The 60,948-nt window shown below is 33.5% G+C and overlaps 6 protein-coding genes across 7 annotated transcripts; 3 read left to right on the top strand and 3 right to left on the bottom strand.

Annotated features, from left to right (window-relative positions):
- Positions 1-4,027: 4,027 nt before the first annotated feature.
- Positions 4,028-11,620, bottom strand: LOC132718167 (uncharacterized). 2 transcript variants are annotated; one of them, XM_060701798.1, is made up of 2 exons: positions 11,230-11,620; positions 4,028-6,395 (listed from the first exon to the last, which is right to left on the bottom strand). In XM_060701798.1, the coding sequence occupies exon 2, from the start codon at positions 6,386-6,388 to the stop codon at positions 4,814-4,816; it is 1,575 nt and encodes a 524-aa protein (XP_060557781.1). In that variant the 5' UTR covers positions 6,389-6,395; positions 11,230-11,620; the 3' UTR covers positions 4,028-4,813. The 2 variants fall into 2 exon arrangements, with proteins under 2 accessions (XP_060557781.1, XP_060557790.1); XM_060701807.1 differs by lacking the exon at positions 11,230-11,620 and adding an exon at positions 7,598-7,662.
- Positions 11,621-16,692: 5,072 nt separating this feature from the next.
- Positions 16,693-19,719, bottom strand: LOC132718433 (BTB and MATH domain-containing protein 38-like). Its single transcript, XM_060702136.1, has 2 exons — positions 19,312-19,719; positions 16,693-17,144 (listed from the first exon to the last, which is right to left on the bottom strand). Exons 1-2 carry the CDS (start codon positions 19,583-19,585, stop codon positions 16,693-16,695), a joined length of 726 nt encoding a protein of 241 aa, XP_060558119.1. The 5' UTR covers positions 19,586-19,719.
- A 3,797-nt stretch (positions 19,720-23,516) lies between these two features.
- Positions 23,517-24,653, bottom strand: LOC132718425 (tripartite motif-containing protein 59-like). Its single transcript, XM_060702124.1, has one exon. It carries the CDS (start codon positions 24,357-24,359, stop codon positions 23,517-23,519), a length of 843 nt encoding a protein of 280 aa, XP_060558107.1. The 5' UTR covers positions 24,360-24,653.
- Positions 24,654-25,751: 1,098 nt separating this feature from the next.
- LOC132718128 (uncharacterized) lies at positions 25,752-32,145 on the top strand. Its single transcript, XM_060701756.1, has 7 exons — positions 25,752-27,070; positions 27,584-27,758; positions 28,698-28,804; positions 29,904-30,008; positions 30,338-30,526; positions 30,914-31,029; positions 31,902-32,145. The coding sequence occupies exons 1-7, from the start codon at positions 27,001-27,003 to the stop codon at positions 32,085-32,087; spliced, it is 948 nt and encodes a 315-aa protein (XP_060557739.1). The 5' UTR covers positions 25,752-27,000; the 3' UTR covers positions 32,088-32,145.
- A 1,254-nt stretch (positions 32,146-33,399) lies between these two features.
- Positions 33,400-36,896, top strand: LOC132718417 (uncharacterized). Its single transcript, XM_060702116.1, has 4 exons — positions 33,400-33,412; positions 34,028-34,155; positions 35,054-35,111; positions 35,454-36,896. The coding sequence occupies exons 1-4, from the start codon at positions 33,400-33,402 to the stop codon at positions 36,626-36,628; spliced, it is 1,374 nt and encodes a 457-aa protein (XP_060558099.1). The 3' UTR covers positions 36,629-36,896.
- Positions 36,897-45,060: 8,164 nt separating this feature from the next.
- Positions 45,061-53,333, top strand: LOC132718407 (mucin-2-like). The gene is made up of 2 exons (XM_060702104.1): positions 45,061-45,222; positions 46,497-53,333. The coding sequence occupies exon 2, from the start codon at positions 46,640-46,642 to the stop codon at positions 52,499-52,501; it is 5,862 nt and encodes a 1,953-aa protein (XP_060558087.1). The 5' UTR covers positions 45,061-45,222; positions 46,497-46,639; the 3' UTR covers positions 52,502-53,333.
- The last annotated feature ends 7,615 nt before the right edge of the window (positions 53,334-60,948 follow it).

Genomic DNA, 60,948 nt, shown 5'->3' with positions numbered 1-60,948 from the left:
CCATTCAATAAAGAAACCCTTTATTATTTTAGCATTGTTTGACATGAGTCGTGAGTGTAAGATGTATAATCTCAACATTGTTTGACATGAGTCGCGAGTGTAAGATGTTTAATTTCAGCATTGCTTGACATGAGTCGTGAGTGTAAGATGTATAATTTTTAGCATTGTTTGACATGAATCGTGAGTGTAAGATGTATAATTTCAACATTGTTTGACATGAGTCGTGAGTGTAAGATATATAATTTCAACATTGTTTGTCATGAGTGTAAGATATAGAACTTCAACATTGTTTGACATATTTTGTGAGTGTAAGATGTATAATTTCAACATTAATTGACATATGTTGTGAGTTTAAGATATAGAATTTCAGCATTGTTTGACATGAGTCATGAGTGTAAGATATAGAACTTCAACATTGTTTGACATATGTTGTGAGTGTAAGATGTATAATTTCAACATTAATTGACATATGTTGTGAGTTTAAGATATAGAATTTCAGCATTGTTTGACATGAGTCATGAGTGTAAGATATAGAACTTCAACATTGTTTGACATATGTTGTGAGTGTAGGATGTATAATTTCAACATTGTTTGACATGAGTCGTGAGTGTAAGATATAGAACTTTATAGCATTGCAATATTGTTTGACATGAGTCGTGAGTGTAAGATGTATAATTACAACATTGTTTGACATGAGTCGTGAGTGTAAGATATAGAACTTTAACATTGTTTGACATGAGTCGTGAGTGTATGATGTATAATTTCAACATTGTTTGACATGAGTCGTGAGTGTAAGATATAGAATTTCAAAATTGTTTGACATGAGTCGTGAGTGTAAGATATAGAATTTCAAAATTGTTTGACATGAGTCGTGAGTGTAAGATATAGAATTTCAACATTGTTTGACATGAGTCGTGAGTGTAAGATATAGAATTTCAACATTGTTTGACATGAGTCGTGAGTGTAAGATATAGAATTTCAACATTGTTTGACATGAGTCGTGAGTGTAAGATATATAATTTCAAAATTGTTTGACATGAGTCGTGAGTGTAAGATGTATAATTTCAACATTGTTTGACATGAGTCATGAGTGTAAGATGTATAATTTCAACATTGTTTGACATGAGTCGTGAGTGTAAGATGTATAATTTCAACATTGTTTGACATGAGTCATGAGTGTAAGATGTATAATTTCAACATTGTTTGACATGAGTCATGAGTGTAAGATATATAATTTCAAAATTGTTTGACATGAATCATGAGTGTAAGATGTATAATTTCAAAATTGTTTGACATGAGTCATGAGTGTAAGATGTATAATTTCAGCATTGTGTGACATGAGTCATGAGATCGAAGTTAGTCTACAGCTGTACAGTAGGAAAGTTATGATCATGTCCAAGTCCAACACAATACTTCCAAAATGGCTCAGATTTATGAAAGGAATATCTTTTTCATATTTTTCATATGTACACTTTAGAACTTGCACCAGTATATGCGAACTTTTTTCAATGTTCAAGAGGGAGAATTTACTTTAAAAAAGAGGGGGATTTTGTAACTGACAATAGACATAGATGGAAATGAGGGATATTTCTTTTTTTTAAATGCCTCTTATTCTAAGAAAAATATTTTGAAATTTGAAAGGAGAAAGAGGAAGTCTCCCACTAAAATAGGTAGAGTTCAGATGTATGGAATATGATGTCATAGATAATGTTGAATTGATATAAAAACAAAATGTGATTGCTGTATTACTAAATGAATTTAATAAATTTATTACATAGGAACAGAACAGAATTATCACACCAGTTATGAAAAGAACAATTGTTCTCTATAACCTGATTTTTATGTAATATATACATTGACGTAGTAGTGTATGTTCATAATTATATAAATGTAGCAGAAAGGTAACAGAGGACATGATTGCTAGTATGATCTGGTAATTGGAAAAAAAAAGATGTAAGGCCTTCATGACTGAGTGGTTAAGGCGGTTGACTTAAAACCACTTGCAGAACACTGCTCTGGGTTTGAATCCGAACAGTTACTTTGGATTCTTTCATGCGAGGAAGCTGAGAGCTAGCTTATGAAAAATCTATGGTTTTACTCAGGTGCCTGAAATAATGCATGGAAGGACACCTGAGGTCTTCCTCTACCAGTAAAGCTGGAAAGATGCTATATGACCTATACATTTTGATGCAATGTAAAACACAACAAACAAAAAAAAATGAATAAATAAAATAAATGAAAAACATATCCAATTTATTGACATCAAATATGTAAAAAAAAAAAGATATTTTAAAATGTTAATATTTAAATAATTCTTTATGCTTTAAAGAAAACTTGTTGATAGTGAAGACATTCCACTCAATTTAAGCAGGGAGTTGTTACAAGACAGTGGATTGATCAAGTACAGTCAACTTACATATTTTATTTACATAAAAAAATTAAGCCTCAACTTTTCCCAAAAATTAACAGCAGTTGTATTCTGTTATACATTTTCATTTTTCTTTACATTACCATTCTCTTTGTCCAACAAATCATTAAAGTGGTAGGGTGGCCAAAGGGTAATGCGTCAGACTAATCATCTATGGATTGCTGACCGCGTGGGTTCAAACCCTGTCAGGGGCAAGCCATTGTTTCTTTGTGCAAGAAACTTCTTATTTATTGCCTAATACTGGTTAAAGGATTACAGATTAGTAATTAATGGTCCCTGGTTCCATCCCGAGGGGAGTTGCAATTTCTCCATCAGAATTGATCACTCAAATTGAGTCTAATGGTCATATTTCTTCCACTGATTCAGAAATCATGTAGTATAAGTAGTTAATCACTTGCATAGAAATTGGTTATAACTTGTTAATTATCCAGAAAAGCTGGTTAACTGGCTCCACTATTAAGTTGATCTTCAGTGGTACAAGTACTCCTAAACAAACACGTTGTCTTTTTTTGGTTATTTGTGGATGGTACCTGAGCCTTTTGATTTTGATTTATTAGAATTGGCAATAAAAAAAAAAAACTTTTTATGCACCCGCCATAAAATGGCTAGGACATAAAGTGTTATCCTGTTCCGTCATTCCGACCTCTCCTTCCGTCATTCCGTCCTTCCGTCATTCTGTCATTCCGCCATCATTCAGTTTCAGTTCATTATCTTAGTAATGGATGCACACATTTAAATGGATAAATCATGAGAAAATACAGGTCAAGTTCGAATTTTGGTCATGGTCAATGATTTTTGCCCCTTTCACTTTGAAAATAATGAAAATAATATAAAATTTTCATTTTCCGTTCATTATCTACCCCATTATTGCACATATTCAACTCAAATTTAATATATGGATTTGTCAAAGGAATGTGCAGGTCAAGTTTATTTTAGGTCATGGTTCGATGATTTTTGGCAGAGTAATGCCACTTTGAAAATAATATGAAATTTGCAGTTTCTGTTCATTATCTTTCCAATGGTATTATACATTCAACTCAAATTATTATATATTTGGCTACGTCAAAGGAACGTTCTGTTCAAGTTCGAATTTGGTCACGGTTCGATGATTTTTGGCAGAGTTATGCCACTTTCACTTTGAAAATAATATGAAATTTTCAGTTTCCGTTCATTATCTTCCAAACTGTATTACACATTCAACTCCAATTTGACATTTGGATACGTGAAAATAGGCAGGTCAATATTAAATATGGTCATGGTTATTTGATTTTTGGCAGAGTTATGCCCCTTTCACTTTGAAAATAATATTATATTTCCATTTACGGCTCATTATCTCCCCAACGGATAATACATTCAACTCAAATTTGACATATGGATATGTCAAAGGATGCACAGGTCAAGTTCGAATTTGGTCATGGTTCGATGATTTTTGGCACAGTTATGCCCCTTTGACTTTGAAAATAAAATGAAATTTTCAGTTTCCATTCATTATCTCCCCAATAGTTGAACATTTAATGATGATAGCTGACAGAGTAGCTGACAGAGTTATCCATCTTGAACATTGAAACAAATCAAAAATATTTAGTTTCTTTCATTATATCCCCAATGGTGTACACATTCAACTCCAATTTGACATAAAGGTACATCTTTGGAATAAGCAGTTCAAGTTTGAATTTGGTCGTGGTTCAATGATTTTGGACAAAGTTATCTCTCTTGAAGGTTGGAAAAATCTTGAATTTTCAGTTTCAGCGCTCATACTTTTGTGGGTAAGTATGTAGCCATTAATTTGGCTACAGATATGCAATATGCAATTTATATAACGTTAACACTGAATAGTTTCTGTGCCTTACACTTTTGTTTAAAAATGGTTTGTGTTTACATTGAATACTTTTAAGGGCTTTGAACTTAAAATGAAAAAAGTAGTTGGTGCAAACAAATTTGGAACTAAATATTGTAACATCTGAAATTTTGGCGTGACGACACATTTCTAGTTGTGAAAAGCACTTAATATGGGGACTTTGGGGTACACAGTAATTAAACATTGCCTTAGTTAATAACCTTAAATCTGATTACATACATTTATTCTTATTTTTTTTTAAAAAAAAACACTTCATAGAAAAGTATTGCTTAATTGGATTTAAGTGCCCATTTAAGCATATATAGTATGTGTGTAGATATAGTCAAAATATCTTAACATTTTGCCCATGTTTATGATAGTTTATAGATGTGAAGAAAGTTGTCATTTATCTCATCTTTTCGTCGGCCACTGAAATACAGCTTCTTTGTTTCCTCACACCAGCAAACAGCATATGGACTTTGCAAATTCTTCAACACCACCTTTCTTGAGGAACAGTCTCCTGATATCTCTTTTATAACATGTCTCCGCTAGTCACACACAAAGACAGTACCATCATCTGACAGTGATATCCCACTTGGGAAACTCATACCACTGTAACTACTTATCGAATCACCCTGCCAGTTTAATCTTGTAACTGTCGTCATGTTACAGTCAGATACATAGATAGAACTTTTGTTACTTGTGATAAACCATGGATATTTGAAAACATTATTTCCATCAATTGTTGTTTGTATTGCGGCATTCAGGTCAAGGATCTGAAGTTTTGCAGGATTAAGGAATGACACAACAAATTTACCTTGGTAACAGCTTATACCATAACACTTTCCATCAACCTTCACAGTGTGCTTCTTTATGAGTTTGTTTAATGAGATTGATATAAATTGTATTGTTTGTTTGTAAGGAAGTGTGACAGCTAGTTCAGTACTGGTTACTGGAGTGATATCCCATGGTTGATCATCTAGTTGTAGTTGATAAGACACAGATTGACTGCTGGTATCCACCATCTTTACAGCTTTGTTATTATAGTCAGCGATGATAAGAAGATCACGAGTCAGCAGAGTCATTCCTGATATCCAGCATTTGTCTTTATCTTTTGATGTCTTCACATGTATGTCTCCCTCATGTGATGATTGTCTGGACTGTATTTGTATGGGTAGAGCTTCTTTATTTAAAGTTCTCTTTGTCAGTGTACCAAAAGACTTCTCTGCTTTAAGGTTGGTTAATATTGCCACATTTTCTTTAAAGTTGTGCTCTTTGATATCATATAAAGAAAATTTTAGTTCCTTTTCCTCCATATCTGTCAATGTTTTCTCAGCAAGTTTGAGTTCCATGCAGAGTTTGTCAAATTGTTTAGATATGTTGAGTTGTTTGATTTTATCTGTGGATGCCTTCAGAGATTTGGTAACTTCTTCACATGTTTTTTCTGCTGCTTTCAGATGTTTGTTGTTTTCTTGTTCTATGACATTAGCTGCATCTTCAGCCTGTCTCTCAAGTTCATCTAGTCTTTGGTTGATTTCTTGCCTAAATATTTTGATTTCTGCCAATGTTTCTTTGAGAGAGCTGTTTGATTTGTATGTCATGTTCTTGACATCTTTTAATATCTGTTGAAAATGGTCACAAGTGGTATTTACTGCATTCAGGGTAACTTGATATTCTTTGCTGTCTATTAAATCACCAGAAATGTCTGGTATATAATTGACATTACATGAAGTAGCTTGATGTTCAAGGGTAACACAAACACTGCAGAGAAATTCTACATGATCGTGACAGTAGAACTTGATCATTTCTTGTGGATGTTTGAGACAGGGTGTGGTCAGGACATCAGGCTGGCCGTTGTGAATAGATGTTGAGGGTTGCTGCAATACTTTAGGCATATTAGTAGCGTCCTGAAGTGTGTGATGTTTTGAAAACCTACTGACTTTGTGTGCTGTAAAACAATTATTGCAGAGGTGTTCCTTGCAGTCAGTACAGTAACCATGGGCAGGTAGTCTAGGCCCTTCCTCGCCACAAGGCTGGCAGTAAATTTTAAGATCTTCATCTGATGCCATGGATGTTGTTGATGATGAAAATTGTTTTGATGCTTTCTTTCCTGAGACTGCCATGTTTTACCTAAAATGTATTATAATAGACTAACTCCTGAATTAAGAATATGTGACTTTTCCCAAGCTATTCCGTAGGTACAAACAAACTTTTGCTGTTACAGCTTTGAAAATGATCCTGACAGGTTGACTAATCTAGTTTGTTGGGTAATGTACCATGAAACTATAACGGTAAAAGTTTGTTTGTACCAACGGATTAGCTTTGAAAACCCCGCATTTGCCGAGTTATAGATAATATCTATAGATTACGATGTATTGTATGTTTTCAAAAACATAAAACACGAGATTCATCGATGATTTGACACAAAGATAAAGTCTAGTTATTCCCCGCCGATGGAATCGGGAGGGGGAAATTGTTTTGGCGTTGTCCGTCCTTCCGTCCGTCCGTCCCACTTTCGTGCCCGGTCCATAACTTTTTCATTTACCAAAGGAATCTGAAATAACTTGGCACACATCTTTGTTATAATAGAACGATGTGTCATGCACAACACCCAGACCCCTACCTCCATGGTCAAGGTCGCACTTGCTCATTCAAGGTCAACATTGTCTATTTGAGGGTATATGTCGTGTCCGGTCCAAAGCTTTCTTTTCTTTGATGGGATTTTGTAAATAAAATTTTTCACAATGATAATGAGACGATGTATCATGCGCAATAACCAGTCACCTCCCTCCAAGGTCAAGGTCACACTAGGAGGTCAAAGATAAACAGGGTATATTTTGTGTCCGGTCCATAACTTTTTCATAGATCAAAGGATTTTGTAAATACTTGCCACAAATAGTCACTATAATAAGACGATGTGTCATGCGCAACACCTGCATCCCTACCTCCAAGTTCAAGGTTCTAAAATTATATTTTAACAAAAAATGAAAGTTCACTTCAAACTTGAAATTCTTGTTAGTCTGCTTATCACATTTACATAATTTTCCCCTTTCTTTATTGATATGATTGAATTATATTATAAAGCAATTGAAAAAATGGAGCGCTCTGTCTACTGACTGGTTTGATTACAAATATAAATATAATTAAAAGGCATGCAAAAATACCGGTAACCCAGTCCAGAAGTTTTTCAATACCATGACTTTGTGTTTCAAAATATATGTATATTTAATTGAACTTCCTTTTAAAAAAATCCTTTATAAAATAATAATGCTCACTAGTTGTGAGAGAGTAATTTTTTGTAGACATTAAGATATTTAAAAAAATTATTGAACCTTGAAATTGTAATCCTCAGAGATTGTCTCACATTTTCCAAATGTAAATATTTGGTACGTGGATTTTGCTCTGTTTTTACTTCCTTGTTTTAAAACACTGATAACATTGTAAAGTTACAAGTTTAAACCAGTCATTTATTTCGTAAATAAAGAGTGTAGTGTGCGAGAAACTATTTAATTTTAGCATTGTGTTTTTTAATCAGTATTTTAACTTGTTAAGAATATAAAAAAAGTCCTGATATTTATGCTCCTGAAGGGTGAGTATATAGTTCCCGCTTTGTCCATCCGTCCAGTTGTCAGTCCATGTGTCCTCTTTTCTTGTCCGGGACATAACTTTGTAACAACAAGAGGTATCAACGTGAAACTTTGTAGGTAGATAGATCTCATTTGGTAGAGGTGCAGTGCAAAAGAACCATAAAACTGCCCTGCCTAATTTTGGAGTTATGGCCCTTTGTCCATTTTTACACTTTGAACTTTGTCTGGAACATAACTCTGAAACTATAAGAGATATCAACATGAAACTTTGTAGGTAGAAGTTCTCATTGGGCAGATGTGCAATGCACAATAATTGTAACTCTGCCCTGCCTTGATTTGGAGTTGTTGCCCTTTGTTCATTTTTATACTATGAACTTTGTCTGGGACATAACTTTAAATCTATAAGAGATATCAACATGCAACTTTGTAGGTAGATAGATGTCATTGAGTAAAAGTGCAGTGCAAAACCACCACAACTCTGCCTTGCCTAATTTTGGAGTCGTTGCCTGTTGTTCATTTTTACACTCTGAACGTTGTCCAGGACATAATTCTGAAATTATCAGAGGTATCAACATGAAACTTTGTAGGTAGATAGATCTCATTGGGTAGACGTGCAGTGCACAATAACCATAATTCTGCCTTGCCTAGTTTTGGAGTTGTTGCCCTTTGTTCATTTTTTACACTTTGAACGTTGTCCTGGACATAGTTCTGACAGTATAATAGATATGAACAAGACACTTTGTATGTAGATATATATCATTGAGTATATGAGCAGTGCACAGAACAGTCACTTTATCTTGCCTAAGTTTGGAATTATTGCACTTTGAATTTTGTCCGGGCCATAACTCTGAAACTACAAGAGGTATACTTTTCTGTGTCCAAAACCTATTTGGGGAGCATGATGCACCCGGTTCAACCGGTTCTTGTTCCATCTGCTGTAACTACTACAAAATATTTACTTATTTCTTTTGTTTCTTCATTATTTATGATATTGACATTTATTTATTATTTATTGACATTGTTCGTTGCTTGTATTTGTAATTCAACTTATTACGTAACAAGGAAACATTCTACAATGGTGATAATTGAAAACCTGGTTTGTGGCATTGCTATGTTTCTTTTATATTTTCATTTAATAATGATTTTTTAATTATTTTTTTAGAATATTTCAAGATTGTTGAAAGAAATTGGTTTGATTGACACAAATTTCAATACGTTTGTGAAATTCTGTAGTAAATATCCTCTACTGTCAATATGAAAATATCATTCCTTCATTTGTCCTTCCTTCTACATGTATATGTCCTTTTGTATCATAGTTTGGGGACCTTTCTGTTGAAAAAGTGTCAGAGTTAAATCGTATACATATACATGCACAGTGCGGTAACTGGAGTGCAGGTATCAGTTACCCGCCCACTCCAGATCATACCCGTTTGATTGGCTCATTTTTGCTGGGGTTTACATATTGTGACGGCAGAGAAAGGGAAAGCGGCAGAAATATCATATTCAGATGCTCGATCATTGGTTACTTTTTCCTCGGGGTTTAAAATTGTGACAACAGGGAACGTGTTTTTATGTTTGACTATGATACAAAAGAGAAAGAACACCAAAACACTCGGCAATCTGATTTATACTCGGGGGCTACGCCCCCTCGTACAAATCAGATAGCCTCGTGTTTCGGTGCTCTTTCTATTACTTGTCCCACGACCCTTTCTTGTTCCATTCACTTGTTTGTAATACTGAGAGCTATTCTACTAACATGGGTGTCTGCTTTTATTTAAGTTTTTCGTACCATCCCACTCATTTTTTGGAGTTTAAATGTCAAGTGCTGTTTGTTTTTGAACTTGTAATTACTTGAGAGATTGTAAAATTATTTGTGATATATCTTCATCTCAGTCAGACAGTGTGTTATGTGCAAGTCGTTGGTCAAGTCTATACTTAGATGTAAAAATGTATTATTGCATGGCTGTCAGTGTCGTATGTACATATTGTTAGTTAAGTAAAAAGTATATGTGGATTTTTATGCTCCCGAAGGGAGGCATAATATAATCGCACCGTCTGTCCGTCCGTCTGTGCCACTTCATTTGTGTCCGGACTGTAACTTTGTAATACATTGAGGGATTTTGAAATAACTGGGCACAAATGTCTACCACATCAAAACGATGTGTCGCATCCAAAAAACTACGTCCCTACCTCAAAAGTCAAGGTCACACTATTAATTTGAAGTTTAATATTATCGCAATTAGAGTAAATAGGTACACACATTCATGTCTGGACTGTAACTTTGTCATGCATCGAAGGATTTTAAAATAACTAAGAATAAATGTCTACCACATCAAGACGACATGCCGCGACAAAGACATATGTCCCTACCTTCAAGGTCACACTTAAAGTTTGATGGTAAACATTCTCTCGAGAAGAGTTTGAAGATACACACACATTCATGTCCGGACTGTAACTTTGTCATGCATGGAATGATTTTAAAATAACATTGCACAAATGTCTACCACATCAAGACAATGTGTTGCGGCTAAGGCTCATGTCCGTCTGTCCATGTGTCTCCACTTACACAACAATCATGTCCAGACTTTAACTTTGTCATGCATTGAGGGATTTTGAAATAATTTGGCACAAATGTCTATCTCATAACAACATTTTGTTGCGTCCAGGAACCACGTCCCTTCTTCAAAAGTCAAGGTCACACTTATTTTTTGAAGGTTCATGTTATCACAATTGGAGATTACAGGTACAATAATACAAAGAATACTATTCAGCAATTAGTTACTTTTATTCTCTTTTCTTTTCTTTTTCCATGCTTAAGAAACCTTTTCGGGGCCATTTGTCACTTGGGTGACAGCTCTTGTTTCTTTTAAATTAAAAAAAATAAATATATAAGAAATAAGTATTTGCCATGACAACCAACAAGAAGAAACTTTAGAACTATTCTTTTCATAAACTGTAGGTTAAATTTTGTTATTATTTATTTTTAGAAATGGTCGCCCAATATTTGTGAATTTAAAAACATGATTACTGGGAGCATGCTCTTTATTTAAAAAAAATATAATTTTAAAGAATGACATGGCGGCTAAAGGGGCTGGGATCATTATCTTTGGTATATAGGAATTAGTAAAAATCTGTTTAGTGTTAGTCAAATTTTGATAAAATTAAATATTTATGCTTTATAGGTGATCGACTATGGAGATATTTAAATGGATTGTGTTTCCCTAGATATTTATAAATAAAAACTTTGCAATTCTTCCTATGAATTTGTGAACAATATATGGCCTTCAAGTTGACTTTCTGGTATTTTTATAACCAAAGTATTTTAAGAGTATTAATACTAATTATTTAATATTTAGAAAGACATAAAAGATATTTACCTGGTTTAATCCTAGAAATTGTTAAACAGGTGTAAAATCATGCACAATGATTCACTCTAACTACATAATGTAAATATTTTGCGCTCTGTTAGATCTGTGAAATTTGATATTTACTTCCTTAATTTTTATCATCCTACATTTAAAATCTGAAAGGTAATACTAGTACATGTAATTTATTCAGGTAGTACTAGTTATGCATACAGAAATTTTGAATTTATTAAATTTTAGTCTTGAGTTTAAAACAGAGGGACATCCGTGGCTGAGTGGTAAAGGTTGTGACTTCAAACCACTTGCCTCTCACCTCTTTAGGTTCGAGCCACACAAGCATGGTCGGATTCTACCTGTGAGAAAGTTATCCAGCTAGCTTACGGAATGTTGGTTGTTCTACTCAGGAGCCTGTTTGTGCCTGAAATAATTCACTTAATGGCACCTCAGGTCTTCCACCACCAGTAAAGCTGGAAAGTCCCAATATGACCTATACAGTGTTGGTGCAACAAAACCAAACAAAAAAAAAATAAAATAGTTATAATAATAACCATTCAGAAAGATCAAGTTTTTGTGTGTTTGTTTCGTTGTTTTATTTTCAAGCATGGTGAAAATGATAATGAATGATTCAAAAATGTATTTAAGAAGATGTTTCTATCATTTAGTACAAGAGATAAATATATTATCTTCGATGATGAAGGGGAATCAAATATTTTTTTTATTATTTCTTTCACAGGTGTGTGACACATAGCCAGAATAAAACATATTTTATATTAAAGTGACATTATGCTCATTTGTGGGTAAACCGTGAGTGAACAGGTGAAAGTCAGAATAAGTTTTTATATAGCCATGATTCCTTTAAATCCAGTAATTTTCTTCATATATACAATAAATAATCCCCAGACCGAAACGGAATTTCTGTAAATATCAATTAGAACTTACCTGAAACGTTTAGTTTATAAAAAGAGTGGGGCAGTCTTTTTATATTTTAGGCAGAATTTGAATTTAGCCTAAACATTTTCCAAAATAAACTGTTGGTCAAACGCCATTTTAATAGTCAATCTTTTGAAATAAAAAGTCAATTCAGCTTAACTTGAGTTGAAAACATGAGCAAAATGTCACTTTAATATGATGTTTTTTTTTAGCTCACCTGTCACAAAGTGACATGGTGGGCTTTTGTGATCGCTTTTCCGTCCGTCCGTAAACTTTTAATTTAAACAACATCTCCTCAAAAACCGCTAAGCCAATTTCATCAAAACTTCACAGGAATGTTCCTTTGAATAGTCAACATTAATAATTGTTCAAAGAATTTAATTCTAAGCAGAACTCTGGTTGCCATGGCAACTAAAAGAAAAAACTTAAAAAATCTTCTCTTAGAAAACTGAAAGAGCTAGAGCTTAAATATTTGGCATGAAACATCATCTAGTAAGGGTCTTCCAAGTTTGTTCAAATAAAAGCCCTGGGGTCAAAATTGGCCCCGCCCCGGGGGGTCATTGATTTTCCTTATTTGTATATAGTAAAAACTTTAAAAATTCTTCTTTTAAAAAAACCCTAAGAGCTAGAGCTAAGATTTTATTTAGCACGAGTGTCTACCATTTTTGTTCAAATAAGGGCCCTGGGGTTAAAATTGGCCCCGCCCCGGGATCATTGATTTTCCTTATATGTATATAATAAAAACTTATTAAGATAATCTTCTTTGAAAAAAAAAGCAAAAGAGCTAGAGTTTAGATATTAAGCATGAACTTTCTTTTATTGAGTGACTACCAATTCAAATAAAAGCCTTTATGTGTATGGTAAAAACTTAAACAATCTTCTTACAGCTAGAGCTTAGATATTTATTATGAAACATCTTCAAATGGGTGTCTACAAAGTTTTGTCAAATAAAAGCCCCCTGGTTAAAATTGGCCCCGCCCCAGGAGCCTATATACAGGTGAGCTATTTCAGGGCCATCATGGCCCTCTTGTTTCATATTTGTAAAAGTTTAAGGGGTATAACTCTGCCAAAATTCATCAAACCATGACAAATTCAGACTTGACCTGTATTTTCTCATGACTTATCCATATGTCAAGTTTGAGTTGAACGTTTAATACCGTTGGGGAGATAATGCACGGAAACAGAAAATTTCATATTATTTTCAAAGTAAAAGGGGCATAACTCTGCCAAAAATCATCGAACCATGATCAAATTCGAACGTGCCTTGTGTTTTTTGATGACATATCCATCTGTCAAATTTGAGTTAAATGTTTAATACCGTTCGGGAGATAATGAACGGAAACAGATGATGACGGAATGACAGAATGACGGAACAGGGTAACACTATATACCCCAGCCATTATATGGCGGGGCATAAAACACATTCTGACATTCAAGGCCCCTGTGACCTTTACTCTTTCCTTTCGCCACCCTTCGGGTTTTTGTTTAGTGGATTCTGGGTGCCCTGCTTGGGTATGTCGGGGGATGCGTCCTGTGAACGTTGCCTCTGCCTTGCTGATCTTTATCCTTGTTTTTTACAGTACCTATTAATTCATCCGAGAAGTGGCATGCTAAGTTTTGAAAACACTTTTTTTAAACACCTGAAGGAGATACAGACATGATTCAAAAAGTGAATCAAAATCACTAGGCTGAACAAGAAACTGACTGAAAGCTGTGTTTTATTTCAACTTTCGACATAATGCATTATTTTCTTTATTTTGAACTTATACCGCTTTGTAAAGCATGCTTTCAATAAAATCATTTATGTTGAACACTATTCGGAGGAAAGAACAACCTTGTTATCAATCTTCAGCCACTGGTACTGTTGGAAACGAGTCCGACATCATTAATTCGAAGACTTTTTGTCCTTATTTGGAAAATTCCATTATGATTTGGTTTTTACATCCATAATATATTTGCACAAATAGAACATTACGATGTTATTTTCTCAGTGTAATTATTCGTGCTTAATACATTGAGGAAACAAAAAAATCTACAAGTTAAAACAAGAGGGCCATGATGGCCCTGAAATCGCTCACCTGTATATAGGCCCCTTGGCCAAGGCCAATTTTAAACCAGGGGCTTTTATTTGAACAAACTTGGTAGACTCCCATTAGAAGATGTTTCATGATAAATATATAAGCTCTAGCTCTTTAGAGTTTTTTATAAGAAGATTTATTAAGTTTTAACTACATACATATAGGGAAAACAATGACCCCAATCCCCTTGGAGGGGCCAATTTCCATCCCAGGGCTTTTATTTGAACAGACTTGGTAGACACTCACTAAAAGATATTTCATGCTTAGTATCTAAACTCTTGCTCTTTGGGTTTTTAATAAGAAGATTTTACGTATACACACATAAGGAAAATAAATGACCCTTGGGGCAGGGCCAATTTTAACCTAAGGGTCCTTATTTGAACAAACTTGGTAGACACCCATTAGAAGATGTTTTATGCTAAAAATCTTAGCTCTAGCTCTTTGGGGTTTTTAAAAGAAAATAAGGAAAATCAAAAACCCTCGGGGCGCGGCTAATTTTGACCCCAGGGCATTTATTTGAACAAACTTGGTAGACACTGACTAGATGGTGTTTCATGCCAAATATTTAAGCTCTAGCTCTTTTGGTTGGCTAAAAGAAGATATTTTAAGTTTTTTCTTTCGGTTGCCATTGCATCCAGAGTTCTGCTTGGAATTTAATTCTTTGAACATTTTTTTAAGTTGACTACCAAAGGAACATTCATTTGAAGTTTGGTTGAAATTGGCTTAGTGGTTTATGAGGAGATGTCGTTTAAAGTAAAAATTTACGGACGGACACCGGACGTACACCGGACGAAAAGCGATCACAAAAGCTTACCATATCACTTGGTGAATTATCATTACTTTCATTCATCACAGGGGACACTCAGCACAGATGATAAAGTCAACACAGAAGAAAAATCAGCATAGATATTAAGTCTACATAAATTTATTATTCAGCACGTTTGTAACGGCGCTTTTTATTGGATAACCGTGATGGTTATATTATGTATATACGCTTCTTCAGTCATTTTCGCTTAAATAATTCTGAAATTGAAGAATATAAATTCGTTACAAAGACAAAGCCTAGTGGCTTTGGTAACGTCAACTTACAACCGTGTTTAATGATCCATATAACCTGTGGCTAGGATTACATCGACCTACAACGTTTTATGATGGATTACAACCATTTATGATGATATAACAAATCAATTTACAGTCGCTTCTAAACTGTGACTCGGGTAAAATCAACCTACAGCCGTTTAATTGATCCCTATAACCTGTGGTTTGGGTTAAATCAGCTTCAACCCTTTTTCACGCATATAAGTAAAGGATCGTGTAACATCAACCTACAACTGTTAATAAAGAGCCATAAAATTGTAACCGATCATGTAAAGAAACGTTTAAGTGCATTGTAAATATGTTTCGGTATGAAGACAAGGGCATAAAAGTTATAGCATGTTAAGTCTCATTTCATTTTAAAGACACAATTTGCCTCAGAAACGAATGAATATTTCCTTCTTTAGAAATGAAAAGAACAAACACGACTTCTAAAACGTTTAAATAATAATTTAAGAGCATACTACATGCTTGTCATCATGTGAACTAATTTCTTATGAATGTCGCAAAAGGAAAACATTTTAGTATGTTGATTCAGAGACATAGATAATATTATCTACATCTCTGGTTGATTCCATATAAAATTCTTAATCATTGTAAATCTTCTAATTGCCAAAAAGCAACACATGAGCAAAAATGGTTCAGGTACATTGTAATTGGCCAGTGAGTATTTTCTTTTCTTTTGGAACTATAACAGGACATCAAAAATTACAATAAAAACTTTTTGAAAAAATAAAAGCATTTGTAGTGCATAATGGGCATTTAAGGTAAATAATGACAAAAATTTATTCGCAAGTTTATGTAAGCATTGTTAGTTACAATTCTTGCATAACTTTATAGACAAGCAAGCAGATGGTGAATAACTAAACAATTGTCAGATAAAGAGCAATTACAATGTAGTAAATTTTAACAATATGACCATGGAACATTCAAACTGTAAACAAAGAGTCTTTTAAACAATCTATGTCGATCTGTAATGTATATATATTTGTTTTTGCATATACGTACTTTAGAGGTAATTTTCAGGTTTGTGTGACTGTTGTATAATCTTAATCCACGAGAATTTAAATGAAAGCGGTACCGTACACGCACGCCGGCACTTTTCAACAAAGCGTTTTTTTTTAAGATAATGGTCTAGAAAGAGAGTGATTGCAATATACATGTAGATATTCTTACTTCTATGTTAGAAATAATGACTGTATTAATAAAAATGAACATAGATTATTCATCTGCTCTGTACGAACGAGGTCTGTTGTTCTATGCAGGAAGAGGACACTTCGTTTCAATATAGAATGATTCAACATAAAAGTGTGAAATGGAATAAAGAAATCGTATTCTATTCTACAGGAAAATGCAATCAACACTCCGTAAATTAATACTCATTTGCTTCATACATTTCTAAAGTATCACACAATTTCAATCTTTTTTGTATTAATTCGTACTTTAACTCAATGGATAAGTTGTCAAAAAGCTTTTTACAATCACTAACAGGATTGTCAACATTTGTTAATATTTTACGTTGTCTGATAGCAAATTTACTGTAACTTGGCGGCAACAGTACAGTTCCAGTAAATATAACATGTCCGAAGTATGCAATAACTGTACATGCTTCTTTAACAAGAGTCTCGTATTGTAGACTGTTTGCTTCAGACATCACTCTCAGACAAGTCCTTGCCCGTCTACTTCTATCCTCAAGCGATGTTGGTGTTTGGGCCAAGGCTAATTCCGACTTGAGCCAATCAGACATGACACTCTGACACCGTGTTATCATTAATTCAGCTTGATATTCCTCTGCTATGTGCACAACTGAAAGAACATTGTCTTCTGCAAACAGAACGAAAAAGTTAATATATGTTTCTAAATGATTTGATATGATATGATAATTATGGGAATCATCAACATTATAATAATATCTTTAAAATGTCAACACTTTTCTTACAATGTATGTACTCAATACTTTTCTGTAACTAAAGAATACGTATTAACATTTAGAATTCTGTTTAATATTTAATGTAATGTTGACATTGAATGATTTAGCAGATTTCTACAGCCTTTGCTATGAAGTTTACTTATAAACTAAAAGTTTTTAGTTCGATATTCACGATACTAAACATCTGGAAGTTCCATTTTAATGATTCTATGGGATAAGGGTTGATTATACAATATTTTAATCATAAGCGCGGCACGAACCATTTAAAATAATAAATCTAACAATAACAATGAAGAAAAACAACACGGAACACAGGTCCTCAATACCCTGAAACAACAGTATCCGGAAAGACAAAAAAACGTGTTAAAATAGCCCCTTTCAAAATTTCCATCTACAACATTATCTATATTTTAGAAGGTAGTAAGAATTTATATCCTTCAAGTTTCTACTTAAGTGCTTTCTTATCAAAATACAAACAAAAAGTGCATTGCACTCTTCTTTACGGTGGCACAAAGGTGACATGAGTGTGTTTTTATTTATCTCGTTCGCACGAGATACTATGTCGTGGCCACGAGTTCCTAAGTCGCGGCCACGAGTTACAAGGTCGTGGCCACGAAATAGTTAAGTCGCGGGAACGAGAAACTATGTCGTCGCCACGAGTTTCTAAGTCGTGGCCACGAGATAATTGAGTCGTGGCCACGAGATACTATTTCGTGGCCACGAGATACTATGTCGTGACCACGAGTTTCTAAGTCGTGGCTACGAGATGATTAAGTAGTGGCCACGAGATACTTTGTCGTGGCCACGAGTTACTAAGTCGTGGCCACGAGATAGTTAAGTCGTGGGCACGAGATAAATAACCAATCAGATTACACTATTTATATGAATTTAACTAATTATTTAGACGTGTGCTATCGTACAAGGATGCCCCTACCTCACCTGCCTGTAAAAGTGCTATTTATACAAGATATTTATAGGTCAATGATTTCATATTTAGCGTCATTGTGACCCTGATTTTTGACCCAATGGCCTCAGAATTATTAGGTGTTATCTACTGATCGGGTGCAATGATCTTTCTAGGTTATATAAACCATGGCTTATTCCTTCTAAATCATTCATCAGACAAGGTTTTACATGAAGTTTCACGTTTACTCTGACCCTTGACCTCAAACATCCTTATAGGCTATCTACTGTCCTTCTCAAGTTATCGTATAAACAAGATTAAAAGGCCGCTGTACGTACAAACTGACAAATTCTATCATAGAATTTTCCCCACAAAGGGCTATTAGTTAGTCAAAATTAATGTCTGATTTATGGGCCTTAGAAGGTGACTTTCTAATATGTTCCTTAATACATGTATCAAGTTTAAAGTGAACTCTTCAGTATTTAAAAAGATTTATGTTGCATGTAAAACTTTAAACAGAATTTGTTCTAAGTTTATAAAAATCATAGTCAATTGACCTATCTGATTGGTTATTATCTCGTGCGCACGACATAGTTATCTCGTTCCCACGACTTAACTATCTCATGACCACGACTTAGTAACTCGTGGCCACGACTTAGTAACTCATGGACACAACAAAGTATCTCACGTGCACGAGATAAATAAAAACATACACATTTCACCTTTGTACCACCGTACATTTTTACATAGTTACGTAATTTATTTAAGTGATAATTATGCCAATAAATGAGTTGAATGTGACTCTTCGGATAAAATTTAATTGAACTTTTTGTCATATTTGTTTTCAATTTTTTACTATATGTCACCCAAATTACTGACATAAATATTTATAAATATCTTTCGGAAATTGTCCCAAACGTTCAATTCATTTAAAAGGGTTGGGCAGTCCTTTTACCTTTTATGCACTTTTAATATCTAATTCTAAATGAAAGTATATGAATGACCGTTAAAAAGTCAATCGTTTAAAATATATTATAATTTAACTCAACTAAACAATGAAAACAAATGAGCATAATGTCACTTAAAATCTCATATCAAACTTTCATTTATATTTATAATTCCAAGTTTCTTTTAACATAACATAAAAGGTTACTTACTAGTAACAGACTTTTGCATGTTTGGATGTAAACAAAGTAAGAATTCCAAAACATCTTCGTACTTTTTCCCTGTCATGGTCACGCTTTTATTTTCCTTTTCCTTAAAGTCGTGCTCGAACATTGCTTTGAACACTGGGGAGACATACTTTAAAAAGTTTTGTGAAACATATAAACTTCTTTCGTCATCAAATACGAACTCTATTTCATCTATGCACTCTCCAGATTCCGTAAACGGCGTTGTTTCGCGTTTGATTTGCGTTTTACTCTCCTCCATTTTATCTAGTAACACGTTTTAAGAAAATAAAATAAAACTTGAACGTTAATGTTTTGTTTTGACGAATCAATAAAATACACTCCCAATTTTCTGAAAACATGTTCAAATTGGGTTGACATATATTAACTGTTATTTTTGGCTTGCAGCCACGGCTGCAAGCCATTTCATACGGAAAACTTATTCCGGTTAGGTGTTTTTCTGCTTACATTTGTAAGTGCATGATTAAACAGGAAACCAGTTGAAATCGTGCCAATCGCAACTTTTCGGCCTTTTTCGTCACTCTTCGGATTAATGATAATAGCCGATGTAGTTCCGATTGCAATTGTGACAATTCGGGCGATTCCGTCATACTGCAGAATCAATCGAATGCTGCGGAATCAGACGAAGTAATATTACGGAAATCTAAGCTATTTTAGTTACTTCGGTAATCCCAGTTTGTTTATATAAATAGGATTGATTTATTGATTTAAACCGTAATATATTTATAAACGAAATTGTTCCGTTTCAATTCTTTTTCAAGACGCAAAAGTTAGGTTATTTATAATTGTTTTTTTGTCTGTATTAGTTTTTATACAATAGAGATGTTGACTGTAGTAGTATTCTGTCTTCAAAGGGTGGTCCAATTCACGCATGATCGAGTTATATTTAGATCTACTGAACTTGGTGAGGTAATCTAAAAATAGTTCATGCATGCATATCATTAACCTTACCACGTGATGATCTATAGATAGCGATGCTTATTAATTGGTACCACGTAACGAAGTGGAACTTGTTTCCTTTCAGTATGATAGATAGGTCTTCACGTTAGTATTTTTACGATTGATTATTTTCTTTATTAGTTTTATACAATAGAGAATAGATTTCAAATCGTTTTGACAAAAATATTCGTTTTTACAAAAATAAAAACAACTAAATATGTTGGGATGAAGGCACAACTGTGCAAGCCTTTCCTTTTAAAAGGAAACTTTATTAGATTTTCAGATATAACATTAATGCGTGTTAAAAAGATAAAGCAATACAGTTTAATGAAGTTTGGTGCAAACTTAACCTGAATTGTAAAACGTATGAATTATTTCCATTTTAAAAAAAATCATTAAAATTGATCCTATACTTTAAACTTTAAAATATACCTCCTTTACCACTCTAATTTTCCATACCAATGAATTGTTATAGTGTGTATAGTGTACGTAAATGTAGTAACGCTTCTATTTATTACAGTCACGTTGGTATAAAGGCCCGTCTATCCGGTGCCGCGTAATAACCACAAGGGCGTAATATTACCACGGTTTAAACATGTTTTTTAAAACTTGCCTGTGACTTTGTTTACAAACAAAGCGCTTTGAAAATTGGCAAAAATCTTCAGCATAGAAGAATAATTTCGATGCATGTATTTGAATATGTTGACAGTATTTTTTTTATTCAGAATATATGCGTCCATACAAGTGACTGACATACTGCTGTAAAGAAAATTTTGGGGGTCTATTGTCGTGTTTGTTGGTTCATTCGTATTTTGATTTATTAATTTATTTATTTATTTTATTTATAATTCAGTTCTAGCCGTGAAGTAAAATTTATTGATATAATGAAAGAGTTATTGAAAGAAACGTGTCAAACAGATAGAATGGTCTTATATGATACTTAATTATCTATAATCAGTTATGTATTTGATATGAAACATTTATAACACTTTAGAATAATGTTTACGCAGGTAAGTATTTTGTAAGGAATATTTTTATACTGCTTTCTTTTACATAATTATGATCGATATTCGTTAATTACCGTCATAGTTTGATACACCACTCCAGGCATTACCAGAATGTAGGTCTACTATTGCACTGTTTTATATATAGTATATTTCAACAGCCAATAACAATTGTACACCCTTATATGAATGAGAGATACCTGGCAGAGAAAACAAGCTTGCACGCTAGCGGTCTATTGCAGCTGTAGAAGATTTGTTTAATTCAATAAAAAATGTTTGATAAATAGGAAGAATAGTTTTGTTAGTCAGTCTCCGGTCAAACAATCTTCCGAAGTATTCGGAAGTTATAGGAGCTGCAAAGTTTGGATACACTGTTCACTCAGTTATATAATAGTGAAATTGTAGCTATAGTGTTTTTCGAAACGTGAAATAGTAAACCGCTATTCAGAAATATACAGTAGATGTTGAAGGTAACATAACTAAGTAGTAGTAGTAACACAATATTAAACCAACGATATAACGACTTTTACTAATCCCTTAATAACATTTGATGACCATTATTAACGGTAATGAATTACATTAAAATCGACATCATTAAATTAATATATAGATATGATGTCGGTTAAGGGACGTAATCAACGGACCACTATGACTGTTCAAGGCAGCAGTTGCATACCTTCATATGACCATGTATCACACTACAGTGAAGAAGTATGTAATAAACATGTTTATTAAATAACAAATAACTTAATATTTCTCGGATTTAAGAGACGTTTAACATACCAATAGTTTTTCACAACCAACATTCCTTAGAGCGGGGTCAAAATGGACAGTTCATTGGTAAAACATTCTTGAAACAGTACATCAATATATTTCAGGTTAAAGCTGTTCAATATATTTCCTCGGTACGAAAAACGACATGCACAATACTTTTAAAAATGAATACAGATGACCGGCAAAAATGTTGTAAAGATATTAGAGAATCTCGAAACATCTGAACTATTCACACGGAGAATAGAGTTGTTAATTATGTTTATTACTATCAATGCACGCGATGTGAGTTGAATCTTGATTTGATCTTGTAAAATCTGACGTCATTAGCAGTTTCACTATTTCTTCTAGCGGCATCAGGGTAGAAACTTATGACAAGTAAACTCTGATTATGGTCAACAGAAACGGCACATGGGCTCTGCTCGGTAGATAAAATTTTCATACATTCTCCGTTATCATTTAAAATATGAACTGATTTGGATACAAAACCAGTTACAAAAATCTCGCCGTGTTTACCAACCGCAATCCCTCTAGGACAATGCAAACTTTGATTTTTGTATATAAAGCCACAGTGGTGACTTAACTGCCCGCCTGCTAATTGAAATGAATAGACTGCATGACTAACTTCATCTGCGGCGTACAAAGTGGCTTTTTGACGATCATATGAAAGACTGATAACCCTCTCAAATAGAGGGTCTACACGATTGGATGATTTCAGAGTCTGGACGCAATCACCGTTAACTGTGTATACCTTAATGCAATCTTCGCAAGCGAGAAATATTCTACCAACTGCGACAACGACACCGAAACAAGCGTCTATAGTAGAAAATTTTCTGCATGAGCTTAAAGGCCTACCAACGATTCTAAACAATCTTGATACTGCACCCTTACATTTAATTTCAAAGATACGCACAAGGCTTTCTTGGGGATATGTAACAACTACTCTGGTGTCAGACAATTTGCTAAAAAACCCAAGGGGGTGGTTTTTTTTTTTCCTCATAAACTAGGGTTTTTCCCCTTAAAAAAGGGGAAAAAGGGGAAGTGTGGGTTCCGGGGTTTGAAAAATCTTTAGAAATCATTTGAAAAAATTTCCCAACCCCGTGACCCAAATTTGGTGTTTAAAAAAATGGATTATTCCAGTACTTTAAGTATTGGAGTTTAAAGAACTTTTGCCTAATACAGTCGGTGTAAACATTTATTTACATCATGCTATTGGGCTTTTGAATTTTTGAAAAACAATATTATTTTAAAAGGGGGGCGATTTCCATGTTTTCCTTTCTTGCAAAATGGCCCCTCCAAATTTTTAGTTTGGGGACGGGGACGGTTTTGCCTTTTCTTGCCCCCGGGGGGCCATTTTTTTGTTTTTTAAAACCCTCCCGAGCGACCGTATTTTTTTTCATTTCCTGTAAAGGGGACGGCCAATTTAAATTTTTTGATTTTCCCTATTGAAGAAACCAATCATTCGAAAAACGACATAAAACGCTTTCTTTTTAAAGGGTTTTGGGCAGAAATGGACTGTATAAAACTTGCAAAGGGTGTATTTCTTTCTCTAGTTTCCATTAACATGTCTTTAACTTGTTTACAAGTTTGTTTTCCTTTATTACAGATTAGTTTTTTGGTAAGTATTTCGTTTGATAGGAGTCTACAATTCTGTTCAACTTTATCCATTGCTGATTGTTTTAATGTATCCAAGTGTTCTACAGCTGCTGTATATTCTTTTTCAACGGCGTTGGTCATTTTGTCTTTATCAATTTGAAGATTACTATCAGCAAGTGCGCATTTAGCCGCAAGGTCTGTAAGAACGTCTTCCGAATGTTTAATGTTCGCTACAAGTTCCTGTCGTTCGTGTTCATAATCAGATAACGCTAATACTTTTTCTATCTCGTCAACATGATCGCATTTTCTGTGTGCAGTCGCAACGCACATCGGACAGCAAACAGTCTCATGATCGAAACAATACAGGTTAACTTTGGAGTCTGGGTGTAAATCACAGTATATTGCGTCATCTTGTTGTGTAACAGTGGCTTCATCAATGACTGATACTATCCAATGATTTATAGGAAATTGCTCCGTCCATGTGTCTTTCCCAGAATAAGGGCGTGGTGGTCTCGTATTAGCTCGACAAACAGGACAAAGAAAGCTAGAAAAGTGCGCGTTCTGGCCAGCGTTTGTTATGTGACTATGGAGACAAGTGGAACAAAACGAGTGCAAACATGGTAATGTACGTGGTCTTTGATAAGTGTCAAGACATACCGGACACTGTATTGGTAATTTACTGGTGTTCACACAGGCTTCAGCCATCTGGAAAAAAGGTCAAACTATAGAAAATACATTTGTTTTTGTTTTTGCTTTTGTATTATTTTTTCTAAAAGATAATTAATAATTAAGTTGTATGTCATCTAAAAGGTGTTGTATTTAGCTATTATATCATTTTTGTGTGTAAAAGATGCATTCATATTTATTTAAGCTGAACAAGTAATAATAAATCTTACAGGAATCTTCACCAGACTAGTTCAGGTAAGATTTACAATATTTTGTATCAGACACACATGTATACATGTATAGAAATAGAATGACCGTACAATGGTTTTATTTGTATTGTATTTCATGTAAACAGCGGAAGGTTGCAGAGTTAAGTTGTTAAACGTTTTTCGTTTTGTCTCGATATGTGACCATAAATCAGTGTCTTTTGCGTTGATCATATCTATAGATCAAATAAAGTGTTTTAGATGACATAGGCCTGACGTAACGCTGTATGGACATGGATTTGAATGATGTTCCATTTAATAATTAAAGTATCCAAACGCACAAACGCGTGTACAAAATGCTGAATTCTTGAGCATATTTTAATTTCCATCCGTCAGCTGTTTACCAATGTTCTAATAATATTATCAAATTTCGATGAAATGTAAATCATTGTATAGTCAATACATCCCTAGATTTTGAGACCAAATATGCATATACTTTTATTCATTCTCACTATAACCATGTACACAGTTGTTTTTGCAACTGATTATATAAAAATAAAAAAGTTTGAGAAAGTCGCTCCTACAAGTTCGATTCGTTCAAGTGGAAAATACGAATAAATAAAATAGGTATTTAAACATCGCAATTTAACAAAGTCAACGCATAACTAAATACATGACTGTTTAAAGAAATATTAGCCCACTGGGCATACAAGTCAAATATTCATGAAAATAATTATTTTGCATGATTATTGTTACTTAGATTATTGTTTCAAAACGAACTTCTCAAATATTAATTAATACATTTAACTCTTACGAAAAAGGTTTTACCATAGAAATATGTAAAAAGGGAAATTTAATATTTACATTTTAATGGTTTTCCCAAATTTTATTTTATAAACCATTAAAATTTACAAAGTTGTTTTATCAACAGTTTTTTTAATTTAAAATTACCAAAATTTTAAAACGGGCAGTATTTAAAATAACTGCTTTAACGGGTTTAAAAGGGGTTCAATTTTTTGGTATTTTTTTTTAATTGTCAAATTTTTTTGTTGCGTTTTAAAGATGGGTTATTACTTTTTAAAATCCCAGTTTTGGGAAGGGAAAGGTTTAAGCAGCGTCCCAAAATTTTAAAAAAACGCCCGGGGTATCTATCAGGGGTTTTCTATGGGATGAGTTAAATGGGTTTCGCTTCCCTCATATTTTTTTTATTTTACTAAAGGAAAATACTTCTGAAAAGTACTATGTGTATCTTTTCCCCACGTTTTATATGTGAGTTGATCAGAGATTAATTCAATGAAACCAGTCTTCAAATGTTTACTCAGTTAATATGTTCGAATGATGATGATGATGATGATGATGATAATGATGATGACGCTAAAGGAATACTCAGGCAAATAAATTAGTAAATATCAAATTTATAATATTTGCTCAAATCACGCTATGGGGTTTTTAAAGTCCCAGCATTTTTTTTCTATCTAAATACTATATAATGTGAGTTTGAAACGTGAATAAATCTACATAATTATGTTGAACGAAAGAAGACGCAGACAGAATCATTTTGTAGTCTTAAAACAAGAAATTTAACAATAACAAACCATAGAAGTTAAAAGAAAAACAGATAGTGGCTTATTTGACAGGTTATTTTACGTTTCCATAGTTCACTAAAATCCAAATGCTCTAACCTGACCCACGTGGGTCAGGTTAGGAACCAACATTATTTTCTTTATATAGAGAAAATATTTGTTCCCAATACTGCTTAGTTTATACATTTCGATGACATGTATATAATGTTGGAAGAAAAATTCAAGTCGAAGATAAGAAAGTTTTGCCTGTGACTCCTTTTAACAATGATAGCGATAATATAACGACGACAACGATGATGATACTGATGATGATTGTGAAATATAAAGATAATGATGGCGACGACGATGGAATAACAATGGTATTTATGTCGGTTATGATGATGATATTGATCATGATGATGATGATGATTAAAATTATTATTGTATCGTAATCGTCATCTTTATTAATATATTTTATCTAGCGTACTAATTTGATTCTACCTATATGTTCGCACTCACAGATAAAAATGAAGAGTAACTAAGATTTTCCACGTCATAAATTTCTCGTCCCGTCAAACCCAACCTCCAATATTATTATCATGTCAGTAAAAGGAAAGTTTATAATATATATCTATAATGTCTTATTTTGACAAAGGTTAGATACTATCAGTTCTTTAAATGTCACAAGTCAACAGATATCTCAGTTTAAAGGTACTGTTATGGTAAAACTCTAAAACTTAATATCACTTTACATATTTGTAAATACTTTCATTGTTGATAAAACTTCGTAAAACAAAACCCGGTATTGGAATTTGAAACTTGATATTGTAAGAAAATCTGTAAAGTTTTGTTTTTACACTTACGTACGTAAAAAAATCCGTACTTGTTCAACAGCTAAGTGAAAGTTGAAAAATGGAATGTTGGATTATTATCTATTTTAATACATGTTTTATTGTTTATAATTTACTCGTTCATAGCATAGGTAAGTGTGAAAAATGTCTTCGACTATAACATGCAAGTTGCGTGACTTGATTACGAAACATTTACAAATCCTAAATAATTTTACTATTATTTGAATGGAAAACTAAAACTAGAATTACACATATACAATATATAGTTATATTTATTCAAAAGGTCTATTTATCAGTAAGAGCTTGCTTTCGTTAAAAAATGAAATATAATAAAACTTTGATTAACATTAACCGTTTTACATCAGTAAAAAAATGTATTGAAACAATCATAAAATAACTTGCTGGATTAATTTCTTTTTGTAAAGGTATATATTTTATACGTATTACCAGTTTTTTCCATTTTATTGCATGTTTTGTAAATATTATTTTCAAGATAAAGAACATTAAAAAATAAAAATAAATGCTTGCATGATATTATTTCTTTTGCGAGTTTGGAATGATTTTGACTTTTGCGTATATTTGTCATGTTTCTTTTTACTTTATATGTAAATATGTATTTTCTGTCATAAACTATTTTGATTTAGATTGTCAGTGTGTGTTACCATTAACCAAAGGAACATGGCTATCATCGTCACGTGGTACATGGACAATACCTGAAAACAGAACAGAAATTCAGAATTTTAAAGCCTCCCTGACCCCATCTGTGACAATACATGATTTAGCGTGTTACAGTTCATCCGGAAATCGTTATATATTGGGGTATGTTGTTCTTGTTCTGGTTACCATACAAACAATTCCTTTCAACAGCCATTATGGTCTTCTCAATAAGGAAGTCGCATTTTTATAACCACAGACACAGCGCGTGTTTTTATAATAGTGTAATTCATATTTATGACGAAATTGTTTGGAAAACTATATCCCATGAGTATATTGCAAAAAATGGCCGTTTTCATTAAAAAGCCTCCTGTAACAAGTTCAAACTGCTATGGAACTATGAAAAATGGTTCAATACTGATGTTGACTAGACCATAGCCTCTGTAACAACATGTTCAATCGTAAATTTCCTGTTACCATGGAACCGGGGGGACGTCTCAAAATTGCCAAAAATCACTATTTTGCATTTTCCCCTATCAAAACTGATTTCAAAGTGCTGCAACTTCTTAATGAATTGAGACAGAGTAAAAGGCTTCTCAGCGTCGATTACTAGGTATCCTTAGATCGACCTGAGGCTATTTTAGCCTGTCACACGTCCAAAATGTTCTTGGAGATGAGAGGGACTACCGTCCCCCTTCATACCCCCCCCCCCCAAAAAAAAAAAAATAAACAGAAGGGGACATATCCCCCTTCTGGCAACCCCATGATGTATCATTTTGATGGAGCAGCGCCGAAAAGTGTTAATTTTTTAACAACATTTCTCAAACGAAAAAGAGTGTTTGGGGCCGAAATAGGGCATTATTTCACAGTTTGGGGCCTCAAAAAAAGGGGGGGGGGCAAAAAGCCGTCAAAACACGTCTATATGAGGGGAAAGGTTAAGCATTGTTTCGGGTGACTCAAGAAGATAATTTTGCTGTTTCATGTGGAATCATTTGACTTTTATGCAAAACCAATATATGATTTACTTGTTTATGCTGATGATCTTGATATCTTCCCATGACGTTATTTCACTAACTATTCCTTTTTTATTCGAAACTATTTCAGAACAAGTATTCAACTCTTCTCTACCATTTTCATACATTCCTATACCTGTCTTGAGATAAGGACAACGTCAAATTCACCTTCTACATACGAACTTTATTTTGTAACAGGTATGTTAATTTGTCTGAACTATTTTGTCTAAGATTATTTTCTGTTCTTGCGTATCAGTTTTACTTATATCTGTTCTGATTATTGAATATTTACGCAGGTGACCGATAAACCTAGAGGTTCGTTTCATTTCTTTAACAAATTCTGCCCGAGCGGGTCTTATTTTCTTACTTACAATATTTTTTTGAAAATAAACTTCATATTTTAGAGTTAAGAAATTGTTTGCAAATCATTTTTATATCATCACCTCGTGAATTAAAGGTTAAAACTCTATACAAAAATACTATCATTACTTATTTATTGTTAATAACTTTTTCATATACTTCGGCTTCATTTTATTCATAATTTTCATTTTTTTATTTTTTTTAACGATAAGCTTTAAGGTGTGAAACCTGCTACATCGATGCATACATGTACCAGTGGAACCAATGCAGATATCGATAGCTATAAGCATTTATACGCTGTCGTGATTTTATTCTTCTTTTTTTCTTTTTCTTTTTCATACTTTTGAAAATCAAATTATTGGCGCTCATTCACAGTATATATCATATATTTTTGGTTGTTGTTGTTTTTGATCTTGTTGGGTTTGCTAACATATACCACCTGATCTAACATCAAGTAAGCTGTTTTCTAACGCAGCTGAATTTTTTTTATTTTTTACAAACCTGGTAGATTATTTACTCTATGCTAAATGCTTATTATTTACATAAGTTTATAGGATTTTATATGTATTTGTACCGACAGTTCAAACTCGTCGATTTGTAATTTTGTCCTAATATACATACGTACGATCTATATCATTTGTTTTAACTGCAACATATTTGCGTATGTAATAATAATTCAAGACTTACACAGGATTCTTAATGGCTAATTTACAACGCCTGCAAGATATTCTGTCTTATACATGCATATAATTATCTTTAAAATAATAGTATGCCATACATCACATATAACTTTTGAATGACAAGATTCCATTTCCATACATTTTCATCATGACATTTTTTACGATCATATCGATAAAAAATGTCTATCTTAATTACTAAGGCTAATAAATTATTAAATTCTATTTATGGTTTAAAACAAATATATATTTTTTATCAGATATTGACGTTTCTACCGGTGAACCATTCAATTCTAATGTCAGTGCGGTTTGTGACGGGACAGTGGAAGAGACGGGTGTTAATACCAATATTATTGTCGCAGACGGTATTATATACGATTATTGTCAAAGTCTTATGATAAATAGACTTTTTTTAACAAATACTAATATAATCAAAGTCTCTTACGAAAAATTTCTTTTATCAAGGTAAAAAAGAAATGCAATTAAGAAGTCAATAACGGTAACAGTTTATATTGAAATTAAAACATTTTATTTGTACAAAATACTTATGTTGTTAAAGAACGGATATCAATAAATATGCACATAACTTTATAAAAACAAACTGAAAGGTAATAAATAAAATGTCGTTTTAACATTTTTGATATAATAAAATGACTCAAATTGTCATTTGTTTTATTTTTGTTTTGACGTACAGGAGTAGATATAGAAACGGTAAAACAGAGCTTACCGGATGTTATAAGAGGTGAATATATAGTTACAATCACTGACCAGAATGGTCAAACCAGTAACCAGACGACAATGTCGTCGTGTAATGACACAAGCGCATTTTACTTCACCGAGACAGGCAACGTGACACAAATTGTCAGCGCTGTTGGCTTTTCAGGTAAGATTTGAAATCAAGATGCTTCACACTAGAATATAATGAATAAACGCACATTTCCCCATAGCAACAATTGACCTCGAGCTTCGTTACCCCATAACTGGCTGGAACCAAATGTGATAAGCCTTTGACACCATATAGAGCCAGACAAACCTATACTTGAAATCAGTCGAGGCTCTATACTGTTGGTAGCTCACTCTCTTTATATTTCTGAATATTTGAATGTTGTTTCAGATTCAATGCATTGTACACATCTTGTTTCAATTGCCAGTAAGATTATTGATTTACTTTAATTAGATTTATTGAACTTGCTTTTCAAAACCCCAGTATGTTTATGTCTATCAGTAGTAAAAGGATTATTTGGCTTTTATTCTTTTAATTTACTTTCAGATTCCGGCATCCTATACAATTTAAAGTCTTTTTCTTCGGTTGGCGTCACGTTTATATACACATACAACATTGATACATCTGTGGATTCTTCAACTACATACAGATTTAGCTGCTGGGTCGGTATAATTTGTTGATATAATATAACTTTACAAATTAATAAAATTTAAAAATGGAGATCTGCTGGTGCTATTTAATCTACTTTTTTATTCTTTCGAATTATTGCACACGACAGAACAAAACACAGTTATCTTTTACGCACATACATATTTTCTCTTTTTAGATATATTGACGCTGTGTTCAGGCATAATTGTATTATGGTACTTTTTTAATTATTTTAATTATCTAATAGTTTCAAATCATAACATTAAAAAAAATAAAAATAAAGCTAATGGGTAAATTAACATAACGGTTTTTTTCAATACGAATATCTTTACCATTATGATCATTGTGATCGCCATCGTTATCATCACCCTTTATCATCATCATCATCAACATCCTTTTCATCATCACCCTTTTAATCATCATCATCATCTTTTTCATGATGATGATTATCATCGTTATCATCATCCTTATCTTCCTCATCATCATCATTACCATCGGGATGATAATCATCATCATCATCATTATCATCACCGTCATCGTAATCAGCATCATGATCATTATCATCATAATCATAATCGTGATCGTCATTATTATTCTATTTCTTTTCACCATCATTATCATCATTATTATTATTATCATCATCATCATTATCATCCTTATGATTATCATCATCGTGATCACAATCATCGCCATCATCATCATTCCATCATCAACACCATTCTAATTATAAGAAAAGCAATTAGGATAAAAATGAATCAGCTGAAGAAATAGATTTGCAAATAACATTAACAATATATATCGCACAAGTACGATAAAAAATGTTTATCTCATAACAGTCCTTTCATAATATTAAATAGAATAATTTGGTCATTGTTATACATTTTAGGCTGTTTCACAAGTGTCTTCTACAGTATATGCTACAGTGTATCCGGAAGTTTGCCAGGACGGCCAGAATTCCACAAGTGTTCCTAGAGGTGGCCAAATTCTTATTCTGGAGGCATCGGGTATTGAGTTCAAGATTGCAAATCTTTTAATCAGAAGTCAATTTTATCTTAAGGCGTTGTTAACTTGAGAGAGTAAAAGAAAGTGTCATAGATAATAAAGAAGTATGAATTAAAAAAGAAAGAAAAATATTTAACAAAATGAAAATAAAGAACTTTAAGACTTATTAAAGGCACATAATATCTCAGACACGAATCCATTATAACTTCTATATAAAGAATATACATGAGTTATTAAAATTGCAAAATACTATTTCACTGTAATAGAGTAATTGTCAATAAGCCACAGAAAAAAAAACGTAACGTCAGGTTATTGGCCAATGCGTGTTTATTTGGAAACTATAAAAGCACAACAGAAATAGAAAACTTTTTAGAAATAGAAATAAAAGCATTTCTGGAACAAAATTGGGCCTTTATATGTTTGTTAACCGACAGTAAACAATTTGATAAAAGCGCTGTGGCTGCATTTAGAAAACACATAAAACATTTATAATTTGTAAATTTGTTTATTGATAGGTGCAGTGAATTTATGACATGCTTTGTATTTCAAACTATTATTCATTTTATAATTATTTATTCATTTATAATATATTACAGTAACCTGTCGTAAGTATAAAATTTAGATTTAGTTCATCTTTCAAGTGGGAGTAGCTTCATATCATGGGCATATTAATTACACCACATATATATTCTTGTATTATGATTCAACAAAAACAACATACACATATTCGAGCAAGTATGAATATAAATTTATATGATGCATTATATATATATATATACATGTATCTTGTCAAATTAATTCAATACAATATATGAAGTTTACCTCTCCGTAAGTTTTGCTTGACAGTGGTAATCTATTTAGCATTGTTTAATTTGAATGTCCTTTTGTCATGATATTCATTTTTAATGATGATATACCATTTTTTGTATACCTTCTCCACTTACAAGTATTATTGTAAGTATATGCTTTACACTGTCATGTCATTTATCATATGTGTCTGTTTGTTTGTCCTCATGGACCATTTGGTCCAATGGAATATTGAAATCAAACTTTTTAAAACTTATATCAAAGTCATGTTCAATAAATCCATATGGTTTGAAAACATCCCAGTTTTGAAAATGTCTAATTTTGGGTGGCCAAAAGTCTATCAGTTTAAATAAAAATTATGTGAATTGGTCAATGATAGAAGGTTTAAAGTACCATAAATAATAATGTTGAATGAATAAAATATTGATACTGTTTGTAAGGATGAGATATATATTATATCTGATATAATATAATTATTTATGTAACGGAAAAAATATTCATATTCAAACAATTGTTCTAGAAATAATATTTATCATAACAAACCACTTAGGAGTTCTATAACATTTGTCAAAGCAATGGTTTATGGGGGTATCAAAAATAATAAAAAAATATATAATTGTTCTTATAAATATTTGACATAATTATGTCAAAGCTGTCCATTACAGACCAATTCACTTAAATTAGTATACAGGTGAATATAAATTGATAATAAATTATAAGTTTATTCCGTCAATAAAAAAGTATGCTACAGTAGTTTCATATATAATTGCTTAAACATTCTCCATATCGGGAAAACAATGTCGTTATTTTTAGGTTAATACTGTGAAAGATCCATATTGAAAACCTGCATGTAGAATACTGGTCTTATTGAGAATTGTATTACGGTTAGATGAATTAAAGTTTCAACTTGTTCTTGTTGCTCCACAGCTTAAAGCTCATGATAATTCCCTGGTCCGCTCTTATCTTAACAACACATTCAAACTCGATTGTAGTAAACACTACCTTTAACCCAAAATCTTCTTTTCGGCATGTTTTTGTAAAAATGTAAAAAAAAACTTAGCTTCTTAAACACATAAAACGTAATCAATTGAATAGTTCTGTGACATAACAAGGTCTTCTTCCGTTAATATAACGGCTGGTGGACCCACATCAAGAATGTCTGTTGAGACAACTTTCGTGTTTTTTATATATCTGTTTTTTCAGCGGCCTCTACTAGTGATGATTCGGGTCTAAGTGCGGTGGTTATTGCTATAATTGTTATAGTGTGTGTCCTAGTTCTTCTCGCCGTGATTATAATTGTTGTCTGCTGCATCAGAAAAAAGATAAGACAGGTAATTCAATTAATATATGAGCCGTGTCATGACAAAACCAACATAATGGGTTTGCGACCAGCATGGATCCAGACCAGCCTGCGCATCCGCGCAGTCTGATCAGGATCCATGCTGTTCGCTATCAGTTTCACTACTTGTAATAGACTTGGTAAGCGAAGAGCATGGATCCGGATCAGACTGCGCGGATGCGCAGGCTGGTCTGGATCCATGCTGGTCGCAAACCCATTATGTTGGTTTTGTCATGACACGGCTCATATGCTAACAATAATCAATATATAATGATTGGTCTGATTTGCTGTTGTTTCCTTTAAGATACGCTTTTTTGTGTGTAAAAGTGTCCAAATGTCGGAATAAATGAAAGGGCGCAAGTGACATGTGGCTTTAAATTCGTTGTGACATAAGTTTTTTGTAAAAGATTCTTGTATTTTCATCAACGGAGATTAGGTAATAATTCAAAACAAAGATTTTAAAGAAACAACCAAACAAGCAAAATACGTGATTTTATTTTGTTACAGTGTCAAGAAAATTTACATTATGTTTTCAAATTATAAGATAGTAGAACGAAATATAACTGTGTAAGCCGCATTGTTTTTAAGATTCAGTGCAACATAGTTATTATTCATTGAATAAATTGTAATAATAATTGAGCCGTGTTACGACAAAACATAATTGGTTTGCGATCAGCATGGCTCCAGACCAGCCTGCGCATCCGCGCAGTCTGATCAGGATCAATGCTGTTCGCTATCAGTTTCTCTACTTGTTAGAGTTGGTAAGCGAACAGCATGGATCCTGATCAGACTGCGCAGATGCGCAGGCTGGTCTGGATCCATGCTGGTCGTAAACCCATTATCTTTGTTTTGTCGTGACGCGGCTCATATTTTGTTATTTATTATTGTAGGACCAATCTCAATCACAAAAGACGACGGAGGAATCAAATGTTAAACCTGGAATGAAAGGTAGCAAGATAAACTAGAATATTCAATTCTGAATTTTGTAAAAAATGTTTAATTTCACAATCTCACGATATTCAAAACTGTTATGCCTTATTTAAAATTAATATCAACCTTATCCAGTCTGTATCAGTTATTGTTCATGACTCTTTAATTGTATACATATTGTAATTCTGTCACAAAACAGCTTTGAATGATACTTTTGGGACCACAATCCAATTCTTTTTATATTTGATGTCAATATCATCAAAGTGAGCTAACATGATATCAGTCATTGAACTACATGTAGATCTATATGTAAGATCAATATATGCAGATCACCACTTTAAAGTATTTCTATTATTTCAGGTACGAAACGACCGAAATCTTCTAATGACCTTGATTCAGCTCGTCTCATTAATGAGCAAAATAAAGCTAAGCTAGCAAAGAAATTAGCAAAAAAGAAAGAAACTCGTACGATTGCTGTACAAGCCTCGATCTGGACAGCGCCGATAAAAAGGACAACGACAGCCCTTTCGACTGAACCTCTAAGATCCAACTCTCAAAGCTCCTTGAAATTTATCCCGTATATCCGTAAACAAGTAGTCATTGCAAAGCCGCCAGTCGAGATGAACAACGTGACAAGGTCAAAAACAACGCTGGAACATAATAACCACAATAGCAAACATCCTACCGTAACAAGAGCTAAGACTACATTAGATAAAAATGATGGCGTTACAAAACATGTTCCGAAATACTTGGTAAAGAAAAATACAGTAAATAATCCGAGACAAAAGATATTGAGACACATGTCTGTAATCAGTAGACATTCTACCGATTATTATGCTAATGAATTTGAAAGGCGTTTTCCATTTCCTAATGAAGGAAATCCGAATGAATATCACAATACTTTAGACATTCCCGATGAGACTGAAGGATTTCAAGACACAGATGTGAACCAGCCTTCGATAACAGCCCCAAAAGACAACGCACAAAGCATTAAGAAAGAGAGGGAAGTGGGATTTCGTGTCGAAAATTTAAACCATCGAGAAAATACAAAGAATTCCCTACGGTCCCGGCCTTCAACAACTGACGGAGTTTTAGGTGTTAAACTGAAAAACACGCCAGGGTCCATCCGGAAAACTTATTCAGAAGGTACAGACCATTCTAAATCGATCTTGAAGTTTAGCTATAACTCACCCTATGCTATGTCTGAAGCACAGAAAAATTACTCTTTACAGAAAGCTGCCTGGATACGACATCAAATATCTAAAGACTTACACAATAAAAAGCATATTGAACAAATGATAAAACTTGAAGGAGAAAGGGCATTTGATAAATGGGTAATCAACAAGCGAAAATCAATTTCAGTAACTCGCAGAAAATACTCAAAAACTTCATTTAAAACGCATAAAACTGACTCGTCAGTAACGGGTAGTTCTAAAACAGATGACACAGTAAAGGAAAGTTCTAACGACGCCGTGGAGTCAATAAAGGATGGTTTAAACACAGTTGAATCAGTAAATAATATTTCCAACTCGTGAACACAAACGTATTTATCCATTTTTATTACAACAATTGAAAATTTTAATGTGTTTTTAATTGTTACAAGCATTTTATTCAAATTATATTATTTTCCGACTCAGTCTAAGATAATTTGGATAGACAATGTTGTGAAATATGAATAGTAATCGAGTGACCAACAGCATTAAATCTGATTCAAAAGAATGGTGTAGTACTTTGGTGCCGTTGGTATTTGTAAGATTTGAGGTTGGTTTTTTTGTGTGTTTTTTTTGTTTTTTTTTTGTTGGTGTTTTTTCATTTTTTTTCATTTATTTTGCTATTATTATTATTATATTATTATTATTATTTATTATTATTATTATTATTATTATTATTATTATTATTATTATTATTATTATTATTATTATTATCTATCACCATCATCATCATCATCATTATCATCAACGTCATTTTCATCATCATCTTCATCATCATAATCATCATCATCATCATCATCATCATTATTAATATTATTATTATTATTATAATTATTATTATTAGTTTTTTTGCTTCTGCCTCTTTTCTCGCCGTAACAACAACATTGAACAGTTTTTTTTAAATATTGACTTACATAAAAATAATATTAAAAATAATATAATAACCAAATACCTTTCAGATCAATAAACGCACCCATATCTGTCAATCATAACGTATTGATGTGTAATGTACTATGGACAGATGTGATAAAATATTAATGGTTATTCTTATGACCATATTTTGTTATTTGTTCATGAATCAAACACTTATTAAATTGCATCACAGAACATATAAATAAAGCATGAATTGCAATTCATTTTGGAACCATAAGTGATGTTTTGGCGTTCGAATACAAACATAAATCTAATCATTCTTTTCAGCAAATACATACCAAATGATGAAAACAGACAAACAATACCGTATACATTACCAACACTTACTTCACAGGTCTTTGTTGATGAAGATAAATATAAAGTAGAGTGAAGTTAATACAAACAGTAAGCTTTTACCGGTGGACGAGAAACTGCATTGAAATTTTACAGCGTATTAACATATTACAAATCGAAATATTAAAGATTTTTCAGAGTGACAGAAAAGCGATAATATAAATCATTTTAGGTAACCTTGTTGCGATAAACAAACAATAGTCTAAATGTCCATTTTAAGGCGTGAACCCCCGTTCCCCCCCCCCCATGTCTACGCTCTGAAGAATAGGTAAATAGGCTAAAATAATATAATTACTGTCAACTGCATGGCGTGGGATCAAACACCAGAACGGGAAACTTCAATCGAACCCGGAATCTCAGGAGTGACAGTCAGTGGTCTAACCAACTGAGCTATCGTTAAACGTTTAAACAGCACCTCTTTCTTAACAAATTGACCAATATTATTAAAACTAAGTAGGAACTTGCCTTGCTATAAACCCTTTAAAAATTGTTCGAAAATTCTATTTCATGCTAAATTTTATTTTTCATGGCAACCAAAAGAAAGAAGCTTAAAAAATGTTCTTGTAAAAAACCGAAAGAGCCAAAGCTTATTTATTTGGCATGTGACATGAAACATATTAGAGTGGATGTCTACAAAGTTTATTCAAACAAAAGCCCTTTACTTCGTTATTTGTATATAGAAATAACTATATGCATTCCATGCAGTTACGTCCTATGTTATTGTTTGGCAATATTGATCTGAGACATTTTAATATTTAATGACCTTTTGTCGGTAATAATCGGATTCTGAAGAAAAACTTACGGATATTAAAGTATGGCATAACGGTATACTACGGAATGCCGTTAGGGCCATTGCCTATGAATGTGTTGATCTGAAACGCGATAGTCGATAGTACGATGGTGAAAACGCGAAATCACGAAACTACGATGGTGAAAACGCGAAAGCACGATGATGAAAATGCGAAGGTACGATGATGAAAACGCGACAGTACGATACTACGATGATGAAAACGCGATAAACTATCGTGTTTTCACCATCGTACTGTCGCGTTTTCACCATCGTAGTTTCGTGATTTCGCGTTTTCATCATCGTACTATCGCGTTTTCGCCATCGTACTATCGCGTTTTCACCATCGTACTATCGCGTTTTCATCATCGTACTGTCGTGTTTTCATCATCGTACTATCGCGTTTTCACCATCGTACTGTCGTGTTTTCATCATCGTACTATCGCGTTTTCATCATCGTACTATCGCGTTTTCATCATCGTACTATCGCGTTTTCACCATCGTAGTTTCGTGATTTCGTGTTTTCACCATCGTACTATCGACTATCGCTTTTCAGATTAACACATTCATAGGCGATGGCCCTAACGGCATTCCGGATATAACTGTTACTAAGTTTTTGTGCATGCCAATCACCTACTGTACAACTGTGCAAATTGAACTGTGAAAATTAACATATGCATCTATATTTCATAGTTATGATTTTCTTTTATGAAAATACACAAAAAGTGAATAATTGATTCATCCACTAATGCTGCATACAATAAAAATATAATCAAAGAAATCTAAAAAAAATATTCAGTTGAGTTTTCGAAATTGCCACTTCGCGATTGCTATGCTATACTTACCACTATGCCATTGGGACGTTAGTATAAATGAAGTATTGAGCACTTTCTAATCTTTAAATTTCAAGTAGTAACTCGTAATAAATTACGGAAACTCAAGAAAAAAGCTCCCGAAAATTAACGAGTCAAACAATAAGACCATGTTACACAACTTTTATGATTTTATATCATAAATTGTGCATATGACCTCTACAGTAGACTTTTCTTAAATAATAGCCCTCAGCTCAAAATTGGCCCTGCCCCGGAGAAAAATTGATTTTATTTTTATGTATATGGTAAAAAACTTTTTAAAAAATCTCTTAATCTACAAAAGCTAAAGCTCAGTTTCGATATCATTTAGTGACTTCATAGCAGCCATTTACTTTATAAAACTGTAAAATATCATGGAAACTAGTGACTTCCAAAGCAAACATTATCTTATCTACCATTGAATTTCATAGCAGGCAATGGCTTCCTAGGAAACAATTTATTTTGTACATCAACCAGTATCTTCTTATGGAACTGTTGTTTAAAAAAAGTAACCAGTAATGATTGTGCATTATTTCAGATACAGATATGAACTTTGTGATATCAGTTAAAGATTTAGATTTTACGTTTGCTTTTGTTTATAGCTAACAATATAACTTGTTCCTTGTCATGGAGAGTATTGATATTCAGATGAGCGATATAAGGGCCATCATGGCTCTCTTGTTTTTAATGAGAAAATATTACTGGTGATTTCAGACAGAAACTTTGAATGTCTGTTAGCTATAGCGTGCAGATGCATACAGATTTGCCGTCTGTCGTCGAAAAGAAATTACAAAAACGTGGATCACACAAGTGCCCCTTTCTCCGATTGATCATTGTCGTTGCTGTCGTTGTTTTGTAATGTTCTACCAATTTTATGTTTGATTGACCTGTGATAAATAATTATATAGAACGAGGGAAATATTTCATGGTCATAATTAAAGTATTCCGTTGTCCTTGCATTGTGTAAACGATCTTTCCGGTTCACATTAAATAAAAACACTAAAAGCAACAACAATAAAATGTATAGAAAATAACATTAACATTTGCTCAGTTGTCTGCCTTTACAATATGAAGCTCTTGTACCGTGTGTAATTAATTATACAATATACTACAATTTTATGTACAAAAAACGCCACAGACTATACATTTGAACGTTTCCGGGCACATTCCTATTGTGATAAATATAGGTATTCATGCCTTGCTTTTCAGAACGAAGAACCACTTAACCCTTTAATGATACCAATGTCTCTAAGATGTAAATATTTGTATTGGATTATTGCAAAATGTTTAAAACTATCTAACACAATGTTTGATACTATCTAACACAATGTTTAATACTTTCTAACACGATGATTGATAGGAATGGTGCTACTACTTCACCTGCCTGTCACAGTGCCATATATACAAGTTATTGACTGGACAATGACATTACATTAAACGTCATAGTGATCCTGATTTTTGACAAAGTTATTAGGTGTTATCTACTGATCGGGTGCAATGTCCATTCAATGTTTTATAAACCATGGCTTTTCCTTTTCAAGTTGTTCACCAGACAAGGATTTTGCATGAAGCGTCTTGGTTACCTTGACCTTTGACCTTATTACCTTACGCATCAATATAGCTCATTTACTGGCCATTGGTATTGTCCCTTCCAATAAAATAAACCAGTGCATATTCTTTTTCAAGTTATAGTATGGACAAGTTTAAAAAGGCGTTAGGACGTACATACTGATCAATCCTATCACAGGACGGCCCCAAAAAGGGTCTTTACCTAGTCAAAATTCATGTCTGATTAATAGGCTTTAGATTGTGACATGTATGTAGCTCAAAATGAATACTGTCAGTAGTTTAAAACATTAATATTGTATGTAAAACTATTATAAGGAATGTTTTAAGTTTAAAAAAATAATATTTATATATATTGTGTAATCCGATTGGTTAATTATCTCGTGAGCACCACTTAATTATCTCGTGCGCAAGACTTAGTTACTAAAGGCCACGACATAGTATCTCGTACTCACCACTTAATTATCTCGGGCACACAACTTAGTGACTCGTGGCCACTACATAGTATCTAGTGCGCACCATTTAATTATCTCATGCGCACGACTAAGTAACTCATGGGCACAATATTATATCTCGTGCGCATCACTTTCTTATCTCGTGCACACGACTTAGTAACTCGTGACCACGACATAGTATCTGGTTCGCACTAATTGATTATCTCGTGCACAAGACTTAGTAGCCACGGCATAGTATCTAGTGTGCACGATATAAATTAAAACACACATATATCACTTCTGTGCCATCGTAGATAAGACTTTTTCGGATTTTTGTTTTCAATTTGATAGCAACTTACTACACGTAATTTATCAAAATAAACAAATAAAATCATAAAGAAATTGCTAATATAGAATCAATAATCAAATTACTTCAACATTTCATTCATAATATTCATAATATCTTCATTGACATTAGGCATGTAACACATACAAAACATCGAAAAGGAGGGAGAGGAGCGAGTATTAGGCTTCAGTCAAGACATCAGCAGCCAACTTTCATACAAAATTATTCGTTTCGACCTACCTTCTATGGTAAATGTGGCTGCCTTAACAACACAGTGAGCTGTAGTTACACATCGCAAAGAATCTAATATAGTATATCATCATCTGATGCCCTGTGCCTCTCCAGGACTTACACCACGCTTTAGAAGGTAATCAAAACTCTTTTTATATATCAAATGACATTCATACAAGCCATTTGTCACGTGGCAATGAAGAAAAAATATACTGCTGGATATTTGTTAAATTAAGTGCGTGATCATTAGTGTTTGATGTTTATAAATCACGTCTACCCGGATGGAACAGATAAACGAGCAAGGTTTTCAAATGATGTAATAGTGCTACTCTTGATGCTGTTGAACTTTGAGAGAACACGTGAAGTAACACAAGAATAGAATGTATTAAATAACAATATAATATATACCATTCTTTCTTTTTAAAGAATTTTTTTCTCGTAAATCTATATTTCGTGTTGCAGTTTTGTAAATCATGGAGTCATTTTATGTAGCATCGATGAATAGATATGAAGTTTTCATTTCTTATTTATAAGGTCTTTTATCAAATATTGTTTAATGCCATTAACGTACACTGACATACTTAACAAAGGGAAATTATACACCATAGAGCGTTTTATTGTATTCATTAAAAATATGTCAACACACGTTGAATTTACTAGACATTGTGTTCTAAATCATAAAAATTTTATAACTGCGGTATTGATATGGAGCAAATTTGATATAACTGGTTTTGTTTATCAACTTAAACGTCAATATATCTTTTTTTAAAAAAAGAGTGAAACAGTTTCTGTTTATTTCAGGGTGTTATTAGAAGAAATCAAGAGAATAGGTGATTTGTACTTTGTAAAAATTAATAAAATATCACATCTGCATGCAGGAACTGTAATGTGCTCTTTAATGTTTTTAAGTTACATTGTATATGCGAAACCATTCAAGCATTGTTATAAAACTGAATTATAAAGGTTAACAGAGCAAGATTTATTAACTAGAAACTGATATTTAATAACACTTTCATAAATAAATAAAACTTAATGCAAAATTTTATCAAATATCAAAGTCATTGGCTTTTATGAATCCGTTAACAACAGTTGAATTTATTGTTTTGAATAAATAAAGGAAAATTGGAAAATCATTTTATGATTGTTAGCAGCTAAGCTTCGGAGTGTCAGAGCTTCAATGAAATATCAAGATGGTTTTATACAAGACGTGTTTTCGAAGATGTCTTTTCTTACAATTTTCTATACTAATTGGAAATTCAGTGATAAGTTTTGCGACAAAAATGTCAGTTAAATACACACTATCAAACTTGAATATTTGTGGTGACTCTAGCGCAGTTTTTCTTCATTTAGAAGGAATGTCCGTAAATGACTGTGTTAAAGAGTGCGCCAAACGGCCAAGATGCAAAGCTGTGAACTATATTAGGCGTATAAATAACCTGTGTCAACTGCTCGATAAAGACATGCTCTCCAATCAGTCGGTGTGTGATTATATACGGAAATCTGACATGGTAATAACAGATGTAAGTATAGATACAAGTTTAAATTGTTTGGAGTAGTTCAGAGTTTTATTTGTGTTTTAGCACATGTCTAAGTCAACAATGCGTTCTCCAAAAGAGAGAAAAGTTGAGTTATATCAAGCAATTTACTCTAAAAAAGAAGTTCCTACTTTAATTTTGTGAAGCAAATTTTATCCTTAGTCAGTGTTCGTGATTTTTGTGATAAAGTTGTAACGTACACATACGAAATAATTATAATATATATTTTGATAACTTTCCAACTTTTTGAACCAGACAAAACAAGGAATAAAGAATTCCGTATACTTGTTGGAAAAGAGGTTAAGGAAAGATACCTGACATAATGAACCAAATAAGTAAATTCTAGTAAAAATTCAAATACAAAAATCATTTTAACATTTTATATATATTTCGATTGGTCCTTCATGATTTTTAATTTTGAAACTTTTAATGTCATAGATTGGACACCGCTTAAGTCGGTGCTACGTACATGATGTATTGTGCACATAAGATAATCTCTCATGAACAGACTCAACTAAATCGAGTCTGCAATTGTTACATTTTTTGCTTTGTTTTCGTTGCTGTCGAAGGATTTTTCTCAGCATTTTATTGTACATGTATATATAAGTATGTATTAAAAAGCAACAAGACCATTTAGAATAAAAATTGATTTCATATAGATTGCGTCTTTTTAAAAAAAAAAATTAATCATACTTGAAACGTATCGTCAAACATTTTTGAAATTGAACTGTCAGTTCAGTTTAGTTAAGTTTTATTTAGCAAACTTACATGATAGCATGCCTTTGGCCAATTTAACACTTATACCTTATCACGACGTTTCTTTCTAACGCCTTATCAGTGATTTTTCCATGTTTTTCATACCTGAACAAAGTCTGTTTCCCCTAGCTCAAAATAGGTATATTTTCCCCTAAAAAGCTAATATTTTCCCCTGAAATATCCTGTGCACTTTTTCGCCAGAACCATGACTTAACAGACTCTGACTTATTATATCAGCTAGAAAACAGATTGCTGCTCTTAAGCCTCTGCTATGAACCCTGCATGTTAAATTGAATTGAAATTGAATTTTTTATAAAATGTGTGGTTAAATTCCATTCTAAGTTGTTGGAATTTGATTTTCCCTTTTTTTTAATTTATCGCGCTTCAGAAAGCCACAGGTTCTTTTGAAAATCAGAAACAAATCAATGCTTATACAATTATTATTATGATTTCAGATGCCATGTACAGGATGCTCCTCTCACAAGACTTGTGACTTATCAAACGGACAATGTATAACAACAGGTAAGACAGTATTCAAAACATTCGTTTTCGTTTTAAACATAATTATTTTAGTCTGTCTCTAGGTAACCAATAACCGATAACTTTATCGTCCAATATCAATAGCATGCAAATGCGTATGAACTAAACCACTCGTACATTAACGCATATTTAAAACAAATGCATGTATACGTGTACATCATACAATTTTGCGTCATATATAGTTTCGTTTATTGAAGCGCTAGGAAAAATGTATCACATTAAGCTCCATGTGTGACAGATATAATATTGTGTCAACGTTTGATACTAAATACTCGATAAGTCTCCATCCAGAACCAGTAACGAATGTCCCGATAGTGATACTTGGTATTTCTAGAAATAAGAATATGATTTATCTTCTCCTCAGGTTTCTGTACAGTGTATAATTAAAATCGTTTGAAGAATAAACAAGGTTTAAGAATTTATATCAACTATTTTCAGAATGTGCTCGTCCAAACGTTCAGGGTGGACGTTATTTAGGAAACGAATATACAATTGGCAGTACTATCCGAATCCTTTGTGACAACGGTTATAAAGAAGTTGACGGCGTAAAAAGCGCAGTTTGTCTAACAAATGGGTCATGGAGTAACAATTTGTCTTGTCACCCATGTGAGTATTTCACTGTCTCTTATTCAATCTGGCCTTACCACGTGACCTGTCGGGTAACGGCACACGTAGAGTTTTACCCAAATTCAGGTATGTTTTTTATTAAAAACGTTCTTGTTACTCAACCGATTTTGATCAGATAAGGCGCAGAGTACCCAACGTCCTTATATATAAGCTGCTAACGATAAATCTAAGTTCTGAAAATCACTGAATAGTTTTTGAGAGCATTCGAGTTCATTTTTCTTTATAGCCGGGGTCAAGAGGAACGGTACACATTCATTTATCACAACACATCATTTCTAACAATTCATCTGTTTTTTTCCCACAGTTTCATAGAAAAATGAATGCTAAATCTTATAGATTTTCTATGTCCAATGTATCTAGTGAATGCAGTGATGTTTTAGCATATTGTTGAAATGGTACGGAGCACTCTATATTTCAAAGGATACGGTACACACACATTTTCTGTCTTTTTGAAATAAATCTGATAAAAAATATATGAACAGTTGTTTTAACTTAATATAATATAAGTGTTTCTTTTTTTTCAAATTTACATATTTTATTTATTTAAAGAGTTTTTAGAACCCTAGGGCCTGTTTATTCTCAGCTTGATAAAGATAAAATATGAACAATCTTTATGATTTACTCTTGCTGATGTTTTACAATAATCCAGTGCTGTTTTAGCATTAGTTCATCAAGTTTTAATGAAATGTTACGGAGCACATGCTTTTAAAAGGGTTACGGAACATACACACTTTAGAGAGGGATACGAAGCACTTTCTTAATTATGCTCTGTTTTATTTTTCAAATGAAACACATCAACCAGAGTACATAATGAAGATTTTCAATAATTATATCTATAAATAAAACAGTGGGGGAAATAGGCCCTATGGTTCTCAAAACGATGTAAATCAATAGAAAAAATGTAAATTTGCATGTGATTAATAAGTGTGTACTGTTCCCCTCGACCACGGCTTTGAAAAAAAAATGTAATCGAATGTTTTCAAAAACCATTCAAGGGTTTTCAAAAGATGGTAGCTTATATAATTACGGATACTATTATCTGATCAAAATCGGTTGAGTAACATCAAAGTTATTAATAAAAAACATACGTGCATCGGGTGAACAATCTGCGTGTAATGTACCCGAAAGGTCACGTTATATGGCAACATTGTAATCTATCGTGCAAAAAAACACCAAAAACTCTGTACGATGTTCCAACGTTTCCTTTCAAATGTATAATCTTTTTTAATGATTTGCTTTATTTATGTTTTCAGATACTGTGACAAACATTACACTATCAACAACATACAGTACCAAGATAACGACGACAACAGAAACGGAACAAATTACTACGCCAATAAATGCTATATCAAATGCTGATACGACACTTTCTAACCCAACATCCTTTTTAACAGACATGGTTTTGTCTTCTTTAACATATACACTGGTATCTTTTGTTACAGATACGCCAATAACTACTGTAATAGAGTTACAAGCATCTACTGAATTACAATCACCAACATCTGCTATAATAGGTACACAGGAATCAATTGCAACAAATACAATAATACCTTCCATAACAGCTGCACCAACGTCTAGTCCAACAAAAACATCAACTTCTACTGTAGCAGCTACGTCAATTTCTAGTTTGAGAGATACACCGACATCTACTGAAAACGTTACGTCAAGTGAAACAGATACAGTAACAGTTACACCAACTTCTAGTTTAACGAATACACCAACATCAACTGTAACACTTACATCGAATTCTAGTGTGACGAGTACACCGGCATCTACTGTAAAAGTTACACCACTTTCTAGTTCAACGAATACACCGGACTTCACTATAATAGTTACATCGACTTCTAGTGTAACAGATTCACCGACATCTACAATAACAGTTACAACAACTTCTAGCGAAAGAATCGCACCGACATCTACGGAAACGATTACACCAACAGCTTTTCTAACAAATACACGGAAATCTACTAGAACAGTTGCACCAACTTTTATTGTAACTGATACATGGACACCTACTGTAACAGATATACCGGTACCTACTTTAACAGTTGCACCAACATTTAGTGTAACAGTTCCATCAACATCTAGTGTAACAGCTACACTCACATCTACTGTAACAGAAACACCGACATCTACTGTTACAGATACATTGACATCTACAAAAACAGTTGTATCAGCATCTAATGTAACAGATACACTAAAATCTACAAGAAAAGTTGCATTAACTTATAGTGTAACAATTACACCAACATCTATTGTAACAGATACACCGACATTTACTGCAACAGATACACCGACATCTACAGTTACAGTTACACCAACTTCTACTAGAACAGTTGCCACGACATCTAGTGAAACAGTTACACCATTATCAAGTGTTACAGATACACCGACAGCTATTGTTACAGATACACCAACATCTACTGGAACAGTTGCACCGACATCTAGTGTAACAGTTACACCAGTATCTAGTGTTACAAATACACCGACATCAACTGACACAGATACACCGATATCTATTGAAACAGTTGCGGCAACATCTAGTTTAATAAATACACCAAAATCTACTGCAACACATACACCTGTGTCAACTAATACAATTGCACCAACTTTAAATGTAACAGATACACCGACATCTGCTCTAGAAGATAGATCTTTAATTACAGTTCCACCAACATCTAGTTCAACAGTTACACTAACAACTAGTGTAACAGATACACCGACATTTATTGTTACAGATACACCGGCATCTACTGTAACAGATACACCGACATCATCTGTAACAGGGACAGCAACATCTAGTGTAACAGATACACAAACATCTAGTGTAACAGATACACCAACATCTAATGTAACAGATACACCGACATCAACTGTAAAAGATACACAGACACGTACTGTAACATATACACAAACATCTACTGTAACAGATATGCTGACATCTACTTTAACAGATACACCGACATCTAGTGTAACAGATACACCGACATCAACTTTAACAGATACATCGACATCTAGTGTAACAGATAAACCGACATCAACTGTAACAGATACACCAAAATCTAGTGTAACAGATACACCGACAAAAACTGTAACATATACATTGACATCTAGTGTAACAGATACACCGACATCAACTGTAACATATTCAGCAAAATCTAGTGTAACAGATACACCAACATCTACGGTAACGGAAACACCGACACTAACTGTAGCAGATACACCAACATCTAGTGTAACAGATATATCAACATCAACTGTAACATATACACCGACACCTACTGTAACAGATACACCGACATCTAAAGAAACAGATACACCCATACCAACAGTAACAGATACACCGACATTATCTGTATCAGATACACCGACACAGACGATAACAGATACACTGACATCAACTGTAACAGATATATCGACATCAACTGTAACATATACACCGACACCTACTGTAACAAATACACAAACATCTAGTGTAACGGATTCACCGAAATCAACTGTAACAAATACACCGACATTATCTGTATCAGATACACCGACACAGACTGTAACAGATACACTGACATCAACTGTAACAGATACACAAACATCTAATGTAACAGATACACTGACATCTTCTGTAACAGTTACACCGACATCTAGTTTAACAGATACACCGACATCATCTGTAACATATACACCTACATCTAGTGTAACAGATACATCGACATCAACTGTAACAGATACCCTGGCAACTACGGTTACAGATACACCGACATCTAGTGTAACAGATACACCGACATCAACTGTAACCGATACATCGACATCTAGAGTAACAGATACACCGACACCTAGTGTAACAGATACACTGACATCTAGTGTAACCGATACACCGAAATCTAGTGTTACAGATACACCAACATCAACTGTAACAGATACACCAAAATCTAGAGTAAAAGATATACAAACATCTAGTGTAACAAACACGCTGACATCTACTGTAACAGATACACCGACATCTAGTGTAACACATACACCGACATTTAGTGTAACAGATACACTGACATCTACTAGTGTAACATATACAACGACATCTACTGTAACAGATACACCGACTTCAACTGTAACAGACACACCGACATCTTCTGTAACAGATACACCGACATCAACTGTAACAGATACACGGCCATCTACTGTGACAGATACACCGACATTTACTTTAACAAACATTCCAACATCTACAAGAACAGTTGCACCAAGTCATAGTGTAACACTTACGTCAACATCTAGTGTACCAGATAGACCGACATCTACTAAAACAGCTGCATTAACTTCTAGTGTAACAGTTACACCAACATCTAGTCTATCAGATACACCGACATCTATTAGAAGAGTTACACCATATATTAGTGTAACACATACACCGACATCAACTGTAACAGATACACCGATATCTATTAGATCAGTTGCATTAACTTCTACTGTAACAGATACATCGACAGCTATTGTAGCACATATACCAACATCTATTAGAACAGTTACAACGATTTCTAGTGAACCAGATAGACTGAATTTAACTAGAACATTTCCACTAACTTCTAGTGTAACTGATACACCGACTTCTAGTTCAACATCAAATGTTACAAATTCACCAACATCAACTTTAACAGATACAGTGATATCTACTAGAACAGTTGCAACAACATCTAGTGTAACAGATACATCAACATCTACTGTAACAGCTACACCGGCATCTACAAGAAACGTTGAACTAACTTCTAGTGCAACTGATACACCGACATCTAGTGTATTAGCTACACCAACATTTAGTGTTACAGATACACCGACATTAAGTGTAACAGGTACAGCGACATCTACTAAAACAGATGCACCGACGTTTACAAGATCCATTGCATTAACTTTTAGTGTAATTGATACACTGACATCTACCTTAACAGATACACCAATATCTTTATTAACAGTTTCACCAACATCTAGTGTCACAGTTACACAAACATCTAGTATAGTAGATACACTGACATCTACTGTAACAGATACACAGACATTAACTGTAACAGATACACCGACATCTACTGTAACAGATACACCAACATCTACTGTAACAGATAAACCGACATCTAGTGTTACAGATACACCGACATCATCTGTAACAGATGCATCGACATCTAGTGTAACAGATACAACGACATTAACTGTAACAAATATACCAAAATCTAGTGTAACAGATACATCGACATCAACTGAAACAGATGCACAGACATCTACTGTAACAGATACACCGACATCATTTGTAACAGCTACACCAAAATCTAGAGTAACAGATACACAAACATCTAGTGCAACAAATACGCTGACATCTACTGTAACAAATACACCGACATCTAGTGTAAAGGAAACACCGACATCAACTGAAACAGATACACCGACATTTAGTCTAACAGATACACTTACATCTACTAGTGTAACAGATACAACGACATCTACTATAACAGATACACCGACATCAACTGTAACAGATACACGGCCATCTACTTTGACAGATACACCGACATTTACTTTAACAGACATTCCAACATCTACAATAACAGTTGCACCAAGTCATAGTGTAACACTTACATCAACATATAGTGTACCAGATAGACCGACATCTACTAAAACAGCTGCCTTAACTTCTAGTGTAACAGTTACACCAACATCTAGTCTATCAGATACACCGACATCTATTAGAAGAGTTACACCATATTCTAGTGTAACACATACACCGACATCAACTGTAACAGATACACCGATATCTACTAGGACAGTTGCATCAACATCTACTGCAACAGACACACTGATATCTATTAGAACAGTTGCATTAACTTCTACTGTAACAGATACATCGACAGCTACTGTAATAGATATACCAACATCTATTAGAACAGTTACACCGATTTCTAGTGAAACAGATAGACTGAATTTAACTAGAACATTTCCACTAACTTCTAGTGTAACTGATACAACGACTTCTAGTTCAACAGTTACACCAACATCAAATGTTACAAATTCACCGGCATCAACTGTAACAGATACAGCGATATCTACTATAACAGTTGCAACAACATCTAGTGTAACAGATACATCAACATCTACTGTAACAGATACACCGACATCTACTAGAAACGTTGTACTAACTTCTAGTGCAACTGATACACCGACATCTAGTGTAACAGTTACACCAACATTTAGTGTTACAGATACACCGACATTAACTGTAACAGATACAGCGACATCTACTAAAACAGATGCACCGACGTCTACAAGAACCATTGCACTACCTTCTAGAGTAATTGATACACTGACATCTACTGTTACATATACACAGACATTTACTGTAACAGATACACCGACATCTAGTGTAACATTAACACCGACATCTACTGTAAAAGTTACACCAACATCTAGTGTAACATATACGCTTATATCTACTATAACTTATACACCAACATATACTGAAACAGATACACAGACATCTTCTGTAACAGATACACCGACATATTCTGAAACAGATACACCAACATCTAGTGTAACAGATACACCGACATCTACTGTGACAGATACACCGACATCTACTGTAACAGATACACCAACATTTACTGTTACAGACATACCAACATCTACAAGAGCAGTTGCATTAACTTATAATGTAACACATACATCAACATCTAGTGTAACAGAAACACCGACATATACTGCAATGTATATACCAACATCTACTAGAATAGTTGTACCAACATCTTCTAGCACAGTTGCACCAACTTCTAGTGTAACTGATACACCGGTATCTTCTGTAACAGACACACCGACATCTATGATTACAAATACACAAAGATCTACAAGAACAGTTGCACCGACATCAAGTGTTACAGTTACACTTACATCACGTGTTGCTGATACACCGACATCAGCTGTAAAGGATACACCGATATTTACTACAACAGTTGCACCAACGTCTAGTGCAACTGATACACCGGAATATACCGTAACAGATACACCAACATCTTCTCTAAATATAATATCAATTTCTACCGTCACAATTACACCAACATCTGTAACAGACACATCAACATTTTCAACAAATAAACAAATGGCTTCTAAAACAGATACACCTAATTTTACTGATAAAAATACACCAACATCTGGTGTAAAAGATGAAGCGATAGCTGCTGAAAAAGATATAATAATACCTCTTATAACAAGTAATCAATACCTCTTATAACAAGTACATCTACAGCTACTGTTACAGATATTAATAAACCTAAATCTGTTGTAACAGAAACCTCAACATCGTCTATAATGTATAAACCGACATTTTCTGCAACATATACCGGTACCCTATCTTCTTCTCTCAAAGGTTCAAAAGCATCAAATACAAAGCGCTCATTGGCATCTACAACAGAAGTTAAACAAACAAAGTACGAATACAAGTTAAATGGTGGTTAGAAATTTGCTGAGACGGATACAACACAATCCATTGTACTATATACTCGTACTATGGCTGTCCCATAATGTCTTGAACAGTGGTTGTAGAATAAAACTATTACGTCATAAAATTATTTTGCAGTACCGTATTTCCATTTATTTTAAGTAAAATAAGAAACATTATATCAAGGAATATACATACATTTTATATTAAAGTATTTATAACGACCTAAGGCGAATGTGCGACCCACGATAAAAATCGTCATTTGACAAACGTAACACATTCTCTTCAAAACAGAGTAAATGGACAATAAGGTAGAAAAGCTGCACAATGTTATGGCATTGACATTAACCTTTCGTTTTTTACGCTATATGGCGAAATTTCATCATACATGTATACAGTGCATCTTTATCTTCATGTAGTGCTCATATGAGTACAATAAAAAAACATTTGACGCTGATGTGGCCCAGCAGATGGTTATCTTTTTTGCATTTAGTGCTGAATGACACTTACAGTCCTGTTAAAAAAAGTTAAAAACAGTGGAAAAGTTACAGAATGCTTCGCGATCGTTGTTAAAGAAATTTCGTAATAAATATGCAACAGGTGATGAGAAAATGATATGCCCGTGGTCAAGTGACCATGAACATTTGAGACAATTGAAAAGATTATTATTTTTTTAGAAATTTGTTGGTTTTTTTTAGTATTTTGTAATAAAACGTTATATTGTCCATGACTTATTGAGACAGTCGTTGTATATGAACATGTACTGTATATATAGAACTATATATACCAACATCTTCTGCAAAATAAAACACACAAAATAGATAAATATAGAATCCCTAAAGAAAGCCCAACACGGCAAAATTGAAAATGTTGCAGGCTCGGTTTGATTGAGCCTGTTCATGGACGGTACTGGAAAGTGCAAATTACCGTCCACGCCCCCCTAGCACCGGCTTAAGCAGAATTCAACATTTAAACGTGAAATAGTAAAATTTTGAATTTTGAAACATCCGCAGATGTGTTCATACGGCGGTTATCATGGAACCTTCAATGTGACACTTCCGTGCCATTCCATGAAAAGCGGCGTATGGTCCCCAAGTAATAAAAAGCGTGTGCCCTAAACGAGAAAACAATGGGCAGAACTAAATAAAATGGAATTCTGAAAGGGGATCAGAGGTTATGAAGCCTGCGTATCACAGATAAGACGTCAAAAGACAAATTTAAAAAGCAGGCAACATATCCTAAGGGTGATTCAACATTATTCAAGTAGGAATATTGGAACCACCCATATAGAAAATGCCGAAAAGTTGGAACTAAAAATACCACAAGCACAACAATAATGTCGTGCTGAACGATCTTCAAGGATCGAAAATATAACATCATTGATTAAATGTACGGGGAGACTTTTTACAGCCGCCACACGGCACAAATAACACGGATGTGATCATAAAATAGATAAATACAGAATCCCTAAAGAAAGCCCAACACGGCAAAATTGAAAATGTTGCAGGCTCGGTTTGATTGAGCCTGTTCATGGACGGTACTGGAAAGTGCAAATTACCGTCCACGCCCCCTAGCACCGGCTTAAGCAGAATTCAACATTTAAACGTGAAATAGTAAAATTTTGAATTTAGAAACATCCGCAGATGTGTTCATACGGCGGTTATCATGGAACCTTCAATGTGACACTTCCGTGCCATTCCATGAAAAGCGGCGTATGGTCCCCAAGTAATAAAAAGCGTGTGCCCTAAACGAGAAAACAATGGGCAGAACTAAATAAAATGGAATTTTGAAAGGGGATCAGAGGTTATGAAGCCTGCGTATCACAGATAAGACGTCAAAAGACAAATTTAAAAAGCAGGCAACATATCCTAAGGGTGATTCAACATTATTCAAGTAGGAATATTGGAACCACCCATATAGAAAATGCCGAAAAGTTGGAACTAAAAATACCACAAGCACAACAATAATGTCGTGCTGAACGATCTTCAAGGATCGAAAATATAACATCATTGATTAAATGTACGGGGAGACTTTTTACAGCCGCCACACGGCACAAATAACACGGATGTGATCATAAAATAGATAAATATAGAATCCCTAAAGAAAGCCCAACACGGCAAAATTGAAAATGTTGCAGGCTCGGTTTGATTGAGCCTGTTCATGGACGGTACTGGAAAGTGCAAATTACCGTCCACGCCCCCTAGCACCGGCTTAAGCAGAATTCAACATTTAAACGTAAAATAGTAAAATTTTGAATTTTGAAACATCCGCAGATGTGTTCATACGGCGGTTATCATGGAACCTTCAATGTGACACTTCCGTGCCATTCCATGAAAAGCGGCGTATGGTCCCCAAGTAATAAAAAGCGTGTGCCCTAAACGAGAAAACAATGGGCAGAACTAAATAAAATGGAATTCTGAAAGGGGATCAGAGGTTATGAAGCCTGCGTATCACAGATAAGACGTCAAAAGACAAATTTAAAAAGCAGGCAACATATCCTAAGGGTGATTCAACAACAACACCATCATCAATATCAGATAAACCATTATCTTCTTTAAAATATACAGTCGTATCCAATGTAAAATATACAATAATTCTTACTGCTCAAGATGTACCATCAGCTATAACTGTCACACAAATAAACTGTAAATATTATCCTAGGTACACAATTATCTGTCCTTGGGTATTCACTAAACAAGATTGAAACAGATATACCAATCTTTGCCTCGGGAGAAACAGTGACTTGCTCCGTAAAAGACACATTGGTATTTCCGGTAACAAATACCACAACATCTACTGTGGTATATATATATCAACATCTACACCAGTGTCTACTGTAACTGATACACCAACATCTCTTTTAACAAATATATCGACTTCAATTGTTACAGATACACGAGCGTCGACTGTAAGAGAAACTTCGAAAGCTAGACTAAAAGATAAACCGATATTACTTGTAACAGATACACCAGCGTTTACTGACAGCTTAAGAAACAAGTACATCAACATTTCTCATGACTGGTATAGCAACATCTACTGTAACATTTACAGTAAAAGATACACCAACGTCAACTATAACATATACCTTAAATTCTACTGTTATAGATACACCAACGTCTAGTGTAACAATATACACAGACATTATTTGTTACAGATGTACAAAGGTGAACTGTAACAGATAAATCGAGATCTATGCAAAAGATTTTTGAGCCACTTGCACGACATTGTCGTCTGGTGCAAATACGAAAACATCTAATGCTACAGTTATAAAATTCTCTGCTACAAAAATAAAGGTGAGACTATTTTGGCAAAATACGAGAGCAGATATGTTAACATATTCAACGTCGCATACCGAAATATTCAAATAACAACAACAAGGCTACAAATATATAACAATGTTATATAACAACAACTTTCAAAAACTTTTATGAACTTAAAACTTTTGCAAGACGTTCTGGTCTTGACCAAATATTTTGATCAGATAGACATATCTCAGAATATGTTAATAATTTATGTAGATAAGGTTTAAAATATTCACGTTCGCTTTTTTGAATGTTTACGTTAATTTCTCTTAAAGGCGAGGCCAAATCTATTGTCGTGATGAATGTTAATATTTGTCTATTAATCTTTTGTTATGGGTGATTGAAGTGGTTCTGCAAGTGCAGTGATGGATGAATGATTGTGTATAGATGATGCGGTTCAGGGATAACTTTAAATTTTCCTAGTAACTGACCACTCCTCTCATTACATTCAAAGCAATACTATCACTTTAGCAAACTTGTTATTTCTTACCAGAAATACTATTGACTAAAATATATATCTTATAACTGATATGTAATATTCTACATTAAACCGGGTATGTATACATTTATTTTATTGAAATTTTGAAATGTTGATAATGTATATACATGTATTGTAATTATTGTAATTGTAAAATATGTAATTTATGAATTGTCTATTGTAAAATATTTCTCTTTGTTTTTGTCTTGTAATCATTTTGTTTGTTATAGATTCTTCTAGTACCTGAATAAGTGGAAAACCTCATTTAGTATCTATTGTCAACAAATCTCCACCACTACATTAAATCTGTCGGCGAAACCGAAATAAATTCTGGATCTATTATATCCAGATTGTTTGTGCGGCAGAGAAGGATTTAATCTGAAAAATATATAAGTGTCCGGTGCCTTAAAAAAGAAAATGCTGCTTCAAATATTCTACTTGACATACTTTTGCCCTTACGTTTAGCAATTCCAAAAGAACGTGATTGATATTCCGTTTCAAAAGCTTTAAATTTATAAAAGTTGCTTCTCTGAATGTATTCTGTTTACCTTTATCATATAATAGTAAATAATTGTTTTCATATTTTAAACATAATTATTTATTTATTAATATTGAAAAAAGTATTATGCGAGATACTATGCAAAAACGTAAAACACGTAATAAACCAACTGTATTAAACACAAGAATTTGTAACAGAGTTACCAATGTCCCCCGCCTCAGGGAAGTTTTATATGAAGGATAAAATTGTGCTATATCAAAAGATTGAGGTATGAATCTCAGGACTTTCAGTGCAAAATTATGATCATTGCTAGATCTGCAAATGCTATAATAAATTTATTAATGAAATAAAATGAAACATGGAATTTAAAAATCTATCATGTTTGACTTTGACCTCTAAGTGTGACCTTGACCTTGGAGGTAGGGGTGCAAGTGTTATGCATGACATATCGTCTTGTTATTGTAACTATTTGTGCCAAGTATTTTCAAAATCCCTTGAGTTATAGATCGGACACAAAATATACCCTATAACAGACTATGTTAATTTTTGACCTCTAAGAGAGACTTTGACCTTGGAGGTAGGGATGCAGGTGTTGCGCATGACACATTGTCTTAATATAGTGACTATTTGTGCCAAGTATTTTCAAAATCCTTTGATCTATGAAAAAGTTATGGACCGGACACAAAATATACCCTATAACAGACTATGTTAATCTTTGACCTCCAAGTGTGACCTTGACCTTGGAGGTAGGTGACCGGTTGTTGCGCATGACACATCGTCTTATTATTGTGAACAATTGTGGCAAGTATTTACAAAATCCCTTCAAAGATAAGAAAGTTATGGACCGGACACGACATATACCCTCAAATAGACAATGTTGACCTTGAATGAGCAAGTGCGACCTTGACCCTGGAGGTAGGGGTCTGGTTGTTGCGCATGACACATCGTCTTATTATAACAAACATTTGTGCCAAGTTATTTCAAATTCCTTTGATAAATGACAAAGTTATGGACCGGACACGAAAGTGTGACGGACGGACAGACTGAAGTTCTAACAGGAGAGTAATAATGTGGCTACTCTATTGTTCTCTCTATTGTTCTTTTTAGCCGCACAAAAGAAAATAGCCACATAAAAGCATTTCGGAATGAATGACATCAAGGAGAAAGAACAGTTACCTATTGTCCCTCTAGCCACATAATTACTGTCCTGTGAGTGCGGATGGACAGACGGACGGACGGAGACTATTTATATACCCCCCTTTTTCTTCGAAAAGGCGGGGGACAATAACTGTATTCATCTTTTATACCTGAAGATATGCGAAATTCCTGCCCCTGTTACAGATTTCTCTCCTAAGAGTATATTTCAACAAGTGAGGCAATTGTCGTGACCAGTGAATTATAGTAACTTGATTATACTGCCACTTTATCTTTATCTATTTTAGATGTTAGATCAAATTGTATTGTCAGTATTTTTGTTATTGGTTGTGTTTTACGTCACACCAACACAATATAGTTCATACGGCGACTTTCCAGAGACACCTTGGGTGCACCTCCGTCCATCACTTAAGGGGCAAACGGACACGCGAGTAGAATATTGCAACAAAATATATGGCGGGTGCAAATTCAAATTGGCAATAATGGATATAACGAGCGGAGAAGAACAAGTGTCACGTCGAATCGAGTTAGAAGTGAGACAGTGTTAAGTCTTATTTCTATTTATAACCAGAACATATCATATATAAAATACACATTTCTAAAGCTTTTTTTTTGTATTTATAACTACGATGAGATCGTAAAGTCAAGTAGCTATTAGAAATACATGTAGAATGAATTAACACCATAACTTATTATGAAAACAATAAAAAAAGATATTTATACATGTGATTTAAATCAGTACAATGTTTATAATTAAAAGTGCATGTTCTTATCAAAATAGCAGCCAGATATTTTCTTTGTTGGCATGATATTCATATGGTTCGTCCGACCATATATGCTAATAAATTGTTGCTTTGTTGTTTTTATTTTCCTTCTTTTTTATTGTTTTTGTTTTGTTTTTGTTGTTGTTTTTGTTGTTCGCATACTATGCGAAGTGTACATAATTATGTAGGTATTTTATCGGTTTGACGTTGTATACTATAAAAATAATACATGTCCCTCAATAAGCCTCGATAAATAAAAAAAACACCATGTGACGTCACATTATGCAATAAAGCTAAATGTTTAAGATAAGCTAAGATAAGATAAGATAAAGCTGCAAGGACTGTGCAGTCTACATGTTCCTACAGAAACGTTTGTGTGTTAAAATAACAATAGCTTTCGTAAAACAATGGTAGGGTTAAATGTTTCATAATTATTCAGGTTTATGATCATAAGTAATACTTGTCTTTCTTTAAATTTTCAAAAAGACGACAGTGCTATAGATTTGATAATGTCATAATGAAATTATCAATCTTATTTTCTATGTACGTAACCTAACTGGAAAACAACATAAGGTTATAAACGACTGAACATTTCATCAAAAATCGCTTCTGAAGTCCTGAAATATAGCAAAGATATTTGCATTTTAGTTCATAAAATGAAACAAAGATTTACAATTCTTAACATCTATTTTTAACAAATACACTTTGAATAGACTTAAAATAATTTTTATTAGGTTTTTACGTCGCATAAACACAGTAGAGGTCATATGGCGACTTTCCAGCTTTTCTTGTGGATGAAGACATCGAGTGTCCAATACGTCCATTATTTCTGGCACGACCCATGTCGTACCACCAACGTTTTAAAATCTAACTGGATAGCTTCCCGAAAGAAAGACCTAGGCGAGATTTGAACCCACATAGGTATAGACCCTTTTACGACGCGGTCCGTTGCTATGAAAAATCGACCGGAATTAGAATTTTCTCGCGCATATGCAATCTGCGTAGGGCAGAAAATTCTTCGCCCTACAGAGAAATATAGTAGAAGTTCATAGACAATACCGAGTTAGATCAAGGTAAACGGTAGAAAATTATATGATATTGCTTTTAACAAATATAGAAAAGATGACTTATAGCTTTGTGGCGAAGAATGTCATAAAAAGGCATGGAAAAGATACTTGTTTAAGAACTTAAGATCACGGACCTAACACTAGCTGAGATCATTTTTAAAGAAGATGTGGAAATTAATGTATCTATTAGCAAATGAAATGTCAACTTATTTGCTGTTGAAATAGTTCATATAAAAAAAAAAAATTTAAAACATGAAATCGAGATTAATTATAATTCTGAAAAAATATCAGAACCGGTGATAATGCATTTTTCAATATGTTCAATATATACCTGATTATATATATCCTTTATCCGATATGCCTGTGATGCAAACATAATACATAAGGGAGTTCACCAACTAGATACTGACCAGGTGGTTGTTTCTATATGCAACGAAAAATTGAATGTCAGCCCACCCATCACTACTAATGATATAGATAGATCACACCTTATTGTCCCAGTCAGGGATGGCTATGGACAAATCTTGTGCAAATTTAAACATTGGAAAACAAAACAACAAGTATACAAATCTAAATCGCATCTAAAAATCACAAGTCTATACGTTCAAAGTGTTTATAACAGAAGACCTTTACCAAGAAAAGGCAAGTTTTAAGTGGCAACAGTTAGAAATTGCATAAGGAGGAGCATAAATATATAGAGAGTTTCTGGACCTCTTGAGGCCCCGATCTTTTTAGTAGAGTGAAACCCCCAAGATAAATTACTCCATCAGACATTTGGGAGTATATCGAGTTCATCTTGCCGGACCCATCAGGACAAAATGCTTAACAGTCCTTTGGGTCGAAACAGAACAACCATGTCCCACATTCCCAGCCATGAACCAACAACAAATCAGAGTAAAGATGAATAAACTTAGATAACTTATAAAAAGATAACTTTGTGGAAATAAAGCCACCTTGATAAAACTTTTAGATAGA

This window comes from Ruditapes philippinarum, unplaced genomic scaffold (assembly GCF_026571515.1).
Source record: "Ruditapes philippinarum isolate M1 unplaced genomic scaffold, ASM2657151v2 ctg3062_1_1_1_1, whole genome shotgun sequence".
In the NCBI taxonomy this organism is placed as follows: domain Eukaryota; kingdom Metazoa; phylum Mollusca; class Bivalvia; order Venerida; family Veneridae; genus Ruditapes; species Ruditapes philippinarum.
This window is presented reverse-complemented; position numbering and strand designations above follow the sequence as displayed.

Excerpts from the sequence above, each read along its gene's own strand:
- LOC132718167 (XM_060701798.1), bottom strand. The coding sequence starts at position 6,388 with ATGGCAGTCTCAGGAAAGAAAGCATCAAAACAATTTTCATCATCAACA.
- LOC132718417 (XM_060702116.1), top strand. Across the intron at positions 34,156-35,053 it reads TCAGAAAAAAGATAAGACAG|GACCAATCTCAATCACAAAA; the intron begins GTAATTCAATTA and ends TTATTATTGTAG. Across the intron at positions 35,112-35,453 it reads TGTTAAACCTGGAATGAAAG|GTACGAAACGACCGAAATCT; the intron begins GTAGCAAGATAA and ends CTATTATTTCAG.
- LOC132718425 (XM_060702124.1), bottom strand. The coding sequence starts at position 24,359 with ATGGCTGAAGCCTGTGTGAACACCAGTAAATTACCAATACAGTGTCCG.
- LOC132718128 (XM_060701756.1), top strand. The coding sequence starts at position 27,001 with ATGGAATGTTGGATTATTATCTATTTTAATACATGTTTTATTGTTTAT. Across the intron at positions 27,071-27,583 it reads TTTACTCGTTCATAGCATAG|ATTGTCAGTGTGTGTTACCA; the intron begins GTAAGTGTGAAA and ends ATTTTGATTTAG. Across the intron at positions 27,759-28,697 it reads GGAAATCGTTATATATTGGG|AACAAGTATTCAACTCTTCT; the intron begins GTATGTTGTTCT and ends AAACTATTTCAG.
- LOC132718433 (XM_060702136.1), bottom strand. The coding sequence starts at position 19,585 with ATGGAGGAGAGTAAAACGCAAATCAAACGCGAAACAACGCCGTTTACG. Across the intron at positions 17,145-19,311 it reads CATGCAAAAGTCTGTTACTA|AAGACAATGTTCTTTCAGTT; the intron begins GTAAGTAACCTT and ends TTCTGTTTGCAG.
- LOC132718407 (XM_060702104.1), top strand. The coding sequence starts at position 46,640 with ATGGTTTTGTCTTCTTTAACATATACACTGGTATCTTTTGTTACAGAT.